General features: G+C 42.5%; 4 protein-coding genes, 1 long non-coding RNA gene and 1 pseudogene across 5 annotated transcripts in view; 4 read left to right on the top strand and 2 right to left on the bottom strand.

The window, feature by feature from the left end:
• The window catches only part of urm1 (ubiquitin related modifier 1), a 21,388-nt gene extending 10,417 nt beyond the window's left edge, over positions 1–10,971 (bottom strand). Inside the window, exons 1-2 of the mRNA XM_042059409.1 lie at positions 10,879–10,971; positions 7,303–7,373 (exon numbers count right to left, since the gene is read on the bottom strand). Of these exons, the coding sequence (XP_041915343.1) occupies positions 7,303–7,373; positions 10,879–10,913 (106 nt within the window). The 5' untranslated portion in view covers positions 10,914–10,971. The remainder of the gene's footprint in view (positions 1–7,302; positions 7,374–10,878) is intronic.
• Positions 10,972–27,049: 16,078 nt separating this feature from the next.
• Positions 27,050–31,185, top strand: LOC121680551 (annotated as a pseudogene).
• A 12,215-nt stretch (positions 31,186–43,400) lies between these two features.
• Positions 43,401–56,536, top strand: LOC121680796. Its single transcript, XR_006021823.1, has 3 exons — positions 43,401–43,413; positions 43,586–43,590; positions 56,283–56,536. It is a non-coding gene; the product is annotated as an uncharacterized LOC121680796 (long non-coding RNA).
• Positions 50,249–56,284, top strand: LOC121680795 (potassium voltage-gated channel subfamily C member 2-like). The gene is made up of 4 exons (XM_042060333.1): positions 50,249–50,323; positions 51,917–51,993; positions 52,254–52,464; positions 55,354–56,284. The coding sequence occupies exons 2-4, from the start codon at positions 51,974–51,976 to the stop codon at positions 56,197–56,199; spliced, it is 1,077 nt and encodes a 358-aa protein (XP_041916267.1). The 5' UTR covers positions 50,249–50,323; positions 51,917–51,973; the 3' UTR covers positions 56,200–56,284.
• A 6,398-nt stretch (positions 56,537–62,934) lies between the features above and the next one.
• On the top strand, positions 62,935–69,609 carry rabepk (Rab9 effector protein with kelch motifs). Its single transcript, XM_042058921.1, has 8 exons — positions 62,935–63,037; positions 63,468–63,522; positions 63,630–63,784; positions 64,144–64,299; positions 64,726–64,887; positions 66,721–66,870; positions 67,646–67,795; positions 69,293–69,609. The coding sequence occupies exons 2-8, from the start codon at positions 63,470–63,472 to the stop codon at positions 69,514–69,516; spliced, it is 1,050 nt and encodes a 349-aa protein (XP_041914855.1). The 5' UTR covers positions 62,935–63,037; positions 63,468–63,469; the 3' UTR covers positions 69,517–69,609.
• A 1,175-nt stretch (positions 69,610–70,784) lies between these two features.
• The window catches only part of hspa5 (heat shock protein 5), a 4,690-nt gene continuing 3,385 nt past the window's right edge, over positions 70,785–72,089 (bottom strand). Inside the window, exons 8-9 of the mRNA XM_042058920.1 lie at positions 71,905–72,072; positions 70,785–71,813 (exon numbers count right to left, since the gene is read on the bottom strand). Of these exons, the coding sequence (XP_041914854.1) occupies positions 71,242–71,813; positions 71,905–72,072 (740 nt within the window). The 3' untranslated portion in view covers positions 70,785–71,241. The remainder of the gene's footprint in view (positions 71,814–71,904; positions 72,073–72,089) is intronic.

The raw sequence follows: 72,089 nt of genomic DNA, 5'->3' as shown, positions 1-72,089 counted from the left end.
TAGTGAAGCAGTTCAAGTGCGAAACAAAAACACAAATGCTCCGTGGTCGTTCGGGTTGAGGGGACTGCCCCTTCGCGTTTTGATGCATCTCACTCCGTCACAAACACCAACAGCCCGTTGTCTGCGCCCGCTGCTGCAGCACCAAAGGGTGACCGAAATTAAAAATACAACCGATTGGAAGCACAAAAATGGTAAATTACCCTGCCGCAAATTACAAATGAAAGGATAGTATGGTGTAATATCTAAACATTAATAAATATACCATACAAACACTGCTTCTGCCACCACACCATACTTGCCATCAAGACTCTTTTCCTCAGTGGTTCCTCGTTGGTGGAATAAGTTACCTAATGTTCCATGTTCTTGTGACAGTTTTGGGACTTTCAAGAAATGTTTAAAGACTCATCTGTTCACCTTGCACTGAATGAATTAATTATCTTACAGAATTATGGTTTGTTTGTTTATGGGGTTTTTGTAAATATGATATCTTGTTATTGCTGTTGATATTTGATATTGCTATTACTATTGACATTGTTGTTGTTACTATTTATTTTTATTATTATTATTATTATTATTGTAGGCTTTTCGGCTTTATTTGAAATGATTATTTTTAACTAATGGGCAAAAGTATATGCCAAAGAAAACAAACACAAACATACACAACCCTAGATGATTTCAGAACACAAACACAAACATATACAACCCTAAATTATTGCAGAACACAAACGCAGACATAAACACAAACACAAACATACACAACCCTAGATGATTTCAGCACTTCTGGGCAATCAGAACACAAAGTTAAATTGCCCATATACTTCCATCCACTGTGGGATTCATTGAAATTCATTAATTAGGGCCTAAATCACCAAAACCATATCACTACTACTAATAAAAAATATTAAAATATGAATGCTTATTTCCTCTGGTAATAATGTGTGTGTGTGTGGGGGGGGGGGGGATAATTCTGTGTATGTTACTATATTTCTCTAGCATGTCTGGATCAACACACACACCACCACATCAGCAGCAGCCGCCAACATCTCCAGATTCATTTCCCTTACAGAGGAGATGCAAACAGGAAGAAAGAAAGAGACAGACAGACAGAGAGAGAGAGAGATGAAGAGAGAGAGAGAGAGAGAGAGAGAGAGAGAGAGAGAGAGAGAGAGAGAGAGGAGAGAGAGAGAGAGAGAGAGAGAGAGAGAGAGAGAAAGAAAGAAATACAGGGCATGCACCATCCTGACTTTCGTCTTTATGCTTATGATCTTAATTTGTCTTCTTCTTGATAAGCAGAGCAATACTGATCACAAGTGTGTCTGTGTGTGTGTGTGTGTGTGTGTGTGTGTGTGTGTGTGTGTACACAAGCGCATGTGTGCGTGCTGGCTAAGTGTAACACAAGCTCGTCCATTCAGAATGCAATCACACTGACCAGGAGATTGACATCAGACACAGAACACTCACACAATGATCAGCCTCTGCTCAGACACACAGGACTCTCTTAGACACACCGCCAGTCGGTCAGTCTCACACACACACACACACACACACACAAAGCATGCATACACATACGCCCACGCACACACACATGCAACCAAACACATAAATATGGCAAATAAATATAATAAAAATAAGGGATACTTGACAGCACTCAGATATCACTCACAGAGCACTCACAGATATATACAAAGTCACCAAAAAATTATGCCCTGGTTGTATATGGTGTGCGTTTGTTTACATAAACATACATTTACACACCATGTTCACAGAGAGAAAGAGAGAGATAAATTAACACATTGACGGACAAAATTCCCAGGCAGAGAAACATCTCGTCTAGCTCAGCAAGGCTATACAACTAAGAACCTGACTCCTCTCACTTTAGCTCGGTGTCGCAAAAGCAAAAAATAATGTCTGATGGCAGTAACCGGAGCAAAAGCCATTTCCCCTCCATCTTTACAGTATATCAGCTGAATGTGACGGCACTGCATCTGTGTGTGTGTGTGCGCGCATGTGCAAGTGCATGTGTGTGCGAGAGTGTGTCTGAGTGAGCGAGCCTGCGCATGCGCGTGCACACCAGTACGTCGGGGAATACAATTCTGGTGTCGCCACTCAGCGAAGGCAGCATCACGACTCAAGCCGTGTGAACCATCTGGGCAGCGTTCAACGACACTCTGAATTCCGCAACCATCACCACCACTATCATCAGCATCAGCATCAGCAGCAAATTCATCTCTATGGGAACCCAGCTACCTAACTGCTCTGAATCTTCTAATCTTTACTTTTATCTCCCTCTCTCTCTCTCTCTCTCTATTAAACCTGAGCCTGAAAGCAAAACAACCATCCAGATGTCCAGAGAATGTAGACGTGTGTGTGTGTGTGTGTGTGTGCGTATCTGTGTTTTGGTGGGGTTGCGGGGTGGGGTTGTGCGCTAATGTGTTTGTGAAGACCTGATGCGTCAGGCGATTCTGTAGCGAAGCGAAGCACTTTGCTGTGCTAAAGCTAATGGGAAGGGCTAACATACAGGGGAGCTGAACACTACGGGAAGACAGGAGGAGAAGGAGAGAGGGAAGGAGGAGGGGAGGAGAGAGACAGGCAGAGGGAAGGAGACAATGAGAGAAAAATGGAGAGGGGGAGGGAGGGGGGGAGAGAGAGAGAGACAGATATAGAGAGCGAAAGAGAGAAAGAATGAATGAGAGAAAGAGGAAAGGATTGAAGAAAAAGTGAGATAAACAGAGAAAGAGAGAAAATGAAGAGAGAGAGAGAGAGAGAGAGAGGAGAGAGAGAGAGAGAGAGAGAGGAGAGAGAGAGAGAGAGAGAGAGAGAGAGAAGGAAGAGGAGAAGGAGTACGGAAACCCACATGGCTCAATCAAGGGGGCCACTCCCCTCAGGAAACTGTGTGGATTTTGAGAAGTCAGCACACCACAGCGCGCATGTGTGTGTGAAGGGGTTTGTTCCGAGTGTCTGTCTGTGTGTGTGTGTGGTGTGTGTGTGTGTGTGTGTGTGTGTGTGTGTGTGTGTGGGGCGGGGGGGTATGGAGAGGCTGTATCAGGTTAATTGGATCGCTGTCAGGGTCTTCAGTTGTGTAACGATCGCCGTACCTTCCAGAAGCCCAGCGCTCTCTGCCCTGCTGCCGCACCTATAAAGAAGAGTGATGCTCGGCCGGGCCCAGTGCTCAGGCAATGACTATTGACTTTCGCCATTGCAGGTCTAAAAACAGAGGCAATCACTCCCGCGCTCGCCTGTCCTCCACCAGGGCCACTTTAAAAAGCAGCACGCACGCATGCACACACAAAAGTCACTGTCACTTATTTCCGTGTCGACGCGAACATGTGAATGGGGGAACAAGCGCCTCTGTGTGTGTATGTTGGTGTGTGTGTGTCAGCGTGAGAAGAGTCAGCAGGCTCCTCATGTTTGAATTGTGCCTGTTCCATCACAGTGTACACAGAAGAGGGGAAGTGCTACATAATGCGGGTGGGCTAAGAAAACACGCACGCACACGCGCACACACATAGAGAGAGAGAGAGAGAAAGAAAGACAGAGAGCACACACACACACAAACACACACATAGAGAGAGAAAGAAAGACAGAGCACACACACACACAGAAATAGAGAGAGAGAGAGCGAGAGAGCGAGAGAGAGAGAGAGAGAGAAAAAGAAAGAGAGAGAGAGAGAGTACACACACACACACACACACACAGTACATGGGCGAGAGAAGGCGGAGCAGGGGTGGAGGCGAGGAAAATGATGTGCTTGCGTCACGGCAACCAGGTGCATGCTGGGATGGTGGTCTATCTGTATGGAGGGGTGTGTGAGTGTGTGTGTGTGTGTGCGTGCGTGCGTGCGTGCGTGCGTGTGTGTGCGTGCGTGCCTGTGTGTGTGCGTGCCTGTGTGTGTGTGTGTGTGTGCGTGCATGTGTGCGCGTGTTCGATGTTGCTGGCATCACGGGTACAAACAATCGTTCGCCTCTTCTTTCCTTCTCTCCCTCTATCTTCTCTCGTTCTCCCTCTCTCCATCTCTCTTCTCTCTCATTCTCTCTCTCTCTCTTGTTCTTTTCCTCTCTCTCTCACTCTTGCTCGTTTTGTCTTTTGTTGTTCCTCCCTCCTTTTCTCCAGCGTTATGACTATCATTATCATCGTTATCTGTGGGAGGGACAGAATGAACTCATTCATCTTGTTGGGGTTATGAGGGTGAGTGCTACTATGACGGCGAACGTGGAAGGGGGGGAATGTGTGTGTCTGTGTCTGTGTGTGTGTGTGTGTGTGTGTGGGGGGGGGGGGGTGGGGGGGGGGTGTCATCAATCATCCACATGCGTTGCTGGAAAAGACACCAAAAATCTAAGAGGGGGTGGGGAGGGACAGACACGAATTATGCCCGAACCCCCATGTTAGATCTCGGGTAGGCCAGCCGTGACCTGGCAGCCTACCCACACACACACACACACACACACACACACAGCCAACGGGGTTCCAAGGACCTCCACCAAGGTCAGCCCTCCTTTCCTGCTCTGTGCCCCGCGACCACATTCCCTCCTGTGGTCAACTTTTGTCCCCGGGTTGTCGTGGAGACTCCAGTGCCGCGGCGACGACCCCTTCTGTTGTTTGCGACGGTTTTGTTGGGGTCAGGACAAACGCCGGCGATAACAAAAGGACCACTCTCACTTTTCCCACCTCTGGATGCTAGGAAGCCAAATTCCTCCACGAGGCTACTTCAGTGGGATTTCTAAATGTGGCTCGCTAGCAGGAAATTAGCTAGGCCTTATACACACACTTAGAGAGAGGCACACACACATACCACACCAGTAAACAGTGCTTCTCAAACACAGTTCATGCCCACTCACACACTGACAAATCAGCATTGCTTCTCAAACACTCCCTGACAAAAAAACTTCAGTTCCACATACAGACGGGCAATGTTAGCCAATGTAAAGAACAACCAACTCCTTCTTCCTTCTAATTACACCCAATATGCACGCTTCCGAATATCTTAGTCTGTCCTTGTGTATGGGGGTATATATATATATATATATATATATATATATATAAAACATTCTTTCATACATATTTTTCTTTTTTAAATCTCTGTATATTTTACAGAGCAGTCAAGTTGACAGAAGGCAGTTTGCTTTTGGGAGAGCAAAAATCCTGCAGTGCAGCGAGGCAGCGGCAACACCGAACGCCTAACACTGAGCAATTAACACCGAGCGCCAACACTGAGCGCTAACACCGAGCGCCTAACACTGAGTGCCTAACACCGAGCGCCTAACACCGAACGCCAACCCCACACATCTTACACCGAACGCTCACTTTCATTAGCTCATGCCCTCGCCCCACGCTGGAGTTTCCACCACACACACACACACACACACTGAGGCTCATGGGAAGTACATTCTGCCCGATCCTCCTTCCCCCGGCCCGTGGTGTGAGTGGAGCTGAGGCCACTCTGCTGGATCACACGCCGGTCTGACTCACTACAGAACTTAGGAGTGCCCCCCCCCCCACACACACACACACACACACACACACACACACACACACACACACCACTTTCTTTCCTCCTTGATCAGTCTAAGCACAAACTTTCATCCCCAACGTCCCACCAGCATGCCGGAGGAATGCGAGAGAGAGAGAGAAAAAGAGAGAGAGGGAGAGAGAGAGGGGGGGGGGGGGGGGGGGGGGGGGGGAGTGCTGGGGTATTTGTCCTACCAACCGTCCAAAATGATTGCACACAAAAAGGACTTAGCGCTTTGTCACAATTGTCCCTACCAGCCCCTCCCCAACTAACCCACCCCAATTCCCTTTCCCCTCAACTGCCCCCCTCCCCCCCCCCCCTCCCCATACCTTTCTACTGACCTCGGCGTCATGGCGAAAAGACCCATCAACAGTATCAGTGGCTGAATTTACAAGTGAAAGCCCGACAATAACAGAGCAGTTAGGGGAAGAATGGGCGCCGGCCTGGGGCCTCACAGATGTTGGTGGTGGAGGGGAGGTGGGGGGGGGGGCATTCTGGTCCATTGTTGCGGAAGGGGAAAGTGAAGGGAAAGAGAGAAAGGAGGGTGAGAGAGAGAAGGAGAGGGGAAAAGGGAAAGTGTGAGAGAGAGAGAGAGAGAGAGGGAATGAGCGGGAGGGAGGAAGGGAGGAGTGGACGGCAGCTTCTTAAGACCAGATTTGCAGCAGTGGATTTGCAGCGGAGGTGGTGGTGGAGGTGGTGATCAGATTGTTGCCAACATGGCGGAAAAAGAGAGGAGAGCAGAGGAGGGGAGAAGAACGTAGAGGAAAGCAGACGAGAGGAGAGATAAGAAGAGATGAAAAAGAGGAGAGGAAAGCAGAGGAGAGGAGGAAAAAGAAGAGTAGAGGAGAAAAGAAGAAGAGGAGAAGAAGAGAGGACTGAAGTGAAGAGGAGAAGAGAAGGGGAAGAGAAGAGAAAAGGAGAAGAGCAAGGAGAGGAGAGAAGAGAAGAGAAGAGAAGAGGAGAGAAGAGAAGAGAAGAGGAAGAGAAGAGGAGAGAAGAGAAGGGGAAGAGAAGAGAAGAGGAGAAGAGCAAGGAGAGGAGAGAAGAGAAGAGAAGAGAAGAGAAGCTGTCCAGGGCCGGAGCAGGTGTCCAGGGGAGCGTGTGAACCACTCTCCACCGGGGTCACCAGCGGAACGACACAGCGACCGAACAAGGGGGGGGGGGGGGGGGGGTGACAGAGCGAGGGGGAGTGGCAGAGGGAGAAGAAGGGGAAGAGAAAGTGATGGATGCAAAAGAGAAAGAGAGAAAAATGAGGCAAAAGCGAGAGCAAGAGAGATAGTGAGAGAGGGAGGGAGAGAGAGAGAGGTCACATGGTGTGATATGATTTGTGTGTGTTTTTGTTGGCAGAGAGAGAGAGAGAGAGAGAGAGAGAGAGGGAGAGAGAGTCCTCTTTCCTCTTGGCTCTGCAGCAGGGCCGGGCAGCAGGGTACCCCCCCCCCACCCCCCCTTCATCCGTGTGTCAATTTTCTGGCAGACAGATATATGGAGGCAATTAAGTCATCAAGACCAGCAAGGGTCAAGAAGTTTTCAGCATAGAAAATGCAAGTGAAAGAGTGAAATGAAAAGAACATTTTCAGTTTTCATCTCAATACTCACTCTGTTCACTTCATTGTGTTATTTAATTTAACGCTACCTTGATTTTTAATTCAATCTTTTTTTTTGGGGGGGGCATACTTGACATTTCCAATTTTCCTTTTGTTTTCCGTGATACTTTTAAGAAGATATAGATCTGCCAGATTCTCCCATTCCAGGACTGCTCGGCAAGTCCTGAAGACTCTGCATGTGTTCCAACTTACAGGGGTCCGATTGGCTGGGCAAAGTCACATGATGATCCTTGACCCCATCAAACAGTAGCTCTGCTCCGCCCCTGCAGAGAAAACAGGGACATGATGATGTCATAAAGGGGTTCCATGGCAACCTTCAAAAAGGCCAGAAACCAATACATGATCTTTCTTGAAACAGGACAGCGGCTTAAAAACATCTGTGTCACCAAACACACAAACAGACTGACGATGCACTCTGCAAACTGACATAAGCAGGAAGAAACCGTGACCAAAATGACCCAAAGTGAAGAATGTCAGCTGTCTGGTTTCTGGTATCTATCAAGCATTCTTTGATTAGCCTGCACAGCACTGATAATTTAGGTTGCATAAAGTTAATCATTGGTCAAATTGTTGCTACAATCTCACACACACAAAAACAAAATCACACTACAATAGGGAATACCTCATAAAACACAAAATCTGAGTAATACAAATGTTAAATGACACAATAAAGCCAATCGTGCATGGAAAGATTTGGAGAGATTTAGAAGTAATATTGAATATTCATTATATATCCATATAGTCATTTTTGGCATAAGTACATGTTTTATATTGTACAAACTGCAATAGAGTACAGTTTGCCCGGTACACAGGCAACAGATGCAGGTCATGGTCCTGTCCTGTCCCAACATGGCTGACGTCCTTGGTGCCCTTGCGGTGACCTGTACATTACCTAATGGATGACTGAACTCACAAATGTTATTCAGGCTGAGCTAATTAACTCAGGATTGTCTGACCTTGTGACCCTTTATTAAAGACCAGATAACTAGTGTCTATGGATCTGTTTCCCAAAGCAGCTAAATTATTACACACACAGAGAGAAAGAGAGAGAGAGACAGAGACAGTGAGATAAAGAGTGATAAATCGAAAGTAAGGGATAGACAGCCATATATTTTAGTTGTAAGCAGTGACCGAATGGCAGAGTGGGTGCTTGGGTGTGGGTTGGGTGTGGGGGGGGGGGGGGGGGGTAAAGCCACAATATGTGGAAAGAAATAAGGAGAAGAGTTTGTCTGATCTACATCAATAGAAAACCCCCGTCACACCAAGTAGCACCACTGGTCACCAGAGAATGATGGCATTTCTCCTAAAGCCAGTCCCTGCTCCGCCTGCAACAGTTTCCCCGTTTCTCTCTGGCGCTGTGAGGTCAGCTGTGGCCGATGCTGGTGCCTGGTCCAGACGCAACACCACCTCAGCCTCAGCTGGGCCTCTGACATCAGCGCTGGACGAGGGAAGAGATGGAGGAGAAAAGCGGGGAGTAACAGTGGTGTGGAGGGGAGGACAACTCTGGGGCAGCGCAACAGGAGGTGTGTGTGTGTGTGTGTGTGCGCCTGACATCAACAGTACACACACACACACACACACACACACACACACCACCATTCAGTCCATTCACTGTACAACACACTGAAAAAAGATAGACAGACAGGGAAAGAGAAGGAGGAGAGAGGGAAGGAAAGAAGGAGAGATCAAGGGAATATGTGGATAAAAGACATGCCAGTGAAAGCAGGAGAAAAGGGATGGGGATGAAAGAGAAAAAACAGGGTACAAGAAGTGTGTGTGTGTGTGTGTGTATGTGTGTGTATGTGTGTGTGTGTGTGTGTGTGTGTGTGTGTGCAATAAAGCTGAGTGTACATAGGGATAGCAAGTGAGGGAGCGAGGGTAAAGGAAATAGCGATCCGCAGGGGGAGAAAGTGTGTGAAATAAAGACAGAAATACAGAAAAAGTTAAAAGAGTAGAGATAGACAGAAATTGAGAGTGAGAGAGAAAGGGAGAGATAAAGAGAGAGGGAGAGAGAGATGGAGAAGTAGAGAGTAAGAGAGAGATGGAGAGAGCGATGGACTAAGAGTGACGTTCTCTTGCAGCAGCAGCAGCAGGTGCGCAGCTCCATAAAGAGGGCTCACATCCCTTGGAGAAAGCCCAGTTGTCCTCCTCTCTCTCTCTGTTTCTCTCCCTCTCTCTCTGCCCCCACCCCACCACCCTCTGGAACTCTGCCTGCTCCCAACCCGCACAGAGGCATACACAGACTCACAGGGAGGGAGGGAGAGAGAGAGAGAGAGAGAGAGAGAGAGAGAGAGAGAGAGAGAGAGAGAGAGAGAGAGAGAGAGAGAGAGAAGAGAAAGAGAGAGAGAGAGAGAGAGAGAGCCTCTCTCGTATAGCCTACCTCTCTGGGTCAGTTGGTTCAGCCCTGACACAACCATCGATCTGCTCCCTGCTCTTTATATTCGTTCCGACTGCATTTTATGGAGGCGAGCTAGATAGCACACTGCTCCCCGAGTGGTGACAACCACACACACAGGCTAACTACTGAACAACTGAGCCTCAGGACAACCACACACACAGGCTAACTACTGAACAACTGAGCTTCAGGACAACCACACACACATGCTGACTACTGAACAACTGAGCCTCAGGAAACCACACACACAGGCTGACTACTGAACCACTGAGCCTCAGGACAGTCAGTGTTCAGAGCTTCTTTAAAATAAAAATCATGCAGTGCGCCAGTCAGGACTTCACTGTAAAATGTACTGTCTGCCTTTGTGCAACACTTAAGTGTAAGTCCAAAATATACATTTCAACATGAGCACCATGTATTCAGTGCTTTGGTAAGTACGCTATTGTAGAGGGCAATAACATCCATAATTATAGTGGATAGTTCTGGCTGGCTGATGGCTTCACTTCCACTGTATTCAAAGTCTGCTTTGTTATCAGGAAATACAAATTAGAAAAAAATATTTTGTCTTTTATATTATTCTTCACATTACCCTATAGACCCATTACCTAAAATAGCCTAAGTGTAGGCTAGTTACTATGCAAGTGTGTATTATCCTAGTCAGAGATTCATAAATCAATAAGATAAATAGACTACTGCTTATGGAAATAGGCTAATTAATGCAAACTAGTGACTAGCAACGACAGTGTTACACTGGTTATCCGAAATGTGTAAGACGTTTTAGAGCAGCCTGCTTGAATAGCCTACTTTAAAATGTTATCTTTCTACATAACATGACAGACTACAACTGACTGGTGGGCATATTAGGCTACGTTAATCGAACGTTTCCTCACCCACAAAAACTTCATCAATATTGAGAAGGCGTTTTCTATTTCACCGTTATGTAATCGCGAAAATAATTAACGTTAGTCGGCTAGAGAAATCTTTAGGATTCCTCGCAACCTGATAGGGTGACTGCGCCGGGCAGCACGCATGTCACAGCCTTTACTGTCTATGGTCACAGGCAGCCCTACATCGAGATGCCTGCTGCACTGACGGGTTATCCCCATTTCGCAAATCTCCACACCTCACAACTTCATCTAGTACAACACTAATTAGTATAGTTTATCGCATCTTCCTCGTATATTAAGTTGCATGAAGATGAGTTAGTATGTAGCCTAACCGGTGCCTTTACGGCTAAAAGCCTGATAATACGAACGTTGTCGCGAGACTGAATCGTTTTTTATTAATCTTATTGAAATGTATTTTGTTAATAGTGAATAACCCACTCACAGTGTTTCATTATATAGCTGTCAAACAAGAAAACTCGTACTAACCCAAACTCCAGATGTAGGGATATGGGCGCCGCCATGTTGCTTTCTTAATCCGGAAGTAATGCGTCATTACCGGAAAGAACTGTCCTTTCTTCTGTTTCAAAGCTGTCGGGTAAAATAGCCTACTGGTAAAATGTATCTAGTAGGCCTATTATATATTTTTAAAACGTGTAATTTCTTCAGTTATGTCTATCACTGTGAGTTTGAAACATGCTCTCTCTCTGTGCTCAGTGGAATCTTCAATTGGATTATCCTTGTGATCTCAAACAGCATTCACTGCATTCAACATTATAGTCAAGTAAATTTACGAAACAGGATTGACCCAAAGTGCTTTACAAATGATTACAATGTTATTTACAAATTTACAAATGATTACATATGAAAATAGCAAAATACCAAATAATAATACAATACAGAATACAAAATGGCTAAGAAATAAAATTAAAAAGTAGGTAAAATAATAATACTGGAGTGGTAATAATAATAGTAGCCTATAATAATAATAAAAAAAGGGTATACTTGGAGGTCTATAGTTTTAAGGTCATTAGGGTCAAGACTGGGATTCTTAAGTAGAGGTTGAACAACTGCTTGTTTACAACTGGAGGGGACCACTCTATTAGCCAAGGAGCTCTTAATTATAGCCAAAACAAGGGGACAGATCGACAACAAAAACATCCTTTAAAAGACGTGATGGAAAACATCCAAGTGGGGCAAGGTGGAATTCATGTGAGAGACAACCTCAGACAGCTGAGAGGATGATACGAGTTGAAACTGCTGAAGGCAGCTGAGTGATATATTTGTCACTGAGGGGTCAGAATCTGGGGGTGTGATATGAGATTTAATGTTATCAATCTTATCAATAAAGAAGTTGAGAAACTTTTCACAAGTTTCAATAGACGAAAGAGTGTCAGCAGCAGTGGTAAAGTTTAAAATGGAATTAATGGTATTAAACAATATTTTTGGTCTATGAGCATTATTATTAATTAAATCAGAATAATACTCTGCCTTAGCTGCATATCTTAACAGAGTTTTGATATATTTTAAGGAAATCTCTAAAAATGTCATGAGACACTTGCAGTTTGTTTTTTCCCCATTTGCGCTCTGCTCTCCTACAAAAATGTCCGAGAGATCGGATGGTGTCATTCAACCAAGGAGTGTTGTTAGTCTTGGGACTTAGCATTTAAGTTTTAGAGGAGCCACACAGTCAAGGGTGTCATGGCAACATGAATTGAAGAGAGTGACTAGCTCTTCAGTGTCAGACCAGGTGGAAAGGAGATCTGAAATGGTGTGGGGAGGTGAGGGGAACAAAAAAATAATCATAAAATGGTCAGACACACCAATATCAACTATTTCAAGGTTAGAAACAGAAAGACCAGATGAAAGCACCAGGTCTAGTGTGTGGCCCTTCTGATTTGTTGGGGCCAAAACTGATTGGATAAAATTAAAAGAGTCTGCATAAAAAGTCATTAACCATAGGTTTTACAGGACATCAAACATGAATGTTAAAATCCCCTACTGTCAACATTTTATCAGAGCGGGTAGCCATATTGATAAAAGATTTGAGAACTCTTGAAAGAAAGCACTATTGATTTTAGGAGCTAGGCCGGTACATTAATGCACAAAGGACTGGGATAGTGGCGTTAATCTAATAAAGCTGCACCTCAAAAGTAGAGAACATATCAGTGGGTACATTCTACATTTAAAACAGCTATTAAACACGCTATCTAGGCCACCTCCACGACCAGTTGTCCTAGGGGAATTTAAGAAGCTCTGTGTAGGGGGGACAGTTCTCCAAGTGGAATGAGGTCGCCATTATTATGACCGCCACGCAGCGAAGCGGCGGTCATATAGGTTTAGTCAGATTTTTTTTTTCTTTTTCGCATGTCCAAATTTCCGTCAAGGATTCCCGGGACACTGTAAGATCGGGGTACACTAAACTTGGTGGGCATGTAACCCCACATGGATAGCATGGAACCTCCTTTTTTCGTTTTGATCTGTGGCCCCCCCGCTGGACTGGATCCCCCGAAAGGAGGGTAGGGCAGACACAGTTTTCTTTGAATATGTCGAGAACCGTAGGGTTTAGGAGGACCATTCTTTTTTGTATGTTGATCTCAAAGGGCCATGTCAACCCATTCCATAACCACTCATTTCATGTATAGCGCTACCTAGTTAAACACAAAAAAGTAAAAATGAGGTGTTGTAATCGCAGGTATCTGTGACCTAACATAGTCAAAACTGCACGAAATTGGAAGTGTAGGATCATTTATGACACCCTCTGAATGCACGGCAAGTTTCGTGGAATTCCGTTCATGGGGGGCCACACAATAAATTACTTAATGTTACTATATACCAACTGGCCTGTAGGTGGCCAGAGACAGTTTTCTGTGAATATCTCGAGAACTGTAGGGCCTAGGAGGTCCACCTTTTTTTTGTATCTTGGTCTTAAGGGGGCATGTCAACCTATCCCATTACCACTTATTGCATGTATAGCGCCACCTAGTTAAAAATTAAAAAGCAAAACATTAGGTGTTTTCATCACAATATCTCTGGCTGACATGGTCAAAACTGCACGAAATTGAAAATGTAGGATCATTATGACACCCTCCGAATGCATACCAAGTTTCGTGGACTTTCGTTCATGGGGGGCCTTACAATAAAATAATTTATGTGTACATTTAGTGACCGTACACCAACAAGGATTCCCGGGACACTGAAAGACCGGGGTACACGAAACTTGGTGGGCATGTAACCCCACATGGATAGCATGGAACCATCGCTTTTCGTTTTGATCTGTAGCCCCCCCGCTGGACTGGACCCCCGAAAGGAGGGTAGGGCAGACACAGTTTTCTGTGAATATCTTGAGAACCGTAGGGCCTAGGATGACCAATTTTTTGCGTATGTTTGCCTCCAGGAGTCATGTAAACCCATTCCATATGCACACATGTGCATAAACAGATACACACGCGCACACATACATTCACAGTAATCCTACGTATGACACATACTCACACAGTAGACATATATACGCATGCATGCACATGCACACACACAGGCACATAAACAGGCAAACACACAAGCACATGCACATGCACGCACACACACACATAAACATAAACATGTACATGCACACATGCACACAATTCAAGAATTTCTCAGAATTATGAACAGGCAAGATGGGGGTGGGGTTGTATAAAATGTATATTACATGTGAAATCTATGAACTAATCATGTTTTGGTACTTGCTGTCTAGCAGATACCAGTGAGAATTGAGTGTGCATAATGCAATTCAGTGAGACAGTTAGAATTATATATGCCTTTCAGCGTGACTTATTTTTGTGGAAAACATGTGCTGGACTGGGCGGCGGTCATATTTTGTACCGCTCTGCGGTACAACTAGTTAAGCCAAGTTTCTGTAATAAACAGAAAGTCCAGCTGACGAGATAGTTTTCATTCAAAATAAATGTCTTATTAGACAGAGATCTCACATTGAGATGTGTTATCTGAAGAGTTGACCTGTTTGCGGGAGGAGTGACAGTGTTCAAATCATTACGTGATCCCTCTGAGGCAGCAGTTTTGGAGATTGGAGTCACAGAAAGAGACGGAAGAGCTGGATGTGCGGAAGAGCTCGCTGGGATGGCTTAGGCCTACCAAACACCTGACGCTGTCGGAGATTTGCAGCATTAATTCCAGCGGCATTCAGTCCGGAGCGGGGAGTTGGTGTGTTGGACACCAGGTGACACTCCCTCTCTGCTGGAGTTGAGAACGATGTTTGAGCAGACTGCTGGAGTTGAGAGCGAGGAGTTGAGAGCGATGTTTGAGCAGGCTGCTGGAGTTGAGAGCGAGGAGTTGAGAGCGATGTTTGAGCAGGCTGCTGGAGTTGAGAGCGAGGAGTTGAGAGCGATGTTTGAGCAGGCTGCTGGAGTTGAGAGCGATGTTTGAGCAGGCTGCTGGAGTTGAGAGCGATGTTTGAGCAGGCTGCTGGAGTTGAGAGCGAGGAGTTGAGAGCGATGTTTGAGCAGACTGCTGGAGTTGAGAGCGATGTTCCAGCAGACTGCTGGAAGGTGCTGTGCTGTGTAGAAGGCTGTTGGTAGGCAGCAAGCAGGGCAGAGCCAGTGTCTGTAGCCCGCAAGGAGATGCGACAAAAGCCGCCATGCAAAGTTCAGCGGCAATGTACCACAAGGCCTTCATGGGCAAACACAACAAGCGAGCCTAGCCTAGCTAGCACAAAGCCTCGATCTCCTAGCTGGACAGTAAACCAACTAGGAACCCAGTGCAGACAGGATGGAGAGGGAGAGAGACACTAGCAGGCAACAAGTCTTCAATAGCAGTGCAGGTTCTTCCACTGTCAGTAGCGTCAACAGTCAGATGTCTCGATGATAGCAATCGGCAGAAAAACAAAAACAGCTGATCAATAGGTAGCGCAGGTGGAACGCAGAGGCAGACTTCAGGTGAAAACACAGTAAAAGTAGATAGATAGATAGATAGATAGATAGATAGATAGATAGATAGATAGGCTACTTTATTGATCCCCAGGGGAAATTCAAGGAATTTCAAGTATTTTAAAACAAAACAAACAATTGAAATAAAAAGGCTATCTATAACTGTGCAGCTAAACTAAATGAGTGTAGGCCCTACAAGAATTAAGGAAAAATAATCCGGACAAAAACAAGTCAGACGCAGCGGCTTGAGCAGCCAGCGTCCCCGTTGCTAGGCGACAAGATTAGAACTGTCACTTGACACACACACAAAGTGGCATCAGGCAGAACAGCTGAAGTTTGACTGAGAAGGACTGTCGTTGTGTGTTTGTGTGTGTGTGTGTGTGTGTGTGTGCACGTGTGGTGCTACCATGCCCCCCCCCCCACACACACATACACCCCCCCCCCCCCCCACTCTCTTTGCCCTCTGTCATATCGGTGACAGCCTTGTCCCATTGGGGGGGGGGGGGGGCAGATTGAATTGCAAATCTGATGCCTTCTGTTGGCGTCCGAATCTTCAGTGGTCTTTTTGCAGGCACCCATTCATGTGGTAATAGGGGAGAGGGTAAGCATAGGGGGCCAGGGGTGACCGGGGGCGCAGGGTGAGGGGAAGTCAGTCGGCCACTGTCCAGGCTGAGGCATCAGCAATGTGGATCTGAGTGTAACGTTTGGCAATAACCTGTATGCCTGCACCTTCTTTAATTCTGTACGTGTGTTGTGCTCTGGGCTGAACAAGCCCATCCAATGGGGTAGACTATAAGCTGGACTCTTTCTCTCTCCCTCTCCTGTGTACATGCTTCTGTGTCTGTGCCAGCATGGGGCCCATTTTTTGCAAACATGCTAGCAGTATTTTTGTGAGCCATGTTTGCCCACTCCAGCTAGTACAACACAGTTTTATAATATGAGCATTGTTCATCAAGTGCAGTATGGTGCAGTGGCTTAGGAAGAGACATGGGGAGAGAGGCAGAGAGCATAACCTGTGATTTACATGTGAATCTAGCGGGTGTGTGTTTACATGCATGTAGGCTATCTGTGTGTGGGTGGGTGTGCAGGCTACATGGAGATGTGGGGGTAGAGAGAGAGAGAGAGAGAGAGAGAGTGTGTCTGTGTGTGTGTGAGAGAGATTTAGACAACAAAGTGTTAAAGCACCAAGACATGTCATCCAGTCACTTCTCATTTGCTAAGCCTCTCAGAATGTGACATGCAGTTCTTAAGCCGTCACTGCTTCCCTGGTATATCCTATATTCGCCACACCCAACTTATTCTCTAGTTAACATGTTATAGCTTGTGAGATCACTTCCTTCCCACCACAACAAGTGTACAACAGGGCTAAAGCCTGTGGTCTTCAATGCAATTAGGATGGTGCCAAAGGTTGTCCAAAATCTTTGCTTTATTGATGATTAGTGGGCCAAACTATTACTGACGACTGCTCACAGACACAGACATAGACTACACACAACACACACACACACACACACACACACACATACAAGCTCAAAATAGAAACCTATCTATCCCTTCTTTATGAAATGTTTATAAGGAACAGATGCATTATTCTAAATAACCGCATACAAAAAAGCACGCAAGTTATGGGTTTGCTGTGAAAGCAGTTATGAGTGTGGCATTTTTGGTGCTATATGGGAGAAGTGCTTGTTTCCTGGAATCACACAGATGTCAGGGCCGCTCTGACACAGTAGCAAAGGCAGTGGCTGTCACACTGAAGTAACTGACAATGAAGGACACAATGGAGAGGCAGAGAAAAGAAGGAGAAGAATGAGAGTGAATGGAGGACGATCGCGCGGCTCTGCTGAATGGACGCGTTTGCTTGTTTCAGTGAGCACATAGGAAATATAAATTAATATGTTACACACTCAGGCAAGAGAGACAGAGAGAGAGAGAGAGAGAGAGAGAGAGAGGGATAGAGTGATAGACAGAGAGAAGACGAAGCTGAGTCACTTCATCGCACTCTATGCAATGATGGAAAACTTTGTGAGATGTTTTCTGTGTAATGTTTCTCTCTATTTCTCTCTCCCTCTATCTGCTTGGCCTGGTTCGCAGTCATCTCGGTGCGGCTTTAGGAGAATAAGCTCTTGTTAAACGTTCCCCCCGAGCCTCCGAAATGTCCCCAGCACAGTGATGGGTGACGGACAGTTCTGCCGCGCTTTTGTCCCCCCACAGGGGCCTGGGAGCGTGGGGTTGGGGGTGGTGTGTGTGTGTGGGGGGGGGGAGGAGCAGAGTGGGCAGCTAGGGGTGTGTGTGTGTATGTGGTATGTGTGTGTGTGTGTGGGGGGGGGATGTGGGCGGTGGTTGTTGAGGTTCTCAGCGTGCCCTTGTGTCTCTGTCGCCAGGCTACAGGGGTACGCCAGTGTGCCAGGGGTGCCAGGACGATCTCTCTCCGCCTCGTACCCAGCTGTGCCACGCAGTGATGTGAAAAAGAGGTTGCTCTCACTCTCTCTCTCTCTCTCTTTCCCTCTCTGTCTATCGCTTTCTCTCTCTCCTCTCTCTCCTGTGTCTCCCTCTCTCTTGTCCCTGTTCTAGTACTGCTGTCACTCACACACACACACACACACACACACACACACATTCATCAGAGAGCATGATGGCCCCTGTGTACCCCGGTCGCCTCCATCTTGTCTCTTCCTGGCCTGGCCGCAGAGTCAGAGTCACGTTACGCTGACACACACGCAGTTCTCTCCCAGCACGCATGCCCACCGCCGCAGTACACACACACGCGCACGCATGCGCACACACATGCACGAGCACACACACACACACACATATATACATACACACACATATACACAAAGATGGGAAAACACACACATGCACACAAGTCAACATACACATACATTCATTTTAAACACATGCAGAAGGCATACTCACTCTCACACACACACACATACACACACACTCACACACACACACACACACACACACACACACACACACACACACACACACACACACGTTAACATGAATGCAATGCAGAAATTAATGGAAAGATTAATGGAAAGAATAGGAACATTTACACCTCCAAAGACATATGATCATATTTTGAAGTGCAAAGGTCTGTAAGCCAAATCACAGTGAGAAGGATTTTAACAGTAGAGACTATTGCACAGTAGCATACACATATCATACATTTACTTACAGGATTCTGCCGCAGTATTGTGGAATTAGGTTATCCATTCAAACAATCAAAACATTCCCTAATTTAATTATTTGCTTTTGCAACATGCCCTTATTTCTTCCTGTTGATTAAATATTCCTATATGTTTGGGGCTAAGTATATGAAATGCTTAGTGCTCAGACTGGCAACCTCAAGAGAGTGCTTACTTTGGTCTACTGTTGAAACAGCATCACCATCTTGTGGCCGAATGTTGAAACTACGGCTTGGGGAGCAGCTTTGAGGTCTAGATGGATATAGTATATAGTTAGTTGTATATAGTATAGTATATAGTTGCCAAAAGTTGACATGTGAATACATCGTTCCAATTATGTGGTATGTTGTTTATACATTGTGCCAATCATGTGTTGTGATCTCGCAGCTGGAGCGAGGCTGGTGTGTTGTGATTAATGAAACTGGAAATAATTTTTTTGTTTATTTTCTTTTTCTTGTGCAGACAATCTGAAATATATGAAAAATGCCTGGAATGTATCCCATTCCAAGGTGTCTAAAAGTTGAACAGCTTTTAGGCTACTCTGAAAAGAAGCCATGTGACAACAAGGAAGCAATTGGGGGTTTATAACATCACTGTTAGTGTTACTGTTTTTATCCATGCATATGTTGCACGTCATCTAAATAGTATTCCTGATTTAACTGTAATCTGTCACAATAACTTATTGTGTTGCCTACTCAAATAAATAAGTTATATAGAATGATAGATAGATAGATAGATAGATAGATAGATAGATAGATAGATAGATACTTTATTCATCCCGAGGGAAATTTTAGGCACCCAGTAACTTATACAACCATAACACAACAAACACACAAACACACACATCTCTCACATACATAAAAATCATGAAATGTTAAAATTAAAGAGCATGTGAAGTGATTACAAAGGTCTGATATGGACAGACCATGTGATGCACTGACCATGATAAGGTGCTATGGTATGGTAGAGGGTGTGCAGTGGTGGTAGTGCAAAAGTGAACAGTGCAGGGATTGAACAGCGTAATAACTTTGCTTGTTATTTAAACAAGAAAAAGAAAGAACAATATATAACAGGGAATGAGTTATAAGGTGTAGATAATGTAGTTTTGGCTGACCAGTCCAATTTATTGTCCATTTTTTTTTCTTACTTATATGTGCTGACCACCTCCACATTGACCCTTCAATGGAGACTGGCGGCATAGGTGGCTTAGATCTCCTGAAATCCACCACTATCTCCTTTGTCTTTGTTGCGTTAAACTGCAGATGGTTGAGCCTGCACCATTGCACAAAGTCATCCACCAGGTTCCTGTACTCGTCCTCCTGTCCATCCCTGATACACCCCACAATTGCAGTGTCGCCCGAAGAAACTTCTGCATGCGGCAGGGCTCAGTAGCTGAAGTCAGACGTGTAGGGTGAACAGGAGCGGTGAAAGCACAGTCCCCTGAGGCGCTCCGGTGCTGCTGATGACAGTCTCTGAGAAGCAGCGCTTCAGCCTGACCAACTGTGGTCTCTCCGTCAGGTACCTGTGATCCAGGATACCAGGTGAGCATCAACCCCCATCTGTACAAACTTGTATCTCAATCTGACAGGCTGAATGGTGTTAAAGGCGCTGGAGAAATCAAAGAACATGATTCTTACAGCGCTTTCCCCTTGTCCAGATGAGATTGCGTTCAGTGCAGTAGGTATGTGGTGGCATCCTCCACGCCCACCTTCACCTGGTATGCAAACTGGAGCAGGTCAAGTGAGTGGCGGACCTGGGGTCTGAGGATGTAAAGTAGTTGTCGCTCCATGGTCTTCATCATGTGTGATGTTAGATCGACTGGCCTAAAGTCATTTAGTTCACTGGGCTTCTTTGGAACTGGGATGAGAAATGATGTCTTCCACGGTGCTGGTACCTTACCCAGTCGGAGGCTCAGGTTGAAGACTTGCTGCAGAGGCTCCCCCAGTTCCACAGCACAGGCTTTGAGCAGTCTAGGACACACTCGGTCTGGGCTGGCTGCTTTCCTGGGGCGAAGTCTCCTCACCTCTCCTCTTACCTGATTTGCAGTGATGATGGGAGGAAGGGGGATCCCTTTGTTGTGTATTGCAGGGAGGGGTGCATCTGTGGATGTTGGCTGAACTAATGATAGAGATACCTGAAATGTGCTCACTCAGATTAAATCTCTACTCTACTCTAAGCCTACATTAACATCTCATTTGTTTATATTGAGTTTATTGACTAACACTTCCATGAATGGTTTCTTGATTTTAATCTGGAGCCCCCACTTATTCTTTGGTCTTTTCACATGGGACTCACTAGTAGCAGTACCAGAAAGGGACATGGGAGGCGCTGTGGGATAACTCTCTGTAGAGCCATACATCCACGGCTCTGACTCTATGGTATTAGCCAGCCAACTGGTTCCGTTTAGTTATTCAGGTGTGCGAGACCATTGATTGTATATACAGTCAGTGTGCGAGATGATTACAATAGCCAGGAGGCACTGTGTGATGTGGAAACCCACGTCATCCAAGAGCATCAAATAATGAACTGAGCTGTTTAGCCACTCATGTGATAATGGATCAAATATACAATACAATTTTGTGTGTGTGTGTGTGTGTGTGTGTGTGTGTGTGTGTGTGTGTGTGTGTGTAGGCTATGTGTGATTGCACCTAACACAGATAAAAACACTGAGTGGAAGTGAAGTGTTAAAATGGTAATTGTGTCGCATAGCAACTTTTTACTCAACAAGGAACACTTTACAACATATAGAGTTTAAGTAGAAGAGTTCTGAAATGATGATGTTCTCTGGTCTATTTGGTTTGTTGATGCTGTCAATTATTTCATCTTAGTTATTTTCTTCCTTAAAAGAAGAAATGCGTAATGTGTAACTCAGTTATACATTAACATACAACTGTAGACATTTTTCCTTATTCTCAGACAACCTTTTGCAAACATACAAACAATTTGTACCATTTTTTAACAATACAATGCTACATAATAGTAGGCCTACTAGTTGAAGTGGAGATTTTGGGCTCAGAGTGACCAAAAGCTCATTTTGTTGACAATATTTTCAGATTTATGAAGCGATAAAATGATATATCCAAAATTCCCTCTGTTAATACAATTGACATCTCCAATGCTCCAATGTTCAGCACATGAGCATCAGGTAACAACTAATTTGTATTATTCAAATGTAAAATTTCAGGAAACACAATACAAAACAATAGCCTATAGTCTCAAAGTAAGTTATCAATGAGGGTTGTTTCATAGTGATATAATCAGTTGTCTTGCCTATCGAGGCCTATATTTTATTAACCAAAAGAGTCAACCAACAAGTCCTGCCAGTTCTGACAGAAGGACAGGGAGTCTTGAAAATAACAAGTCAAGTCAAGTTTATTAAGTGCATTTCATACACAGGGGTTATTCAATGTGCTTAAACAAAAGCAAAGAATAATGATTCAAAGTCAACTCTGTGACTTACTGGAAGCCAGTGCAGGGACTTACAAAGCAACAAAGAGAAACGTTGCTATGAATTAAAGTTTGTAATAAAAAAAATGTTAGGCAGAATGTCTAAGCCACACGTGGAAGAGTTGAGATTATGTACTGTTTTTTTTTTTTTTTTTTTAAGAGTTTCATATAGTCTATCAAGCGGAACTCAAACATCAAGTTTCCATCCCTTTGTAGCTGAAAGTTCCAGAAGTTTAGTTAGTAATTGAGAAGATATGTTCAGCCTGATTTTACTGTGAAAAGAGGTTCATTCTCATTGCATTTATTACATGAGAGAAGTTCAGTTGAAAATAGCACACAAGTATTAATTGTACTTTTACTGATGACAGCTAGTCGCTCTTAACCATTGAACTATCCTCATAAAAGTATAATCATAATAATTTCAGTCAGTTTGGTTATAGAACCACAAGGATGCTTGACAACTGTAAAGATGCTATGATTTTTATTTAGATTTGTGAAACACGTGTTGAAGCATGCCCATAACATCCAAGCTCATTCAAGGTCCCAATTTATCAGAACATCACATGAGACATCAGAACATCACATAATGTATAGTTGTCGGAGTTACTAAATAACTTTGTTTCTTTCCATGAGCAAAGAGCATATCACAGCATGTGCAGGGCGCACTACAAGCGCAGTTCACCAGACATACAAACAAAGTCTATAAATGGAATAATTCACCCCCAAAAAAGGAACCATGCTCTTTAGAAACATTTCTGCTGGAAGGAAATCACGCGGCACTCTTTTTTAAAAAAAAAAAATCTGGGGGCCTGGAAAGAAGGGAAGGAAGGTGTGTGTGTGTGTGTGTGTGTGTGTGTGTGTGTGTGTGTGTGTGTGTGTGTGTGTGTGTGTGTGTGTGTAGGCTATGTGTGATTGCACCTAACACAGATAAAACACTGAGTGAGACTGATTTCACTAAGAAAAGGAACAGAGATAGACCACATCATTATAATAATTTCAGTCTTAACTAGTGCCCGCTGTGGTTAAAGAACCACAATGCTTGATAACTGTAAAAATGCTATGATTTCCTGTGTAAACAGATTCTTAAAATGCAAGTTCCAATTCAGGAACATCACATTACATTATGGAGTAGTTTTGCAAAGTAGTTGAGTTGCATAAAACTATATTTATCTGTGTTTCTTTTCATGAGCAAAGAGCACATCACAGCATGTGCAGGGAGCACTTGAGTACATTTGAGTATGAGCACAGTTCACCAGACATACAGACTTTATAAAAGGGGCCATGCTTTGGACCATTTTAACAATAATACAATACAGTGCACTGTTCTCTTTGTAGAGCCGCCATGTGTCTGAACATGGTAACATGTAGTGAATGCTCTGCATCCGGTTACATAATGAATACTCTGAAGATCTTACTTGACATGCAGCAGTCAATGGACCAGACTTAGATAAAGGACACATGCACAGGAATATAGTAAACAGCACTGTGAATGAAGAGAGTTGCAGAGTCCAAACTCAGAATTATAGTCGACCAGCGCACAGTAGACTCCGGCTCATGGTTATGGTACATGGGAATTTCTTACATGTTATGGGCACTTACAGGCAGTTCCTACATGGACATTTCATATAGTCTGGGAGAACCCAGATGAACCTGTTAGCGAATTTGAATTTGCTCTGCAGGTTAGTCTGGCGAGGAGGCCATTGATGACCATTTCCAATGTTCTAAAAACCCAGACCCCAATCAAAATCGGTAATCCGACATGGGGCGGGCTTTTTATGCTGATAGACAGAGCAGTACATTCAAACAACCAATGGCTGCGGTGATGACATTTTCTTTTGAATTGAGTAAAAACTGCTTTTAAAACCTTTGTTTACAAGAAAGATTTGATTGCTGCACTTATATGTCACTAAGAAAAGGAACAGAGATAGACCACAAATGACGGTCCTGACTGAAGGAGACAGGAAGTCTTGAAAAGAACAAGTGCCTGGTCGCTCACATCCATGAAAGTATCATTATAATAATTTCAGTCTCAACTAGTGCCCGCTGTGGTTAAAGAACCACAATGCTTGATAACTGTAAAAATGCTATGATTTCCTGTGTAAACAGATTCTTAAAATGCAAGTTCCAATTCAGGAACATCACATTATGGAGTAGTTTTGCAAAGTAGTAGAGTTGCATAAAACTATATTTATCTGTGTTTATTTTCATGAGCAAAGAGCACATCACAGCATGTACAGGGAGCACTTGAGTACATTTGAGTATGAGCACAGTTCACCAGACATACAGACTTTATAAAAGGGGCCATGCTTTGGACCATTTTAACAATAATACAATACAGTGCACTGTTCTCTTTGTAGAGCCGCCATGTGTCTGAACATGGTAACATGTAGTGAATGCTCTGCATCCGGTTACATAATGAATACTCTGTAGATCTTACTTGACATGCAGCAGTCAATGGACCAGACTTAGATAAAGGACACATGCACAGGAATATAGTAAACAGCACTGTGAACTGAAGAGAGTCCAAGCTCAGAATTATAGTAGACCGGCGCATAGTAGACTCCGGCTCATGGTTATGGTACATGGGAATTTCTTACATGTTATATGGGCACTTACAGGCAGTTCCTACATGGACATTTCATATAGTCTGGGAGAACCCAGATGAACCTGTTAGCTAATTTGAATTTGCTCTGCAGGTTAGTCTGGCGAGGAGGCCATTGATGACCATTTCCAATGTTCTAAAAACCCAGACCCCAATCAAAATTGGTAATCCGACATGGGGCGGGCTTTTTATGCTGATAGACAGAGCAGTACATTCAAACAACCAATGGCTGCGGTGACGACATTTTCTTCTGAATTGAGTAAAAACTGCTTTTAAAACCTTTGTTTACAAGAAAGATTTGATTGCTGCACTTATATGTCAACAAGATTCTACAAGACATTTTCATCTGGCTATACCCAATGTTTAGCTCCGTTGTGGTATTTATTCAAATTAGCTATAATTGCATTATGCCCTGTTTGCCCATGTTAACAAACAAATTCAAAAAACTTGTAATACATTTTTTGTTTGTCTTGATATAAGTAATCAACTCAGTAATTTTCATGGTGATATGTAAGGGTTAGTTTTTTTTGCGTGAGAAAAATACTGAATAGGCGCATGAATACGGTATATTTGGGTCTTTTTCGAAACTTTCCCCTGTTGGGATTCTTCGGGGCTTTTTTTTCCTTACTCAGGACATATTGAGGATACAAAATCAGTTAAGTTTGCTTCTGTTGTAATTTGTTCAACCTTTTTTCATAAAATGACTGGACTATTAACTGCAGGGACATGTCTGCTAATGAACATTTGCCATGGTAAAGCTTGATTTTGCTTTAGTCAAAAAGTGTGACAATACCATTCACACCACATTTACTCTGCCTGTTGAGATAGGAAAAGGATAATAAAGTATTGCATAATTAAAACACACAGCCAACCCCCCTCCCTAACACACACACGCGCACGCACGCACGCACACACAGAGGTAAAAAAAACACACACACACACGGGCACACACGCAGTGAGAGAGAGACACACACACACGGGTCTTTCTGTGTGAAAGACTTTTACACAAAACACACATATATGTTTACATAATCGCACTAATTTTAAGGAAGTAGGTAGCAGATAGTCTGCCTTCAGGTGAAGGAGGAGGGGAGGAGCTGATCCTTCTCAGTAGGTGAAAAGTTGTGAGGTCAGCTCTGATAACCACACGCATATGCTGCTTTTGATGTTTGAGCCCAGTCGTTCTGCTGTAAGTTGGTTGGAGGTTATAATACAAGCCTTCCTTGTCTTCCTTGAACCTGAATTACCAAAACATTTGTTTAAACTGCCAGTTTGTCATTAATGCAGTGGTGCATTTTGCCAATGTTCAGGGTGGAAAGTAAAAAAGAAAAATTTGCATATGCATTTGCATTTGGTGTTTTTAAAAAGAAGGGATCATGGCGAATAAAGAAAAGAATATAAAACAAATCTTTGTATATTCCCACAAGGTGTTTGGGTGCTCTGAAAATGAGAACCAAATTGATTTTTCAGACTTGTGAGGTCTGCTGTTCAGACTCTGAAGGAATTTATTTTCTGTTCATCGGTTTTTGTGAGTGTTTCTACTTATCTCAATAAGGAAAATAAATTAATAGCGTATGTTGAGTACAAATATGTCTTCTAAAGGCCTAAACAGAGCCCAGCCAAAAACTCTTTTGGCAAAAAAAAATGTTGATCAACTTTGAGGGACAGCTATAACCGTGCAGGATCATCCAGACCAAACATGACGATTTTGCATACTACTTCTATTTATGTACCAGCATGCACAATTTGAGCCCCCTACATGATTTAGTTCTTGCGCTATGGCTTGTGAACTTTGACAAAAAAAAGAGGCTGAACAAAATCAACACCCCCCTACCCCCATAAAACTGGCTGTATCTTATATAAAAGTCATTTTACAGTGTGTCTCCTGGGTAACATAGGTACACCTGGTATTTTTTTCAGAATTGTTTGAGACCTAAGTGCGTGGGTCCTGGTTGAATTGACGTGGAATGACCCTACTGGTTATATCAGCGAGCAGCAATTTTATATTGGATAAGCATATAGAAATTTGACCTTTTTGAATGACCCTGTAAGTATTCACTAAATGGTTACTATTGTGAAACAGTCTGACATGTCTTACTGTATACTGGAACTTGATTATGATTGTCTGAGGTGTCGGGTGTCTAGGCTTGAAAAATGACTTAAATACCCAAAAACATAAATGTGGGACTTCTATAAGACCCCTGATTCAGCATCTTTCCACTTCATATTATGTCATCTCAAATTGTGTCGCACATCATGGAGTCACACACATGCTGAGTGACTCCATGATGCAGAAATGCTGAGTGGTGAGCGTGCGCTAGGTCACTGAGCCCTCCCACCAATGCATTGCCTTAGATATAACAGCAGGACAAAGTGCAACATGTCTGGGCAGAGACCTGTGTGTATTTAATCAGCTACCTAAGCAGTTAGAGGTCAGACAGAGAGAGAGAGAGAGAGAGAGAGAGAGAGAGAGGCATTCTCTAAAGCACATGGCTCCCTCGTCATCCTCAACCTTCAGTTCCTCCTTGCTGAGATGGATGGACATCCAGGTGCTGCTGGTGTCCACCATTGTCTTTCTGCTTCTAGCGGATATCATGCGGAGGTGCAGGCCAAAGACCTTTCCTCCAGGTCCACTGTGTTGGCCTGTCATAGGGAACAAAGCCCATCTGGAACTGTGCCGGGTAAGTGTCAGACATTTATAAGAACAGGTTTCAGAATCAGATATTTATGAGAACTGGTCACTGTAATAATGAAAGAATACATGAAAGAGTGCCACAAGAATTCTTCTTCTTTTTCTTTGTCTTCTTCTCTGCTATTACATAGCTGGCTCCAACTGTTCAGGAACATTTTGCCACATATGCCTTTTTAGCCCTTATGATGTGTCTTATCTTTGTCTCTCGTAGCTTGCTGAGCAGTATGGGAATATCTACAGTCTTAAAATGAATTCCTCATGGTCCATGGTCCTGAACGGCTACAAGATGGTGCGAGAAGCTTTGGTGACTCAAGGAGACACCATGGCTGACCGGCCTGAGAGTGCACTTACAATGGAGGTGTCCAACCATCTTGGTAAGACTAAGGATACTCCTTCTGTTTTATGATTATTCACACATAAATAGTATCGATAAACTGCTTTTATTTTTGTATTAGTGCTAGTTTGTACTAGATCATGTCCGTGTCCTACTGTGGCTCATTTAGCAAAACAAGGTGCAAACAGCACCAATGTCATGAGTTCCTTACCTGGCACACCTCCGCACAGTGTGTCTGTATAGCACTGAAACAGAATGAACATGTCTGCTAAAACGAATGAATGAAAAGGAAAGGAACAGAGGGAGGTTTTACTTGATCATAAACAGGAAGTTAGTGATACATTTTAAAATGGGGGCTGGAGCAGCAGGCTCTGTTTACATGTTGTTTCCTTTCTACAGGCGTTGCACCAGCAATGGATATTTATGGAGACAACAGCGCAAGTTTGCCCTGTTTACCCTCAAGTATTTCGGAGTCGGCAAGAAGTCTCTTGAGTCAGCCATTTTAGATGAGTTTACCCATCTTTCCAGAGATATTGAAGAACTTGATGGTAAGAATACAGTCTGTATTCTTGCAAATAAGGGGCACAAGGAATTGTATTAATTTATGTATTTATTCATGGGTATGATTATGGCTCTTTGCAGATGCTTTTGTCCAAAGCGACATAGGCTACAATAATAACAATAAACATTATTATTATAAATCACTGAAAAAGTAGTCATATAGCCTACATAAAATATAGCAATGATAGCAGAACAGAATTATAAACATATCAGGTTATAATAATAACAATAACAAGTACTATATAACTGTGGTGAGGTTGTGAGATGTGATAAATGATCCTGTTATAAATAAGAATATATAAACAGGGATAGAGCATTTATTTATCTCTTACTCTTTGTCTCTTTAGGTAAACCATTCAATCCACACTTGCCTACAAACTACGCTGTTGCCAACATCATTTGCTCCCTTGTTTTTGGGCATCGATTTGAATACACCGACGAGAAGTTCCAAACACTGATGACTATGTTTGATAAAACTATTGAACTTGAAGCCTCCATTTGGGCACAGGTATTGTACTCATCCTAAATGATAACAGTACTCTATGTTTCATTTAATTTTTGCAAATAGCAATACAGTATCTGTTCTCGGTAGTAGAATAGTTTATGAGTAAAAGAAGGACTTCAATGACTAAGTGGTGATTGAAAAGGAACTTGTGTGGCTTACCTTTTGTAGCTGTACGATGCTTACCCGGTGGTGAGGAAAGTTTTCCTGCGGGAGGAAATCGAGCAGCACAAGAAAGACTGGGAACCCTCAGAGCCAAGGGATTACATTGACTGCTATTTGACTTGAAAAGGTGAGAAGTGTGTGTGTGTGTGTGTGCTGGACCTGTGACATGAGATGCCATGCTCTTTATGCCCTATGGGTCCTTTGGTTTGAACACGTCATCAGAATGACACTTGCTCACTTGGCCAGAAGAATGACACAAAGGTGTCGTCAAAACGGCACGTTTTCACTTCTGTCTTTTCTTTTTTCTTTTATCTGTGTAATCACTGAAGAGCAAGGAGAATACAGCTGCTGGCTTCACCGAGGACAATCTGATCATGTGCTCGGTGGACTTGTATGTGGCCGGCTCCGAGACCACGTCCACCACCCTGCGTTGGAGCTTTCTCTAAATGGCCAAGTACCCTGAGGTCCAATGTAATGTGAGTCCACTGCAGTGCACACACACACACACACACACACACACACACACACACACACACACACGTTAAATGTCTCCATTTCAGGAGTGATCCTGCTGAAGCCATCATTTTCTGCCTGGGCCTCCCCTGGGGCGGCCGATGCATGAAATAGATTTTAAAAAGAAAAAAGTAACCGTTTCCCCCAAAATAAATTAGACAACATAGATCAAACTTGTATTTCATCATTGACAAATGCCCCCCCCGTGCTTAAACTTAATATTGTTTTTTGCTATTTTCGTATCATCAAATAGAAAATGTTGATCCCCCCCCCCGCTCTTTCCATTTACTTCAACAGAAATGGTCCAGGCTGAGATAGATAGAGTTATTGGTCAGTCACGCCTGCCTACCATGGCAGACAGGGCGGACATGCCCTACACTGATGCGGTCATCCACGAAATTCAGAGGATCGGCAACATCGCCCCATTGGGCCTGCCCCGGTACCCTACCAAAGATGTGCAGCTCGGCGACTACCTCATCCCCAAGGTGACCTTCAATACACCACTGCCCCAAAAGACACTAAATAGTTATCGTTATGAACTTCATTCATAACTATAGTTATAGTTGTTCATATAGTTATAACAATAACTATATATATAATAATTATAACTATATAATATAGTTATAGTTATGAACAAATACAAACAGATGTTGGAAATTCCATAATAGATTCTGTAATTTCTTCTGACTATTCTTAATGTGATCACTGATAATTCGATGAATATAAATGGATCTTTACATACTTTTGCAGGGTACCGAGATAATAGCGAATTTGACATCAGTAATGTTTGACAAGGAGGAATGGGAGACGCCGCACACTTTTAACCCAGGACACTTCTTGAACAAGGAGGGCAAGTTTGTGAAGAATCCTGCCTTCATCCCATTCTCAGCAGGTAAAAAGAGCATTTAAAGCAACACCAAAGAGTTTTTTGTACCTTAAAATAATGTTTCCAAAATTGTTTCCCTGGTTCATCAACTCGTAACAGGGTGAACGGCACTTCTGCATTTGCTTCGCGGCCCTCTATCGGCTATAACCGCACTATTTAAGTTTGCCAGATCGGGTAGCGGGTTTGTAGTTCGATGGAATGAGACATAAGAAACTACAAATTTGACTTGCATGATGTCGCAATACATCGTACTTTCATAAAATCATGCAACTATTCTACCTTGTCTATGGACATTGTTATTTGCAAAGCCGTTGCTGGATAAACAAATAGCGTGCGTGCGACAGAGGAAAAGTTCTTTGGTGTTGCTTTAAACATAGAATGTTGATGAATCATAGCATAACTACGTATCAGTATGTATGATTTTTTATGTAGATCCACTACAGGCATGTTTATATTTACAGACTATACTGTAATACCTCTCACTAAAATCTCACTTTCAAATTTTATAGTACTGTAACATTGCTCTCTCAAATGGACTTACTGAGAAAATGATACAGATGTAATGCAATGTAAAATCAGACCTTATTTCACCGGTGTCCTACTGTGCTAGATCACCATACATATTGCCTGTGACCTCATTTCAACCAAATGAATGCCCCCCCCCTCTCTCTCTCTCTCAGGGAAAAGAGTGTGTCTCGGGGAAAAGAGTGTGTCTCGGGGAAAGCCTAGCCAAGATGGAGCTCTTTCTCCTCTTCTCATCCTTCCTGCAGCGGTATACTTTTTCGATGCCCGCCGGGGTGAAGCCTGTGATGGATTTCCGTTTTGGCATAACCCTGGCACCCCAGCCGCATGAAATATGTGCCACGCCACGCCATCAGTGAATGGTAGCAGAGGGCAGACTATAACTTTGGTTCTCTGTACCATCTTCTATTTGACTTTACTTGCTGAGAAAGGGCATTGCAGCAGGAAGATTAATGCTGGGTATTTTTTGGGGTTTTGTTGGCAAACCCCCCCCGCCCCCCCTCCAAAAAAAAAAAACAATTTCATTGTGCTTCATTTTGATCAGTGTTTAAATTTCCAAGAAATTATGAATATGCAACTGTACACACACTGTACACTCTGCAACTGTATACACACACACACACATATTTTACTTCTTATTTATTTGTGTTCACAATTCAGACTAAATATTACATAAGGACACACATTTGACAGGTGCAATAATTGCTCAGACAAGATTCAGTCATGTGACACTGTTGACAATAACAAAGCAGCAGCATGAACAGATGTTATGGACACAGAGAGAGAGAGAGAGACACACACACACAGTGTAAATAGATGGAACAGAAGCAGCTAATCCAGCTATCCTATACTCTCAGGACTGGTGCTCAGCACCTTCGAAAAGTGGCTCTTAATGATTAGAGTGTGTAGCAATCCTTTTAAATTCGGTTTCATGTTTTTTATTATAATTATTTGATCCCAAACATTGAGCGTAATTGAATCTCTCAATTTAAAATTTGACAACTGAACATACGGACTTAAAGACATTAGATTAAATGTACGAGATTGATTTTGTTTAGCCATTGTTGTTATTGTTGTTGTTAATGCTGTTTAGTTGATGTGACTCACCCATTGCAGGTCACATATTTATAACAATACAGGCTGGTCCACTCTAACACCTTCAATCACTCAATGCGTCCCCGCGAACACTTGGATGATCTGACGGGCTTCTTTCCCTGCCGCAATTGCATTTCCTGTACCTCGATCACCAAGACCAGCAAATTCTCTAGCTACTCCACTGGTAAACAGTACAACATCAGAAAATTCATTACATGCAATTCGACTAATGTCATTTACTTATTATATTGCCCTTGCGGTTTGCAGTACACAGGCTGCACCCGTAAACAGTTAAGAATCCACCTCAATGAACACCGTAGTGCCATCAACAGGCAGGACCCTAAGTCACCAGTTGCGCGGCATTTTGCAGAAGCTAACCACTCCGTCTCAGAGCTTAAATTTATAGGACTAGATAGAGTCTCTTCTAACCGCAGGAGGAGCTGTACAGGACAGACGCTCCTTCAGTGCGCAGCACAGTGGATCTATTATCTTAAAACATTACATCCACATGTGTTAAATGATGACTTTGACTTGTCTTGCTTCCTTTGAGCTGGTTTTATCTGAGAATGCTCAATCTGCTGATTATATATCCGAATATCCATCTATTTTTTAATATTCACTTGATTATTGTTAATCTTGTTTCCTTATGTTTTTCTTGTTTTTCCTGTGATTTTTATTTCATTCATTATTTTGGGTCCGACTGTCTACTGTAGCCTACTAATGAGCCTGAGGGCCATCTTAAATCATGATTCTTTGAGTCTACACTTCAACCTACCTAGCTAGTGGTCAGGTTGATTGACAGAGCTGCCACCTAGTAGACGCGGACTATAAATAGGCGTCATGTCTTTGTGTATGGTTTGCACTGATGAAAGTCTGAGGACCGAAACGTTTGTACATCACCTCACTTGGTAGCACCTTGGTTTGATGGATTAAACACTTCATTTATTTATTTTTCAACGGCAAATAATGGTGTGCAATTTTTTTCCTTGATTGACTCTAACAATTATGAAACATACATTATCTCAATACAGTTTTTGAGTAAATAACTTAAAGAATCTACTGTTGTGATATAAAGCCTTTGTACTTTCAAATAAAACATGTTAAAGATTAACTTGTGTGCATGAGGTGAAGGTTTTTATACACTGTGTTTTCTGTAAACCTAGATAATCTTGCTTATGGGGTAAGGAGTCATCACAAAGATATGAGTAATAGCATGGGCTTCTGTCTCTAAGGATTATTATTGTTATAATCAATCAATGTACTGCATAATGGTGCTTTGTTTAGATTCTGAAGAGAACTATTTAGATTGTTTTTTTTTACACAAACAACATCATGAAGACATTGTATTCATGATGTTGTTTCTTCTATAGTGATTGGACTGTCCATATAAAGGTACATTTACAATCACCTGGTTAAAAATCGCCTGCAAGCAGATTCCTTCAAATACGCCGCTGACAAAATACTGATGCGCTGTTTGAAGTTGCACACACTAATCCCAGCGCAGTGAGCTGCCTGCACTTCAGACGTGCCTACTGGTCGGGGTTCGAACTGGCAACCCTCCGGTTCCAAGTCCGAAGCGCTAACCAGTAGGCCACAGCTGCCCCAATATACAGTTAAGAACAGAATTATTCATACCTCTGGCAAATATTGATTTAATGTTGATTTTCTCTTGACCAATATGTGTTTTCTGATGGTGTGAGATAGCGACTTTTAGGTCATGCGCCAGACCACTACCCTGGGTGCCAGGCGAACTTTGTCCCGCCCACAACATTTGAGTTGAAGTTCGGTCTGGCATTGCTCCGTTGTGGAGCAACTATGCTCGCCCTAGACCTGGGCGGACCAATTAAATTGAGCTTTACGATGATAGACAGGTGAGCAACAGCGCCTCGTCTATCATGCCATCTGAGCACGCTTGATTATGGTTGATGCAACAAAAACGCTGTGGCTAGAAGGAGACAGATGGCCAAAGTTGAGATGTGGGAAAACTCATGGTCACTTTCATCAAGGGAAAACAGCGTGTTGCATTGTGACATCCCTCGTTCATTTGAAATCTCTGATTGACCTGTTCTAGGGATTTCCCAGCTGTTTATAACATGTTTGCAGGGTTGGGTAGTAACCATGGAGGTATTATATATAACTGGAGAGAGTGACTATGTCCCGCCCCCATTCATTTCAATGGCCCATGCTGGGCTAGCTACTTCAGCCAAAAAAGCATGAAATTGACCGCAGCCATCTTTACGAAAATGGCGTTTCATGGGTGTTCGTTTCCGGCACCAGCTAGAATTAGCCTATTAGATTCCACGTTACAGACGGAGACAACGTAAGGTACAACGGTATGTCGTTGATGAAGATTGGACATTACCTCAGAGGAAAAGAAGTTGTTCAGGAACACGCTTCACCTCATTATAAGCGCAAATTCATTTAATTGGTTGGGATAACATTTTGGGAATGGTGGTAAAGTTTGCCCTGTCTCTGAAGTCCTAGGTTATTTAATGTGATGTTCATATGTGATAATAAACTATGCGAATCAATATTGTGTCACTTTAGGCTTCACAAATAATGATCCTTAAATACTATATTTGGACAGGTTGTAGGCCTATTACGCAATAGGCTATCCAACGAAAATGACTATTAATTAAGTAGACATGGTATGTAGGAAACGTGTGGATAGCTGGGATTTTTGCTGCACCCAGTGTGAATTTGCAGCGTGTTAAGCCTAGGCTACATTTGCAGGCAGACGAAATGAAGCCAATACATGTTTAACTTCCGATAGAAGCGCACATCCCTCAGCTATTGTGGTTCGAGCAGGCATAGAGTCTGCAACTGTTATTGGACATTTGGCTTTTGCCTCGACTGGCAGCCTGAACATTTAAATCAAATGCATAGCCTAATCATGTCAATGTTGCAAGAAAGCAAACGAAATAAGTCATTGACATTTGTTTCGTTTTAAATCACTTGGGGAGACATAGGTTACATGATCCAGACGTTGCGTTCTACAGAACTACAGCCTGTACGTTTTAAAATAGTCTTCATACACAACGCAATAAGTAGGCTAATAATTGGATATAGGTCATTGCTATGCATCTGCCAAAGTGTATGGTCATAGTCAGTTACTTTAAGGTATTGGCACCCCGCATATACGGCAAATAATAGCCTAATATGACAACATTAACATTTTTCTTTTATTTACCACAAAGTCCGGTAATACAGCCTAAACCATGTAGGTATTAAGTCAAGTATCAGTAGCTTAATCCAAGTAGTTAGTTGTTTTATTTGTCGTCTTCCAGAAATGCAAACCAACATGGACGCGCGAGGACGCTCGTGCCCAACACTAAACTCGTGCATGAGCTGTCATCTACCAATCAGCATGTAAAAACTGGTGCCGGAAGTTGCAACCATGTAATGCCATGTTTTCAAAAATGTCCGCAGCCAAATGCCATGCTAATTGGCTGAAGCTAACCCTTCAAATCCTGACCCCCTGGTAGTAACGGATTACATGTAATCTGGATTATGTAATCAGATTACAAAAATCAAGTAACTATAATCAGCCCAGATTACAATAAAAAAAATGTGTAATCAGATTACAGTTACATTGTTGGGGATTACCTGATTACATTTTATCATGCAAACAATGCAACTTTTTTATGATAGCCTAGCTATCTTTTAATTTGGCAAGCAGTTCATTCGGATGTTCACTTTTTAGACTTTTTATAGTTAAGAACAAAATTTTCATACCCCTGGCAAATATAAAAAAACAAGAGGCAAGTCATCTCGACAGACGCTTCTCTGACAGGCTGGGGAGCTGTCTGGGAAGGGCTGTCAGCGAGGGGCATGTGGCCTCCCTCCTGGACGTCAGAGCACATCAACGTCCTCGAGCTGAAGGCCATCCATCTCTTCCTGCCAGGGTTGCGAAGCCAACATGTTCTGGTGAGGTCAGACAGCACCTCGGCGGTGTATCATGTCAATCACCAAGGCGGCACGAGGTCCTGGCGGTGCCTCCAGGTGGCGGAGGAGTTGCTGTCATGGGCATGGCCGCGTCTGGCTTCAGTGAGGGCAGTACACGTTCCAAGTGTGGAGAACAGGGCGGCCGACATTCTCTCCAGGACCGGGCCACTCCCGGGGGAATGGAGATTGAACCCAGAGGTGGTCAGCCAGGTCTGGGCTCAGTATGGGACTGCACAAGTGGACCTGTTTGCGTCGGCAGAAACGACTCACTGCCCAGAGTGGTACTCTCTCGTGGGACAGGGAGGCAGTTTGGGCCTGGATGCTCTGTCACAAGACTGGCCGACAGGCTTGTTGTACGCTTTTCCTCCATCCCCTCTTGTACCTCAGGTCCTGCGGAGGATCAGGGAGGGCCAACACACAGTTCTGCTGGTTGCTCCACGGTGGCCGGCGAGGCCTTGGTTTCCAGACCTTCTCCGGCTCCTGCGGGGTCAGCCATGGCAGTTACCCTGCCGGGCGGATCTTCTGTCACAAGCAGACGGGCAGATCTGGCATCCGAACCCAGGTGCCCTGCGCCTGTGGGTTTGGCCCCTGCAGAGTCAGTCATTGAACAGCTAGCTGAGTCTGTGCAGGAGACTCTGAACAACGCCAGGGCTCCTTCTACTAGAGCTTGCTATGCACTCAGGTGGAGGATCTTTTCGGATTGGTGTGCCAGCTTGGGTCTTGAGCCAGCGGTTTGCCCTGTGCCACAAGTTTTGCGCTTCTTGCAGTCCTATTTGGATCAAGGCAAGGCGGTCAATACTGTGAAGGTTTATGCCTCGGCCATTTCAGCCTTTCACCAGGGTGCGGATAACAGGCCCTTGGGTAGGCATCCACTGATTGGTCAGTTTTTAAAAGGGGCCCGCCGGTTGCGTCCAGTTCGCACTTTGCGGGCACCAAACTGGGATTTGCCCACCGTTTTAATGTCTCTTACTGAAGGCCCGTATGAGCCCATTTTAGATGCAGATCTGCGATCTTTGTCTCTGAAAACTAGCTTTCTCCTGGCTCTTTGTTCGGCCAGGCGCGTCGGGGAGCTGTGCGCCCTCTCCGTCAGCGAAGACTGCCTGAGGTGGCAGGCAGGGGGCACTGGCGTGTCACTTTGGCCTAATCCAGCCTTCCTGCCTAAGGTTCTAAGTCAGCAGTCTATCAACCAGGTTCTGGAGCTGACCCAATTCCAGCCGTCTGCTGCCTCACAGGCAGAGCGCGACAAGTTGCTCACTCTGTGCCCAGTCAGGGCTTTGAGAGCTTATCTGGCCCGTACACAGTCGTTGAGGAGGGAACACACTCAACTTTTTGTCTGTTATGGGGCGGCGAAGCAGGGACTACCGCTTTCCAAACAGCGGCTGTCGCATTGGCTGGTTGAGGTTATTTCCCATGCCTACCAGGGTCTGGGAATGCCGGTCCCTTCGGGTACAAGGGCTCACACAACCAGGAGTATGGCTACGTCTTGGGCTGCCCTTAAGGGGGTACCAGCAAGCGATATCTGTGCAGCGGCTTCATGGGCAACGCCTTGCACTTTTACCAGGTTTTATAGGGTGGACGCCACTCGCCCAGCTCCGGTTGGCGACGCTGCCCTCATGTCCGTGACCGAGCGAGGTTTTAATGGTTAGCTTAGAGCTCCTTGCGACTTTTTTGGTATGTGTCATCCCTTTTTTAGACCGTAGTGACGGTCAGAGTGAGGTCGAAACAGATCGTAAGTTACGCATGTAACTATGGATCTGTGAGACCGAGGGATGACCGTCACTATCCTTGTCGCTCCGACCATCCTGAGGCGCTCAAGGTAGGAGACTGAACCGGGAGCAATCTCCGCTATTTACAAGCTCGAGTTGTTCTGCTTCCGGAGGTCATGGGCATGACTTTGTTGACATATGGTCTCGGTGACAGGCAGAATGAAGGTGATCATTCCTTTTTTAGACCGTAGTGACGGTCATCCCTCGGTCTCACAGATCCATAGTTACATGCGTAACTTACGTTTTGTTGGTAAACGGGAAACCCATCAGAGCAGCCGCTCCACAAACGTGTCTTAATTAACGTCATGCAGTTAACAAGGTGCGAAGGAGCTTGCTCTTCTCCGCAACCCTGTCTATCATGTCATCAGCATCCAAGTTCATTATAGGACCTCTTTCTCTGTCGCCATCAGCATAAAGGCCTCCAAATTATCCTGTGACAATCGTGTCCTTTTGGCGATTCTTCATTAATTTAAGAGTGGAAAAACTCTGTTTGCATGCCACTTGAGTACATGACAGTGTTAGTAGGAATTCATTTGCTAACCATATATAGTTGTAGGCACAGGTAAAGAGGTTTAACTACTGGAGAAGGAAATAGCAACAGATTGCACAATTCTTGCAGGTAGCACATTTCTTGCTCACCAGGTTTATTTCTGTATCTTCCTATATCTCCGCGGCATCATCAAAGTCCGACGCTTTAACTGTATACTAGTTTAGAGACTTCTTCAGGCTGTCCCAGTGCGTGGCGAGATGTGTCAATTCCGACTGTAGCACCTTCACTGAATTTAAGCAGACATTCTCTTATGTTTCTAAGTGCATTTGGGGGCAGTTTATTAGCTTTTATAAGGGGAAAATTCCGAGGATCAAGGCATGCTAGATCAGCAATTCCCTGTGCTGAAGGAAGTAGACGCATTCGGTTTTGAAATTCCCAGAAGTCATTGCTTCATGTAGCCTAACTTTTGTAAACCAGGATCAGTTTCCTCCTATGAAAGAGGAAAAGGGAGTTAGAGGTAAATGGCTTATTCGAAGCCATGTAACACTATTGATGCTTGAAAGTGGGCCGAGAGATATTGTAAAACCGTCTTTACGATAAATGGGGCGCGCAAACCCGACAAGCATGCCGCTCCGTGATTGGCCGGCCCAAACGGCCCACGAGGGGCCGCGGCCCTTCTGGCATCTGCCCAAATGCCAGACCGTCCAGTCCGTCACTGGATATAGGCTATCAGTTTTTTCCTAATAGCCTACCTTAGGGTGCATATGGGTAAAGGGGGACAACTGGTAAAGTGGGACAGCTAAGCTTTTTCGTGAATATCTTTGCGTGGTTGTGCCTTGGGAATGAGAATAGAATATAAACTTTAGTTACCACACAACAATGTTGGTGGTATTTTAGCTCAGTCCGGTGGGGGGGGGGGGGGGGGGTTAAATATCAGGAGGGGATAAATTAAATAAATATAAATAAATAAGTAAAGTTGCAAATCTCAGGAGATGCATATTTCAAAATATGCTTATTTACGTAGGATGTATATCGCTGCACTGTTTCCAAGGGGACCAGTTTCAGGGGAGCTCCATCCCATGTCTATTGTGTGGCTAGGTCTCACTTTGATGATAGATAGATAGATGCCCTACTTTGGATTCCAGCGGTTGAGTAATCTCACTTACTTGTGGATCCATCCCCACAATGAACCCCTCCCTTAACATCCTTGTTCCATTTCATAGTACAGACTACAGAACATGAACAACATATAAATCTCAATTGAAAGTGTAAACATAAATACATGTCTGGGCAGCCCACAGTGGGCATATGCATTGTAACACAGGATTGTGTGTCCATTTCATAGTACAGACTACAGAACATGAACAACATATAAATCTCAATTGAGTAAACATAAATACATGTCTGGGCAGCCCACAGTGGGCATATGCATTGTCACACAGGATTTTTAATTTTTTTTAAATCAGAGTCCAGTGTGTAGCTGTGATACTTTAGTAGTCCAAAAAGTAGATGGGTGGCTATAGTAAATGCTTAAGCTTACAGTAAGAATAGTAACATTGTAAAACAGGAGAATGTTTTTTTTTTTTTTTTTAATCAGAGTCCTGTATCAGACTCTCTGTGTCTAGTGACAATAAAGGTATTTACGACTTTAGTGGGACTTCTGGCACTGGGAGGAGGAAGCTAGTTTCTCAAAGTCCGGGCAGTAGGAGCTGGTTGCAATCCTCAAGCAGGCCAACAGGTGGTCATCTGTCATTGTGCATCTGTACTTTGTCTTGATGATTTTCATGTGAGAGAAAGCAGACTCACACATATAGGTTGATCCGAAAAGTTCTGTCAAACTTAGTGCACATCTTTTTAGGTTGTGATACTTCCCTTCCAGCAGTAGATTCCAGAACTCTCCATTCTTGCCATGTGTTGCCCTGGATTTGATTTCAATGTCATTTTGCAAAGTGAGAATCACATTCTCAACAGCAGAGCTCTCCAGGTGGAACAGTGATACTAATTTGGAGGCAATACCACCCACATCGATATCTGAACTGAATGGAAAAGACATATAGCTGGCAACAGGCTCGATGGATGCAAAGTCATTAAAGCGCCTCTCAAATTCTGACAAGATCGTCTGGACTTGCTCCTCATAACGTGCACTGTCGCTCTGCACAAAATCTTTGCCCTGACGCTGAAGTTCTGCCTGCATGTGAGGAAAGTTCCGCAGGTCACAGTGTTGCAGCCTACTTGACATCAGTTGTAGCTTGCTTTTAAATGTGTTCACTGAACTGATCATATTGATTATAAGTTTGTCCTTACCCTGCAGCTCTAAATTGAGATCATTGAGCAGGTCAGTGAGATCTGTCAGGAACTCTAAATCCAAAAGCCACTGGTCATCTTCTAGTTGCGCATATTCTGCATGTTTTGACAGCTTCAAAAAGTCTTTGATTTCAGGCAGCAATTCAGAGAACCTCGCAAGAAATTTACCTCTGCTTAGCCACCTAACATCTGTGTGCAGCAATAGGTCTGTATGTTCTGCACCGGTCTCCTCCAAATGTGCACGGAATAACCTTCTCTGCAGACTCCTGGCCCAAACGGAGCACACAATCTTCATGGCAACATCCATAACTTCTTTCATATTTAAAATCTTCGCACACAATGCTTGCTGCTGAATAATACAGTGGTAGTTAAGGAAGTCGGGGAAAGATTCACTTTGCTTGCACAACGCAATGAACCCTCTAGTGCGGCCTACCATCGCTGGAGCGCCGTCAGTTGTGATAGAGACGAGTTTGAAGAGAGGCAGTTTGCTCTTGTTGACGAATTCCATGAAAGCTTGGAAAATATCTTTGCCTCTAGTGTGTCCTTTTAATGGCAAAATGGCTAGTAGCTCTTCCTTTGCTCCCATGTCCAAAAACCATTCTGATGAAGACACATAGCTGAGCCACATCCATAATGTCAGTCGACTCGTCAAATTGGAGTGAAAAACACTCACATTCGTCAATGTCCTTTCTCAACTGCTCTTCAACATCCTCTGCCATTCCTTCACATCGTCGTGTAACAGTGTTCCGGGATAATTGTATGTCCTTAATTGAAGCCACAATATCACTTTTGTTCTTGAAGTCACAAAAGAGAGCATCTGCAGCCTTGATGAATGCCTTTCACAATTTTGCCGTCCTTGAAAGATTTCTTGTGTTTAGCAAGAACATGACTGATGCGATAAGATGCTACAGTTGCAGCCTTACCCTGTGTTGGGCCTGGTGAAAATCGACTGTTGTGCTGCTAACTGACCCTTCAATTCACAGACTTTTCGGGTGCGCAGAGCTGAATTAGCCGGGAAATCTGTATCGTAGCTTTTGTGCATTGTTTTTAAGTGCCGCTCCAAATTGCCCTTTTTCGGTAAAGCCACACTGGCATTGCAGATGAGACAGATGGACTTCGAATTTGAATAAACAAAAAAGTAATCCTCCTCCCACTCTGAATGAAAATGATACAATACACAATATTCTCGATCGACTGGGCACCCATGGCCTAATGGAATAACAGAGTTGACGGATAATTCATTTACTGTTGGTGTATCCCCAACATTTTGTTCAAATTAATGAGAAGAAGCTTAGCTTAACATATCTCACTGCCTTTCCAAAGTTTCCTGAGAAATTGACATCTCTCTGTAGGTGTCATGCTTCATATTCAAAGTCTTTGTGGACTTTAAGCGGTTTTATAGAGTTAACAGAGTTGACAAGAACTTTGAGACGGACAAAAATTATATATTTTTTTAAACTTAATAGGCGGTGAGCCGAAGCCGCGTATCTGTTCGATTTTGAAAAATGAGAGATGGATTACTTGTTTTTTTTTTACTATTCAGTAGGATACATTTATTTTAAGCGATATGCCACTTGTTGCCACTGACGTTTGTGATGCAGAAACTTGAAATATTCGTTTTATTAAGTTTTAGTGGTACAGGCGAACGCTGTGGTCGTCAATGTCAATCTACCAATAGCATAGTACGATACTGACATACGAATATTACAAGCCTATCAAATTTAGCTATACGAATCAGCTGTTGGACAACATACAAACTTTTTTAGCAGCCGTCCGACATGGCTACCTTACGGTACGTGTCCATTATTGCGGCTCGTAGACGCTTGCAGACGCCTAGCCCTCTCTCCCGTTGCCGCTTGTGGGCGTGTGTAGGCTAAAGGAGAACCGCCACTCTCGGGAAACTTCCGGTTTCTGAACTGGTTGCAGTTCCTTTTCTGGTTCCACATGAGGGCGCTCATGAATAAGTGCAGAATGAATGGAGGTCTATAGAGCTGTACCACTCAAATCCACTTTTCTCGGGATATAATTTTTTGCCAGAAATTTGAATGTTGCATGCGAAAGAGGGGGCAGAGAAAATATACACAGCTGATTATTATATTTTTTGAGTCACTTATTTGTTCTAAAAAGCCTTTCAAATGTGTCAATGATGTCATTCATTAGCAGAAAGCTAGTGTGTTGTGGGCAACAACGACCCAACCTGTAAGAAATCGAAAGGACGTAAGTACTCGTTCATTCAACTTTTGACCTATAATCCATATTGAGCTTGCAGAAACCACACTCATCTTCGATTTTTCAACGACAAACAGGTGAAAGAGACACATTTAGCCATCTAGCTCCATAGACCCCCATTGTTTTTGCACTTATTCGTGATCACCCCTAGCGGAACTGCAACAGATTGCAGGTACAATGGAGTTAATAGGGAGTGATCCGGCTCTCCGTAAACGGGAGCGTACCTATGTTCCCCGGGTCCTATGTTCCCCGCTTTGTATGGGACTGGGGAACATAGGACCCTTTTTTATAACCCTAACCCTAATCCTAACCCCGAGCAGGGAACATAGGACCTGGGGAACATAGGGATGATCCCCCGTAAACGGGCTCTGGATGTACTTTCGTTGGCTAACCGCCTCGCGTTAACCGCTCTCATTTGCATAAAGTTCAGCCGAGCCCAACTTCTTGACGCGCCGCCTCTGTTCGAATGGCCGCACCGCCTTCCCAAGGTGCATTGCGGAAGCGTAAACCACGCCTTGCCGCTCTCCATAGGAAATGAATGGGCTATGTGCGGTGCGGTGGGCTTTGACAGGATAATGGATACGGGCCGTTAGTATGGACATCGCCGAAGAGGATTGGTTTTGTGGGGTAAGTATCTTTGATATATTATATACTTATCCCATGTTGGTTTCGTAGACAGCGATGGTCAAATGTGTTTTGTCAATGTAACGGCAATCTTAGTTAATTAAGGTTCGCGTTCTTGGTAGGCTAATGCTTGTTGCTAGCTTGTCGAGCTAAAACTGTCTTTAGGTACATTGATTTTGAACTCCTCCGTGTACAAGACGTCTGCGATTACCTTAAAATGCAGTTGTTGTTAAAGCAACACCAAAGAGTTTTTTGTACCTTAATATAATGCAACACTGTACACAACACTGTAAACACCTGTCCAACGTGAAATGTGGAATATTTGGGTAATTTTTAGGCTTTTGAACTCTTTACTCAACTTGATGGGAAAAAAAGGCTGTAGGCTAAATTAAACAAGTATGGGTAGAAGTAACGTTTACAGCATAATGTAAAAAAAATATATATATATATAATAATAATAATAAAGAAAGAAAGAAAGAAAGAAAGAAATGTGAGACAGCCTATATTCTGCTCATCAATTCTGCATTATTTAAGTACCTCATAAGACCTTTAATTCTATTGCCCTGCATTCCCTCTTCCTTCAATATGTTTTGGATATCATCATCTCCTCCCTGTTCTCTCCAGTGTGACCTGTGGTCAGTGTATTTTCTGCAGTGAAAAAGGATGTGCATCTTCTTTGACTTGGCATTCAGTGCAAAGCCCATCAGTTTTGCCCAACACATGTAATGTGGCATTGATGCCAGCGTGCCCTAATCTCAGCCTTGTGTATACAACTTCCTCCCTTCTTCCAGGCCCCACTGATGTAATTCTTCTCCCCCCAACCTGCTGTTGCACATTAAATTTCCTGCCCTTTGGGTCTGACTCCCATTCATCCTGCCACCTATTCATGATTTCTGTCTTAATATAAGATTTAGCTTCCCCTTTTCCTAGTGGAACAAGGATTGAGATACATTGGTGGCCTAATGCGTCCTTGGCAGCTTTATCTGCGGTTTCGTTACCCTTGAGGCCCTTATGAGCTGGCACCCAGCAAAATTGGACAATGAGCCCCAGATTACTGAGTTGAGCCAAAAGATGCCTTAACCAAGTCATCTCTTACTGCATTTCCAGAGATAAAGCTTTGCAATACAGAGAGTGAATCTGTGCAAATGACTGATTTAAAAGGCTTGACTTCCTCAATCCATCTCAATGCAGTAATTATAGCAGTTAGTTCTACTGAATATATGGATAAGAAGTTATTCAGTCGGTATCCATACGTCTTTTGGAATTCAGGTATATAGATTCCAATACTACACTGGCCAGTTTGAGGGTTTTTTGAGCCATCTCTAAATATCTGTAGGTAAATGCAGAATTCAAATAAGTTTTACAATGTATTGCAAATCCAATATCATTAGGGTGGTCTTCCTTCATTTTCAGTAGCTCTGTGTTAACATCTGGGGCAGGAAGGATCCATGGGGGTACATTACTCATGGCCAATGCAGAGTTACACTTAAGGTTTTTTAAACCAAACACGCTTGCAGCCTCTTCAATGGACCACCCAAATCCTTTTCCTTCTTTATAATATTCCCAACAATCTTTGAGCACTGACATGGCTGGGCTGTCAGTACAACACTGTAGTCTGACCCAGTAGGTCAGTGCCAATTTTTCAAAACGCAGCTGAATAGGAGTTTCCTCTGCCTCCACTTGCAGGGCACTGATGGGAGTTGTCTTAATGGCACCCAGGGCTATTTTCAGGGCCCTTGAGTGTACTCTCGCAAGTTTCATAAGGGACGTTTTACAGGCAGATCCATAGACTATGCAACCATAATCAATATTTGACCTTATCAAAGCTTTATAAATATTGAGTAAAGATTGTCTATCTGCACCCCAACAGAGACCAGAGACCATACGCATTAGGTTCAGAACCTTTTTGCATTTTGTTTCTGCATACTCAATATGTCGTTTCCAAGTAAGTTTATTGTCCAACCAAAGACCCAGGTACTTGAAGCCATCTCCTCTTTTGAGTGGTTGGTCATAAAGCAAAATTTCATATGTTTCTGACACCTTATTCCTTGTGAAGTATGTCACTTGTGATTTTTGTACAGAAAACTTAAAACCCCACTCCATTCCCCACTGTTCTAGAATATGCAGTTCCTTCTGTATTGTTTTAGCAATGTACGGGATATTATTCCCCCTCCTCCAGATGACAGCATCATCAGCATACAGTAAACCATTATTCATTTTGTTCAGTTTCTCAAAAATATCATTAATCATAATATTAAACAAAATTGGGCTAATCACACTACCCTGTGGAATTCCCCCTTCCACAGAGAATTCATTTGAAAGGACCTCACCAACCCTAACCCTCAGTGTGCGCTGCGACAGGAAAGAGCAGCCTGTATTCTTTAGGGCCATTTTTAGCTCAGTCATACTAAAATCAAGATCTATACTAGACTTGTTTGATTCCCTCTTAGTTAGGAGGTCCCCATTCATACTCAAGATTTCCTCTTTCCTTTTTTTGAAGCAGTCTTCCAGGTGGTGACCTTTATGAACATCTGCAAAATTTTTAGCCAATATATTAGCTTTATCTACATCTGTAATATAATACCTATCCCTATCAGTTAGGACAGGAATATGAGGGGGTACATATCTACCAGTCATCTTTTTAATCATCATCCATACTTGATTGAGTGAAGTTTCTCTATCTATTGATGAGCAAAAGTCTCTCCAAGATTCTCTTTTCACCTCTTTAATAGTACGTCTAGCTAGTGCCTTCTTGTTTTGATAGTCCAGTAAATTATCAGTGGTTAAAGTTTTAAGTAGTAGCTTTAAAGCCTTGTTTCGGTCCGTTATTGCTTTGGTACATTTATCATCCCACCAGGGAACATTCTTCATATTACTTTTCCCCTCACTCATTGGTATAGACTGTCTTGCTATAAAATAGAGATATGAGCTTATGCTATCATTCATGTCATTTACATTCTGCTCAGAACCTGGTGCACATTCAGCCAATTCTGTAGCCATGTTCTGGAATTCCTCCCAGTTAGCTTTCCAGAAAAGCCACTTATGGTGTACATAATTTGGATCAGCCCTGATTTCCACATCCACTTTACACCATATAGGGAAATGATCACTGCCAATAGTAGTTGTTTGGTCAGTGCACCATTGACATCTGTAAGCTAATCTTCTGTCAACTAAGGTTAAGTCAATGAATGAGGGTTCATTCTTACGGATATTGAGTCTATTGCCAGAGCCATCATTTACACACACTAGCATTCTGTCATTAATTACTTCTTCAACCACCATGCCATTCATATTTGTATGCTTGCTACCCCACAAACTATTGTGGGCATTAAAATCGCCATACCAAATCTCTGTGTGGCTCCTCTTAGTAATACTATTTAGGAGATCACCTGTTAAGGCTTTGCATGGGTTATAATAGTTGATGATGGTATATGTTTCCTTAGACCCATTAAAAATTTCCGTGACAATACATTCATGTTCCCCGCTTACTTTAATACACTTATAAGGAATGCCTTCTTTGATAAAGGTTACGCATCCACCACCTCTTTCATTACCCCTGTCATACCTAATCGCACTATAGCCCTTAATGACAAATTGCAGGTGTGATTTCAACCAGGTCTCCTGAATACAAATCACCTCAGGTTTATCTGTTAGTTCATGAATATATCTTTTAAGTTCCTGACCATTAGCTATTAAGCTTCTTGTGTTCCATTGTAAAATGAAAAACACCATAATCCATTCAAGCACTATCTTGACTCTGGCCATATTTACGATTTATCATTATATGGATCTCATCCATTGTAGCAGTAGACCCCAAAAAACCATTGGCAATTTCCACAATAGAATTAATCCTATCACGTTTCCTTTTGATTTTCATGGTTGTGTTCATTACTGTACACAAGAATGCAATAAATTCATTTTTCTTCACCAATAGTGTGTCCTTTGTTATGTAATTGTTGCATGCACATTTCCTTGGTTCTGACATCGGCCTAGTCGAGTGCTGACTTCCATTCAGTAGACCCTGCTCATTCATTTGACTTGCTCTGTTATATTGGCTCCCTGCAGTGCTAGGTAGGGTTAGGGACGGAGGAGCGTTAGTGGCCCTGTCTTTCTGAACCGTCTTAAGGGCATTCGCATAAGACATTTTACTCATAACTCTGTATTTCTGCACTTCCTTTGCCTCTTTCTGTTTTTCACAGCCACCAAACGCAGCACTATGTGGGCCGCCACAATTGCAGCATTTTAACGCATTTGCTTCGCACTTATCATACTCATGGTCCCCACCACATTTCGCACCTTACTTTCCCTTTGCATTGGCTTGCAACATGACCAAATCTTTGGCATTGGAAACATCTTAACGGGGGAGGAATATATTCGCGCACCGTGTAAGACATAAATCCCATTTGAACTCGCACTGGCAAATCTTTAGTAAAAGTTAGCAAAATTGACATGCTGTCAATTTTCTCTTTGCCTTTTGTCAGACGTTTAACCTCAGTTATTCCAAACTGGGACAGATTCTCTTTTATCTCTTCTACAGAGACAGAGGTAGGGATTCCTGATATGACCCCTCTTGTTCTAGACATTGTACCAGGAACATGCACAGATATCTTGAGATTATTAAGTGTGTTTTTCTGCAGTATGAGTTTGCGTTGCTCTTCTGAGTTGGCATATATCAGTAACCTACCATTCCCAAAGAATGGTGGATATTCCCTATCTCTTTCTGAATGGCCTTAGTTATATGAAGGTCTGGTCCACCTTTAGCTTCAAAGGAGACAATTAATTTCCATGTGTCAGTCACGCTACCTCCATTAGCACTGGACCGTTCTCCATCAACTCTAGACTTTTTGCTTATCACTGACACCATTGAATCCCCACCACTGCTATCCCTGTCAGACAACTTCCTCACTCGACTAATTTGTTCCAAAAACATTTCATCCACATCACTAAGACTAAAGAGCCCGCCAGACTTTTCCCCCATGATCACTCATCATGGGGCGTTTTGAAAGATCGTACCTGTCAAACTCTGTAGGTGACAAAGTAGAAAAAGCTGCTGGGCAGATTGGTCTACACACTTCTGCCATCTAATTTCCACTGGATTTTTTGATTTTCGGTGCCGTTTAAGAAGTATAGTCTATAGTATACTACTTAAACGGCACCGACAATCAAAAAATCAATTTTCATTGGATTCATTTCCGAGCGAAGGAACTACTCATCCCATAAACCACCGTGCCTCACTGAATAATATAGGCAAAATCGGCGCGATTTATTTTGCCATTTCCAACCGGCGACAGCACGCGAACCCTTTCCTCCAAACAGTGATTTTTATATAGTGAATGTGCAGTTAATAGCAGTTATTTCATGAGTAATCGTGTAAATAATAGTGTTTTGATATTTAATTTTATATTTATCATCGTGTATTTTATATCGTGTGTGTGTGAACGCGGTTAACGTTAACGGCAGTGCTTCATAACGTTACCTGACTCATCCTATGCTGTCATCACTGCTCAGTCGGGCTGATGCATGGACTGGAGCATGGTCTGCTCTTGGACCACCATATTCAGTTTATTAATTTGCTGTGAATTATTACACAAAATGTTCATTAAATGCATGAAGTATTCCTGGGTTAATGATTGATATGAATCATACAGTATGAAGGCTACAGTAGCCTAGCTAATGTTAACTAGCACTGCTAGCAGCATTAATAGCTTAACTCACCACAACTTTGTAGGTCCTGGCCCTTACAAAACCCACAAACTGACTCTCGGACACAGAAATAGTCTAGTCAATAATGTGACCCGATTTAAAGTGCCTTTTTACCCCTTTGGACACTCACTAAAACATAATATATTTCATACCTGTGTTGCAGCATGTAGGCTAATGTTAGCTGCATTATGTAATGACATACAATGTCGGAAATGCTAAAGGTTAGCCTGTCGGCTACCTGGAAAGTTTGAGTTTAAACTAACATTTACAGTGGTCTATTTGATAGTGTATTGGCCCTGACTAAGTTCGTGTGATGTATAAACCCCAATCCTTGTTGATACAAGTACCAATATTCATCAAGAAAGTTTTTAATCACATTAAGATTTTCGCCATAGGCAGTAAAAGACTCCGCCATCTTTGTCAATATTTTTCGCTGAAAAAGTTTCAAACTACGGCCTCTCCACCAATCAGAGGCATCACTGTGGGATTGTGGGATTGTTCAGGATTGTGGGTAATGAAGTACTTATCCAAGAGATCGTGAATAAAAGGCATTTATCTCAAAACAAGGTTAGTGCCCCATGAACTCTTGGTGTCTATAGGAGCATATACAATCGCTTAGTACAGCCGTAGCTGGTTTTAAGTCTACCACGTGCAGTTAAGTTTGTATGGCTTATACCGCAATTGTCAATGGAGAAATTGCATTGAATTTTTACATCCGGCATCGGCTGTGGGCGGGACTGTGCAGCTCTATAAAACTAATATTTCTAGTTTTGCGTCACGAACGTCAGTGGCAACAAGTGGCATATCGCTTAAAATAAATGTATCCTACTGAATAGTAAAAAAACAAGTAGGCTAATCCATCTCTCATTTTTCAAAATTGAACAGATACGCGGCTTCGGCCCACCGCCTATAAGTTAGTAAATTATGTAGCTACAAAAAATAGATCGTTAGACTTGATAACATTAAGTTTAGTCAAGTTGAATGCATGAATCTGTAGTCGGAGACAGTCAATAATAATAAAGTCATTTAGTTAATATTTTGTGGATAAATTGGGTCTAAAATAAGTATAAAGCATTGTTATTGGTGAAAGTTGTTTTATTAGCATAATTGTTCAAAATATGCTAAAATCTTTATCATGGAGATGCAAAATGTACCCCGAATGATCCACAAGTGGTAGGCTATTCCTTCAAGAAATGCAGATCTAGTTCTGTCAATGCTCTCTCTCTCTCTCGCTCGCTCGCTTTTGGGATGAGCTACAGCTACTTTGTTCACAATTAGTGGGCTGGACCCATAGCCTTGCCTCGTACCCCACCCAATGAAGTTTCATGACAGGCATTAGCCTACAGTCTAATAAACTACCTCAACACCAGGCTCTTCCGAATCCACTGTTTTTCGCATAGACAGTAAGGTTTTTTTTCGGCATCATTCGAAGGTAGGTAACATAAGCGTTGATTTGAAACGATGATTGAACCCTTTTTGAGCATTTTGATAAAAAAAAAAAATAAAAAAAAGAAATAGACCTAAACATGATTGTACAGCCTACCAGCTTCTATCGGTAGGGGAGAGCCGGGACGATTGAAACACGGGACGAATGAAACAATCCAGTTTTCTCCGAGTGTTATGATGATAGACCGACGTCCTTCGGTCAAAACATAGAGCATGTTAACCCCCTTCTATCAGCCAAATGTCTTCCTGCTATGTCATTTTATCACGGAGTTACTGGCGATAAACGAATTTTGATGCGCAAAAGTAAACTTCATTAGCGGTTACATTTTTTCGATTATCAATGAATGTTTTTCATTTAAAGGTTTGACTTAATGCTTATTCAGTAGATCATTTAGTGTTCTCCACAATCCCAGACTTTCATATCGCATGCTTGTTTACATGGAAAGCAAAACAAGCTATAGTGACATGTCTGTGTCGGGACAATCGTCTCGACCAGGCTGTAACTCCATGTATTTTAATTAGATGCACAAATAGCTGTGTTTAAACAATTATTTATGGACGTAAGACATAGAAAAACAGTTTTAGGAAGATGAAAATACATTTGGGCTCACCAGGTAGGGGGTTGAGTTTCCCATGTTATCCTATGGAGACTGACGGCCGGCGGGTCGTTAAGCCTACTTATTTGGATGTGCATTGACCTAACCCACGTAAAAACCTAGTGAAACGACATTTTCAACAATATAAACATGATATAAATGGGAAAGCTTACCGTTCTAGCTATAAACATGGCAGAATCATCCACAGGGCATGATATTTCCAAAACCGCTTCATACACGCTTCATGATGATGGCAATGAGTTGTTAAGACATGCACAAAGACGTATAGGCCTGCAACAATATATCTAAAATAAAACCTTTTGGTACCATTCATGATATGTAGTAAAATTTCTAAGTTGTTGGACGTTTATATGGCTTAAACTGTATGTTTCATTCGTCCCCATGTAGTTTCAACTGTCCCGACCAGAATGAAACATTACGCACGTCCCACTTTTGTTGTAATAATTCCTGAACGGTTTTGTTCAAAGCTGAAAATGCATCTGTATTTGACAGAGGACAGATGTAGGTTACTAGTGACCAAATATTAGCTTTCAGTGTGGTACGATCGCTTTGTAAATTACGTTTAATTACAAAGTGTTTCAACTGTCCCGGCTCTCCCCTACCAGTTGGTAATTTAGGCCTACTGTAAATGGCTGGATATCAGTCGGATACTAGCATATATTTTCCCCTAGCCAAAGAAAAAGTCAAACAAGCGTCAAGAGTTTTATTTTGTTAATTCAAAATCCATGCGTTATAGGCTACGCATTGCGTTTGAGTAGCAATTCCATAGGCTACTCAATCGCTACTCAAACGCAATGCGTAGCCTATAACGCGTGGATGTCAATGAATTGCTATCTTTTGAAGAATCATAAAAGTAATTGTCACAGTAGTTATGTAAAGGACAGATATACATGTTATAGAATGCAAATAAATATATTTTTCCAGAACAATATCACTAACTATATCCAGTGTTTGTAAAACAGGCAATAAAACTGCCTCCAGGATTTCATCATAAAAGATGTTCAGTGCTTCCAGCCCACATGCTCACCCAATGCAAGTTGGACCTGCAGGCTCTGAAGCAGAGAGGGTTGTAATTAATGTTGGTGGCCTGCGACATGAAACTGACAAGAGCACCCTCATGTCCATCCCGGGCACACGCCTCGCCAACCTAGCCTCTGACTCACAGAAACATTCGACCACTGAGTTTTTCTTCGACCGGGACCCGGGAGCGTTCGCCCCCATCTTAAACTACTACCGCACCGGGAAACTGCACTGCCCTGCAGATGTGTGCGGTAAATCGTTTGAAGAGGAGCTTTCCTTCTGGGGAGTCAGCGAAACCGACGTGGAGCCGTGTTGCTGGAAAAACTTCCGACAGCATCAGGATGAAGAGGAGGCGCTGGCTCAGTTCGAGCCGGATGAGGGATCCCCAGACTACAGCACCCAGGAGGGGGGACCGGGGAGGATGCAGACAGCTTGCATGCCAAAAATGTGGGCCCTCTTTAATGATCCCCATTCATCTGTAGCAGCCATGGTTTGTTCTTTCTTATTGTTGTGATAATTGCTGTAATCCATATGTCCATGCACGATCTCTTTTTTTATCTTTCACATATCTTTTTGTTTAATGAGTTGTGTGATGTTGAGTAGACTACACTAATTACAGTGTTTCCCACAGAATTTAATTCTATTTGTGGTGGTAGGTTTGCAGAATTAACCTGAATACAAAAGTTTTTAACAAATTAGCGCAGCGGGGTTATGATGCACAATTTACAACAACCAGATTTAAGCATAATTTAGTCTTCCAGTCGTCTTCTATGCCTTGTAGGATTATTAATGTTGTCTTTAAACATGCATGTAGGTTCGTTGAGAGACAGAGAAACAAGGAGAGGCTTTACAAAGGTGCACATAGCTCTAGATAAACAAGGAGAGGCTTTACAAAGGTGCACATAGCTCTACAATATATATATATATATATATATATATATATATATATATATATATATATACAGTGCAACCGGAAAGTTTTAAGACCCTTTCAAGTTTTCCACATTTTGTTATTTTTCAGACTCATCTTAAAATGGATTCCATTCATTTTTTTTCTCATCAATCTACACACGCTTCTACTTGATTGGAGTCCACCTGTGCCTAAATGAATTCACTGGAATTTATTAGGAGAGTCACACATCCCTTTATTTATATGGTCTCACTGTTGATGGTGTATGTGAGAGTTAAAACCAAGCCACTAAGGGTCAAGAGAATTGTCCGTAGACCTGCGAGTAGTGATGTAGTACTCGAGTCCGGTCTCGGACTCGAGTCCGGTCTTGAGACCAATTTCTGCTTTCTCGGTCTCGTCTCGGACTCGTTCCTTCAAAGACTCGGTCTTGACTCGGTCTCGGACCACAGTGGGAGGAGAAGGACTCGTAATTTCAGACCGAGTCCTCGAGACCAACGCATTTTTTATGTTCATATAAAAAAACAGACAACACATAACAACAATAATAATAAAATGCAATGTTGACCGGCATTATTTGAAAATGACATCCCATGGTGCAATGCAAAGATACTGCCGTCAGAGCCGTTTATTTATCTCTATGGCTCTGCTGCCGGTGAGTGTCTGTAGGTCAGCATAGTCCATATTTAGACGTTAAGACTGCTCCTCTAAACAATTCCCAATCTAGCTTAGTCTGTAGGCCTAACTGTTGATTATTAACTGGGGTGATATTAAATTATGAATATTAAAACTGCAATTTTTTATGGTCTTGGTCTCGACTCGGTCTCGACTCCTAAAGGACTCGGTCTCGACTCGGACTTGCTTCCTCAAAGACTCGGTCTTGACTCGGACTCGACTGTATTTGAAAACCAACAGACTCGGTCTCGACTCGGTCTCGACCCTTCAAAGACTCGGTCTTGACTCGGACTCGGCATAGGCGGTCTCGTCCCCATCACTACCTGCGAGACAGGGTTGTGTGAACACACAGATCTGGCGAAGGATACAAGAACATTTCTGTAGCATTGTAAGTGCCCAAGAGCATGGTAACCTCCATCATTCTCAAATGGAAAAGTTTGGAACAACCAACATTCTTACTAGATCTGTCCGCTCAGCCAAACTGAGTAATCTGAGACAGATGGCCTTGGTCAGACAGGTAACCAAGGACCCAATGGTCACTATGAATGACATCCAGAGTTCCTTTGAGAGGATGAGAGAAGTGTAAAGAAGGACGCTTTGGAATATTTCAGTCTTTTATTTTGTATAAATTTACAAAACACTCCAAAAACCTGTTTTTTTGTGGAGTGTTGGTGTATTGTGTGTAGATTAATGAGAAAAAATGAATTGAATCCATTTTAAGGTGAGTCTGAAACATAACAAAATGTGGAAAACTTGAAAGGGCCTGAAAACTTTCCGGTTGCACTGTATATATATAGAAAAACTGAGTAGCCTTGGCTATTTTTAAGATCTTAACATGAACTTAAAATAAAATTTGAGCTGAGACAATTGATGGATAGTCCACAGCTGGTTCCTTGAACCCATCAATCAGCAAGTTTAATTTTTTTTATGTTGACCCGAAATCCTGAAAACCCAGGAACTTCACGTTGTTGGGCAGTGAATGGAAGTACTGTAGGCCTAACTAGATTGTGGTGGATCAATCATATTGCCACCTTAAATCGTAAAATATTCTCTGGTCTCAGTTCACTGTTGCCTACCCTATGCTTGCTCAAAATATATGCTTTGTCTAGTAGAGGTGCTTCAAATTGGCGCTTTTAAAAATCGCCTGTCTCGGAATAGAAGAGTCAGTCCCTGGCAATTCCGTGCAAAACTGTCACATCCATAACGGCAACACAATGCCATGGTAGCATATTTTGTTGGCGTTATGGACGTGACAGTTGTGCGTGGTATTGCCCCCGTATCGTTATATAAAGCTCTGTTCTCGCTGTCTAGCTTTCTCCTCTTTGAGCAATCCATGATTTGAAAATAACTTACTTATTGCTAACTTCCATCTGATTGTTTCTCGTCCCGTCTCCTCTCTTCGCTCGTTTCAGGCTATCAGTGAGTCTCTTCACCATAGTAACTTTACTTTACTGACTCGACTTTATCAGAATGCACAGATTTCACTGGCTGAGTAGCAGCAAGCAAAATGATGGTTCATGAAGCTACTGAAGTAAATGCTGTTATCCTAACCTACGAAACATTTAGCGCAGCTTTGAAATCTTACGTGAAAATCTATATTAGGCTATTATGGTCCGGGTTCAGATAGGATCACGTCAGGGTCTGGACTCGAACCGCGGTCCGCCATTTGACGACCCCTGGCATATATCATTTATATTTCAATGTCTGCCTCTTACCTACAACATTCCTGTGTGTTGATGTTTACTTTTTTAAATGCTGCAGAAGAATGTAATGTGTTCTTTTCCTTTCCTTTGACAGATCATCTGCATTCTCTCTCTGCTCTTCATCCTTATTTCCATTATTTGTTTCTGTGTGGGGACCCATAGCCACTCCGAACAGTGGACACTGGACATTGAAGATGGAAATGAAACCTATGTGGATGCTTATGATATTTTTCTGTACATGCATCCTATCCGTGCTTTGGGTATAATAGAGCTTCTCTGCATCATCTGGTTCACCGTTGAGTTCTTGATTCGCATCATCAGCTGCCCAAACAAGCTTAAGTTTGTCCTGAACGTCCTGAACATCACTGACTCTCTGGCCATCCTGCCCTTCTACGTGGAGCTGTGTTTAGGCTGGTCGGTCCATGAGCTGGCGTTGAGGTTCCTGAGGTGTGTGCCCATGGTGGCGCGCGTCCTCCGACTCCTGCGGATCTTTAAGTTGATGCGGCACGTGACTGGCGTTCGGGCACTGGGCCACTCGCTGCGTGCCAGCACCTATGAGCTCTTCCTCCTGGGCGTGGCTCTCTCCGTAGTTGTCCTCGCATTCTCCACCCTGGTCTATTTCGCAGAGAAGGATGAAGCAGACTCTCTCTTTGACATTTCTTCGGCTTTATGGTGGGCCGTGGTTACCATGACGACCGTGGGGTACGGAGACATGTGTCCACGCACGTGGCCTGGTAGGGCAGTTGCCAGTCTGTGCGCCATGACAGGAGTCCTCTTCATCACCATGCCCGTCCCTATCCTCGTCAACAAGTTTGCCAAGTACTACGCTCTGACAGAGGCCAAGCAAAGACAACAGACCAAGAGGAGGAGGGGTGATGAGCACTCTGTGGGGGCCAGTGCCCCTGTCTGGAGGGGCGTGGACAACCTCCACAGACAGTGAGAGGAAACTAAGACAAACAGTGATTTTACTGCTTGTTTACAAAACTACATTACATTCTAAGCCTAATTCTTTTTCAAATTTAGTGTAACACTTGATTTTAAAATGTCCTATGTTTGGATAGCAGTTGGCTCCAGAAGAATCATGCCTGAATTTGATGTCAGGGTCAGATGCCTCTGTTATAGATAGTTTTATATGCCCTCTATTACACTACTAATATACTAAACCCCCCATGGTGTGAAATATAAATAAAATGTGAACGAACCTGATTCAGATGTTAGGGTCAAATGTCTTTCTTATAAATGCTTTTTTATGCTCTTTTTTTGTACCACTATATTACTAAAACCCCTCATGAGATGTATTACATCTAATAAAGAAAATATATTAATACAAACAAGTACAAGTGCTTTTCAGTTGGTTAAAATATGTATTTGTGGATTCCAAAATCACAGCACATGGCACAAACCCTTGGTCATCAGACATTCTCATGTAGAACTCAAGAAAATTGGGGCAGTCGTGGCCTACTGGTTAGCGCTTCGGACTTACAACCGGAGGGTTGCCGCTTCGAACCCCGACCAGTAGACACGACTGAAGTGCCCTTGAGCAAGGCACCTCCCCGAGCACCGCTGTTGTTGCAGGCAGCTCACTGCGCCGGGATTAGTGTGTGCATCACCTCACTGTGTGTTCACTGTGTGCTGAGTGTGTTTCACTAGTTCATGGATTGGGATAAATGCAGAGACCAAATTTCCCTCACGAGATCAAAAGAGTATACTTATACTTATGATTACCGGTACATGAATTCTGGGCTCTGATTGGTTTATTGATGCTATCAGCTATTAAAATTTTACTCAGTCGTTTTAACGCATTTCTTGAATCATAATGCACATTTGCACAACATCTAGTACATTTCTCAAAACAATTATTGCAGCACATAGTGGATAACCTGCAAAAGCACATATCTTGAAATGCATAGTTTATGCCTCAAAAGCAAATATTTATGCCAACAAGACAATCAGTGCAAACAAAATGACAAGTCATGATGCCATTGTTTATGTCAAGATAATCAAACGGTTTTGTCTTTTTTTTTCTTTTTTTTTTCTTTTTCAAAACTACAAAGTTACAAAGTAACTACAAACTTCAAAACTACGAAGTTACAAAGTAACTGCAAACTTTAAAACTAAGTTATTGTGTGTGGAGGAGGTTGATTGCAAGACAGTGGATGTTTCAAAGTTTTGTTCTGTTGACAGACATCGTGACAGTATAAAGAAAACAAAGGCAGACAAAATTACAGAATTGTGCAAATGAAAAATGACCAATATACAGTAAAACACTCTTTGGTGAGAGCTACATTCTGACTTTCCTATCTGTCAGGCCACTGTCAAAAGAAGTAGAAAGTGAACCGTGGAAAGTCTAATAGTAAGCAAAAATGATTTGTTCATCATGTAACTGCTTGAAGTCAATATGTGTTGAACAAGTTTAAATAATATGTGTTAAAATAGTTTAAGCACGGTGCACTAGAACAGTGTTTTTAAACCTTTTTTGTGCCACGGCACACTTTTGACACTTAAAATGTCTCACGGCACACTAACCTCCTGTGTGAAGAAAAAATAAACATACCATAGCCTAAAATTTCAAATAATACACATATATGGCCTTATAATGGACTTAAGACCTGCTCAATAAAACAAGCGCCCTCTGTTTCATTTGTAGGTGACTATATCTTGTTGTTATGAACTGGATATGTGATGATTCTGTGAATACTGGATATGGGGCCCCCGTTGTACAATGCCTGCATACCACAAATATAGGAATAATACAATCAATGAGAGCATGTATTCATTCATTTCTGGACCAGCGAGTGACATTTGGGTAATTTTCTGCGGCACACCATGATGATCTCTCAGGGCACACTAGTGTGCCCCGGCACAGTGGTTGAAAAACACTGCACTAGAAAAATCTGTAACTGTAAAACTGAAAATCATGGCTTTTTTCTTTGTTATTCAATAAGTTGCGGGACTTTTGTATGCAGCATGTCGTTTTTGGAATGTCTGTCAACTCCCCGAATTTCCCCGAAACATCCATTTGTAAACATTTCCATCAGCTTCTCTTTGGTGCTGTTGCAGAACTGTTCCAATTCTCCAAAACAACCATTTTGTAAATATTTTCACCCGCCTGTTATCTGTGCTTCTGAAGAAAAACTGTTGGCCTTAGAGGGAGTTTAGGTGCTAGTAAGAGGGAGTTTAGGTGTTAGTTAGAGGGAGTTTAGGTGCATGTTACAGACATCCCAAGTCTCCCGGAAGTTCCGGGAGTCTCCCGCATATTGATAGCGGCTCCCTGACGCCCGCAAATTAGCAGTGGTGGACGAAGTACACAAATCCTGTACTTGAGTGAAAGTAGAGATACACATGGTCAAATGTTACTCCAGTAAAAGTAAAAGTCCTCCTTTTACATTTCCACTTGAGTGGAAGTACAAAAGTACTTGCCTTCAAATGTACTTAAGTATCGAAAGTAAAAGTCTTGAAATGTGTTATGACTAATACAGTTGCATTTACTATTGTTGAAATGATTCGGCACAGACATACAGTAGGCATTCATTAAACCTTTCTCCTCCATTCAAGGACAAAATCAGCTAATAATTGTTGTATGTAGAAAGAACTAAAAACAAGCTAATGTGATATCTTATCTTACATATTTCAAAGTAACCACATTTTTCTTTGTTGAATGCTTTACAATTTCAGACCAAATCAAGATGTTTCCTTTTGTGTTTGATAGTGTCAGATTGTCTATCATTGTCTATCATTTGCTCGATGGCGTCAAGAGGCTAGTTATGCTAACATCAATATTGTGAAAAGGGGTCAACAAGGTACAGTAAATAGTGGATAATAACATAGGTTAGGCAACACCATTATTTAAAGCCTAGCTCGCTTAATAGAAAATATACATGTAACACATGTATTTGGACAGTCTTTTTTCCAAAAGGAACTTCAGCTGTACTTCAGCTGTCACAAAATGTAGTGGAGTAAAAAGTAAGATATTTGGCCTCAAAATGTACTGGAGTAAAAGTAAAAAGTTTAATAAAATTGAAATACTGAAGTAAAGTACAGATACATGAAAAAGCGACTTAAGTACAGTAATTGAGTAAATGTACTCAAGTAATGTCCACCACTGCAAATTAGATAAAATCTCCCGGAATCTAGAGTGAGCGATCAAGAGCGCGCATGCGAGACCGCGTGTGCATCTGAGTGTAGCGCGCACACGAGGGGAGAGAGAGAGGTGGTGCGTGTGTGTCTGAGCGCATCAAAGACAGAGAGCATCCTGATTGCCCTGTTTCGCTAAATCAACCAATCAGTTTTCAGTGTAGGCGGGCTTGTATGTATTTTCTCCCGAACTTAATTAATCAGTTCAGTAGAAACAGGAGCGTCATGGTAGAGTCAGTGCCTCAAAAAAAGGAAAATGTAAGACCCATTTCAAAGTGTAGGCTACCCTTGTCTCATAAGAGTAAAACATAATGATGGACCTAGTCTTGCACGCTGCACTGTTTGTAAACAGTGACTTTAGCATTGCCCACAGCGGGTTAAATGATTGCAAAAGACATGTTGAGGTGAGTTTAACAAGTGTCAATTCATGTGCATATTATTCAGGCCTATAGCCTACTAGATGGCTAGTTGCCAAGGCTACATGAAAAGACCAAACTACCAAAATCTACATATTTTATTTTCACAATTTCTATCTATAGGCCTTCCTTATTTGTTGTACCGACATTATTGTATAGGTTAAAGTTTTTTTTTTTTTTTTTTTTTTTTTTTTTTTAGGGCTTCGTGATGCCTCCCTGAAATGACTTTTTGCAAGTTGGGATGTCTGATGTTATCTCTCCTGCTTCCCTGTCAGTAGGCGTAATTGATTGGGGCTGCAGTCAAGTCATCACACACATGGATTCCCATTCCCATTCCTCACACAGGAAATTTTCGGGGCAAAGGTTACAGTTTTTCTCAGTCGCTTTGGTGCTTTTCTTAGATCAGAATGAACATTCTCATAGTTCAACCTCCACAACATTTAGTCATTTGTGCACATCATAGTAGCAATTTCTCCTTCCTCTGAACAAATTGCAAATGCTTTTGAACATGTATCAGTTGCTTTGTCATGTCAGTCAAAATGAACTACTTATGGATGCTGAATGTTCCCAATAAAACTAATAGTCTTCATTTGATTGCTTGAGTCATTATGCAAAATTGGTGAACTAGTTATCAAATTCTGTCACAATGCTGTAGAATTGCAAAGAGCACATACAGTAAAACTGTGAAACGTACATATTCAGTGTCTTGTACTCACTTACTCCCCTAACTACAGCAATTTGTAACTTTACTGTAGTTTTCAAATGGCTGTACAAGTACTGTATTGTGCTGTCTTGAGCATTTTCAGGTAGTGTCACCAAGTTCTGACCTTTTTTTGCATGGGAAAACACTGAGAGAATAAACTGCCATAATGAAAACATGACAAAGCCGTTTGACTATCTTGTTCATAAACGATGGTGTCAAGACTTATCATTTTGATGACACTGGCAGTTTCATTGACATAAATACTTGCTTTTGAGGAATGGACTATCCATTTTGAGCAAGTGATGTGCTTTTGCAGGTTATCCACTAGGTTTTGCAGTTTGCACTAATTGTTTTGAGATATGCACTAACTGCTGTGCAAATGTTAATAGTGATGTGAGAAAAGCACCAAAACTGTGTTGAAGATGGTTGCTGAGTAGGCGGACTTAGTTAGATAGATAGATAGATAGATAGATAGATAGATAGATGTGACAAGGCTAGGTCCAGTAAAATAACCATTATGCAACACAAAGACTGTCCTCTCCAGCCACATATATCATTTGGGGGCCCATAGAGTGTTTCTTTTAGGTTGCATAAAGAGTTTCCCCTCCTCTAGGCTCAGTGCCAAGAAAGAGTCCATTTCAGCCCATTTCAGGGGGAAGGAGTTTCAGCCAGTGGTGTAGTCTATGTGATAGGCACTACAGATAGATAGATAGATAGATACTTTATTGATCCCCAGGGGAAATTCAAGGAAAGAGTATGCAAATTCAAGGAAAGAGTATGCATCTCAGTATACCAAGCATCACCATCTCAGTATACCCATTTAAAATGGTCAAGGATACGTATTAACATTTGGGGTTGATTACAGTATACAGTACTGTAATCAACATGGGGTTGATTACAGTATACAGATGTAGTTTAGCTGTTGATTACAGCTAAACTACATCTCATACCCACTACTTTGTGGAAAAGCCTTTATTTGTAATGACACCTTCAAGGCATTTCCTGTATGACGAAACTAATCAGTCGCAGTATTCAGGTGTGATTTTGGCCCATTCTTTTAAACAGATAGTTTTTTAATATTGAAGATTCCAGGGGTCCCTCTTGTGAATCTTGATCTTTAGTTAACTTCCAAAACTGTTCAATTGAATTTAAGTCAGAGCCTTGATTTCCTTTCTCTGAAACCAATTGAGAGTTTCCTTTGCTGAATGCTTTGGAATCATTATCGGAAAGTCTAGCATGCCTGAGCTGTTCAGGACATGACCAGAGCCTGTTCAGAACGTCAAATCACTGGACAAAGATTATAGAGCTTGTTCAGAACGGCAAATGACTGGACAAAGATGACCAGAGCTTGTTCAGAACGGCAAATGACTGGACAAAGATGGTGGAAGCATTGACACATGCTGAGAACCCAAAGGTGACATAGCTATATCTATGATCACATGTACGGCATTCAAAGCTATTTATATTATGTACTTTCTGATGCCCTGATAATAATCTGATTTAAATTATTTTTTTTACCCTTCAATAGATGTAGATTAAACAAAAAACATGAAAAATTATATTTCAAGATGGTTTAATTTTAGGCCACTTGAAACAAAGCGCTTAGCTGATTGTGAAACTATCACCTGTTCTTGTGATTATGGCCCTTAAAACACAGGGCATCAGAAAGCTAATAGCTTAATCATTGTTCCTTGTTTATTACATACTGTACCAGTTTTATAATATATAAATATATAATTTGTGTTGGAGTGGATGGAAACTGTTAGTGGTTATGTTTTTCAATTATTAGCCTGATGTTCCAGCCTATCTGCACATTTTGTTGGTGTGATGCACCTATCTGAAGAATACCTTCTTCTGGAAAAGTTCAACCAGGTCAGATATATTTCTGAATTTAGGCCCACAGCCTAGTTTGACAGAAATCCTTAAAATACTTGACATTTCTCTTATGTTTATGATAATGATATGCTTTCCTCAAGATCACAATAAGGTAGAATTTAATATGATTTGTTGTGTTTCCAAACAAATGGCATTTTGCACTTTTTAAAGTCTAGTAATTTATGGCCTATGTTGGCTCCAGCTTTCTCCAGCCAACAAAGCCACATGTCTCACCTTTAACCCTTAAAGGTAGGCTACCATCACCAGTGACAGGAATGTTGGAAAATTAACTAATAGATTTTAGAACCTTGAATTGTTGTGGAACAGAATCTTATGTTAGAATGTTCAAAAACCCATCCCTGAATAATTCATTTATTTATGTGTTTGTTTATTGCATTTATTTTCTGAACCTCTCATTATCAAGCCCTGTCAGGCAGCCATTGCAACATGAGTGACAGAGCTACAGCGCCCTCGTGTGACAATGTAAAAGCACAACACTGTGCACATTCCGTGAACTGTTGCCAAGACAACATACATTACGTAATATCCCCGCGACTCTTCATGTTGTTCTGACGGTTCTGTCTAAAGCAGAACAACTTGTACCATGCACTGTTAGGATCACTGATTTTGCCAGTTTAAGCAATCTACAGGTAAGTTTTAATAATTCCTTAAATGTATACAACAAAGACATCAAGAAATATGTCACTAGTCTTATACAATAAACGCTTACTCCGTTAAGTTTGTGTAATGTGCGTCAAGTATGAATTCTAGCTGTCTTTCTTTCTTTCAAGCTAGCATCCATAGCCACGGCTACTATACAGCATTGCTTAAAAACCTTAACGTTAAATCCAAATAACTGTGCCATACCTGAAGCGAATATAAAATCTGTACAGATCCTATCTACCTTAGCATGCAGTAACTCCAGTCCCTAAACTAGTAACAGATTAGCTAAAGACGTTGAAATCTGAGGTTTTGACATCTGAGGACTTTCTTAGCTTACTTCAACATATACTGTACACACATTTAAAGAAATCATGAGCTCATGGTGTGTCAACATTGTTTTTCATTGTTTCCACATAAGAATGGAACTCCTTCCAATACTAGAACCAGAGGACAAGCCGCGAGATAAACAATGGTAAATTGATATTCCGTTCTTGCATCAAACCGTTGTTAAGTGTTTTGGGATTTCAGTATGAATCGGAATGACTCGTCGAGTAACACCACATTTGTCATGCTGCCTAGGTATGCCCTGGTGCCCAGAGGACAAAGCCCAGGTGTCAGTGTGGGTCACACCTGTACTTTTATACCATCTGATGAGGGAGGAAAGGGGAAAATCGTCATTGTAGGAGGCGCAAACCCAAATGGCAGCTTTTCTGAATCCAGTGTCATTGACCTAGGTAAAACAAGCCATTGAGAAAGAGTTTTACCATATCAGAATGCCTCCGTAGTCTAGTCTGAATCCACAGAGAATCTTGCTCCCGATTTATTGTTTTAGTTCTGAGTCATTGCCTGCAGAGATTCAGTTCCCAAAGAAGAACTGAGAACTGCAGGAACTATAATCTATCACAACGTGTCATGCCCAGTCGATAATGATAAATTAATTTAGGTCAACATGAGATTGGAAATTATAATTTGGATGAAATCTCAAGGTCTTGGCCAGCCCAAGAAAACCATGCCAGAGATACTCTTAACATACTAGTCACTCTGCATCACTTGCATTGCTCATCAACATTATCCTTTTCCTCTTTGTATTCAGAACGTCATGAGTGGGATGTCCCGGACTGGCAGGGCTTGCTGGCTCGCTATGAGCACTGCAGCTTCTCACCGGACAGCAGCCCCGGGAGCCTCTGGGTGTTTGCCGGAGCTGAACCGAGTGGGAACCGCAACTGTGTCCAGGTCCTACAGCTGTCAGGTAGCCTAGCGACTGCTGGCTGCTGTCCGGTAGCCTAGCGACTGCTGTACTGGCTGGTGTCTGGTAACCTAGCGACTGCTGTAATGCCTGCTGTCAGTCGGTCTCTTAAGTATGAGTCTCTGATTGGATCCATGAAAAATACACACACACACACACACACACACACACACACACAAACATTACACCTATGGCACATGGTCTCTTTTTGTGTGGCTGACTGCTTTGTATGAATTACCAGATTAAACACAGTTCCGTCAACGATGACATACTGTATGTGTTTTATGATAAGGTTGTGTGGAGAGTGTGTGGTGCTATTGTAGTATTGTACAGTTGGTGTTCTAGTGGTGACTAATAATTTCTGTGTATCAAAGGTGTCTGGCTTTATGGAGGTGCCTGACATGTCGATGTGTGGTGATGTGTTTGCAGACGGTGGCTCTTGGAGAACTGTGTCGGTGACTGGAGAGCCGCCCTCTCCCAGGACGTACCACACAAGCACAGCCTGCGTTGGGGACCGGCTCTTTGTGTTCTCTGGGGGAGATGCTGGCTCCATGCCTGTGTCTGATCCACAACTACATGTCTTTGATACAGGTGAGTCATGACAATTCCAACTGGCTTTGTCTTACTTTGTTTCAGTTGAGATTTTATTGTAGTTTATAGTTTTTTTATAGCCTCAGGGCTCTACACTAACATTTTTTTTCAGGAGCACTTGTGCGCCCAAGTTAAAAAATTTAGGAGCACAGACAAAAATTTGGCCGCACAGTCAGTTCTGTACTTAACTTACACATAATCTAACATTATACTGCAGCTAACAGTTAAACATGCCAGTGCACCAATTGCGAATATTAAGAATGACTGACAACATTTAGGCTACAGGAAACAGGATTTTAAAGATCAGTGCCTACTTTATTTTCAGTCTGTTCTATTTTCCTACATTTTGTTAATGTAAAATAATATAATACATTGCCATATTTGCATTTAGCCTGTATATCAAGTATCCTGCCAAATGTAGGCTAATTTATTTATTTGTGAATCCATCTATAGCTAAACCAAATATGCCCATGGTGACCTATCTGACTGCATACTGCCTAATACTACTACTAAAACAGTCAGTTTTCTCTTCCACAAAACCCAACATAGGCTAATCAAGGATATATGTTTTATACTTTTAGTTTTTATTTGAAATATCTGCATTGGTAGGGGCAGTAGGCAAACGTTAGGCCTACTTTCGTTTTGCACTTAAGCTTGTAAACAAACAAGCATGCGTGGAAGCCTGGAGTTGTCAGTAGCGTTCTACCTTTGAATAAAATGAGAGTATTACGGGAGGCTACTTTTGTGCCGGTTCGCTACAGCTATATTTTGCATATTGCAGCCAATACGTTAACAGGGCTAAAAGGCATGTTAGGTTACCTTTCCTTCTCTCATTGCATTCTCAGAATCTCATTCCATCTTGGCTGGCTAGTCTAACTTTCCGCTTTTTCTGCGCGCTCTTGGATTTGATAGAAGCGACTACTATAGCGAGTCACAACGCGAAACTGCTAACGTTGATGGGAGGTGTAGTTTTTATGCTGCATTCGCGACGTGATTCTATGGTTTGCACCAGTAATGTTTCTCGATGTTGTGGTGTATTTTGTAGACAAACATTGACATGGTTAGAAGTCATTCGCACCAGTGCGCCTAAATTTTTTTGCACTCGCACGGCATCATTTTTACTCGCATGTGCGAGTGAAATGGGCGCACTGTAGAGCTCTGAGCCTGTTTATGAACTGGTAGGAGTACTCAAGTGGCATCCGCTGAACTTTTTACAAGACTTTTCTGTTTCATGCATCGTAGTTCCTTTTTAAAACCTGTTACTGTGAAATCCAAAACAACAATCTTACTGTTTCTCTATCGTGAATTTTACATTCATCCGATATTGTTATTGCAAAGGTTACAACGAAATTGGTTAGCATCGCAAGCAGTGCGTTAAATAAATACATTTCAATAAATGTAAAAGCAATAATATATCCAATACAATCCACACACACAAACATATTCTCACCCCGGCACTTCACACATATGTGTGTGAACAGCCCTTTACTGACTATTTCAGTCAACAAGACTAAATATGTCTACCGTAGCAGAACCTTGAAATCAAAAGACAGCAGGTCTTAATAATAATAAGCTTTATTTGTAGCACCTTTCATACACAAAATGCAGCTCAAAGTGATTTACATTTGAAGCATGTAACACAATAATAGAGAAGAGTCAGTCATTATCAGTCATTCCTCTTCGTTGCTGTGGCCGTTTATGATCCAATCAGCAACATATTAGAAATATAGGTAAGAACATGTAACACAATAACAGAGAAGAATCAGTCATTCCTCTTTGTTGCTGTGGCCGTTTATGATCCAATCAGCAACATGTACCCATATTGTTGTGCAGCTACATCAACATGGTCCCAACCTGCGACCAAAGGAAGGCCCCCCTCCCCTAGGCACGGTCACGTAGTGGTGGCGGTAGGATCCACCATCTTTATCCATGGCGGCCTCGAAGGGGACAAGTTTCACAGTGACATGTACTCCCTCGACACAGGTGAGACATCGGTCATCAGCAACATGGCCTGTGATGTAGTGTGATGAGTTTTGAGTGTTTCTGACAAGGGTTCCAATAGGTCTCTGAAATCCTTGAAAATGTGTGGATTTGAGAAATAATAAATCAATTCATTTGAAAGTTGAAAGTAGACATAAATAGGCACCGGTCATTGAAAGTTCTTGAATGTATCTATTTTGTGCTAGAAAAGACAAAAGAGCACGTAGTCTACCATTACTGTAACAATCACATATTCATGTCTCTCTCTCTTTTGAATTGCTGTCTGTCTGATCATTCTCATTATAAACATTTTCTCTGTTGCAACAGTAATTAACCATGTCTCAAAGTAGTCTGTGTTGAGTCCCTAAACTTGAGGGAATTGGGCCAAGAAAGTTCTTGCAATGTCATTGAATTTGATGGTGTGGGACATGGATATGAATATATATTATTATTAGATAATATTATTATTATTATTATTGTTATTCATATCTATAGTGTAGGAACCCCTATCAGCAGAGTAGTTTGAAACATTCTAAAAAAAGATTCTGTTCTGCAGCAATTTAAGGTTTCTAAAATTCCATGTTGAATTCATGAACCCAGAACGCTCTGCCTGAACCCAAATATTCTTTAGAGTGTTAATTGTCAAACATTCTCATCACACCGTGTGACTTTATATACCCGTCATTGGTCACAGCGGTGTGATGGTACCTGCTAGTGGGTAGCCCATTCCAGTGGTGGTCTGGTCATTCAGTAAGTGAGTCTCTCTCTGGCCTGTTAGTCACCATGAGATGGGAGAAGGTGAAGCCCAAGGGGGATGTTCCCTCTGGACGAGCAGCCCATTCTGCAGTGGCGCTGGGCAAGAACATCTACACCTTTGGTGGCATGACGCCAGAAGGAGCCACCAATGCAATGTACAAGTTCCAGACAGGTGAGCAGAGAACCTCACTGAGGTTGCTTGACCTTAGTGATTTTTATCATTTTTTTATTACACGGCTCTTCACAATTCAAGTAGAACGCTCTATTGACTTGAATGGGATTTCCCAAAATTCTAGCGGTCATTATTTTCGAGGAAAGGACCTCTGAAAAAAATAATGACCGCTGTCAATGGCAACGGAGTTTGTGCTTCTAATTCAGGTCTTTCATATCACTACGCAAGGACTGGAACTTCATTCAAAAGTGAAAGCAGACGGTTGATCAGCTGTGTTCTAAAGAATGTTTGATTCAAGTTCAGCGTGTGCTGTTGCGAACTACAGTATTTGTTTCTCAGCAAATGCCATGATGAACGGTAACAAATAGGCTAGGCTATGTAGGCTAAAGTCATATGGTGGGGAGTTTACTATTTCGTTTTGGCAAATAGCCGTGTAATAAGCTGGATAATGTATTGAATGCTGGTCATTATTGGGAAATAGTCCCTTCAGGGCGGAACAAGACCCCTCCGCTGCGCGTCGGGGTCCGGTTCGCCCTGTCGGGACTTTTTTTCCCAATAATGACCGGTGTTCTATACATTATTCCTTACATGATTCACAGTTTTTTTTTTTTTATTTTTTTATTTATATACTGACAAGAGAAATATAAAAGGCAACAAGGTATTTACAGCAGGGAAAGTAAACTCATGAGATCATGTGGTAGCAATAATAAACAATCATAAAATCAAAATACAGGCGTCTTTCATTTTTGAGATAAATCCTGTAAGGGGCAGTTCCATGCAAAACTGTCACGTCCAACGCCAACTAAATGGCCATGGTATTTGTATGATGCGAATATTTATGTGAAACATTTTTCATGTAAGTTCTACAACCAAGAAGAGTAAATGCTCAAATTTCAAGTAATCATCATTCACATCATACCATACCATGGCATTGTGTTTGCGTTATGGACGTGACAGTTTTGCGTGGAATTGCCCTAAGACAGTAGCCTGGGAGAACCCAGACGACCCAGTTAGCAAATCTGAATTTGCTCTGCAGGTCAGTCTGGCAAGGAGGCCATTGACACCCATTTCCAATTTTACAAAAACCCAGGAACCAATCACAATCGCTTATTCAGCATGGGGCAGGCTTGATGACAGATAGATATCAATGACAGATAGATCAACATTTCCCAGCAAATACAGCCCTTGGTGGTGGACCCCGGATTCCTTTCCCACAGAACCTGCTTATCAGTAAAATCAACGACTGCACACAAAACAGTGTATCCTAAGTAATGTGAATGACACATTAAAAGTAAAAAATACAAAATTGTTATATAGGAGCAAATGATAAAACTAATATTATACTAATTAGCTATTACCTACAGCCATTTACACACACTTCAGTTGTAAGTGTTTGAGCAGAAAAATCTAATGTTGTAATATGCATATTTCGCTGTGCAGCTGTGCGTGTAATATGATGACGTGGTACTTGAATGTGCATTGCTTCTGCCTGCTCAGATAAACAGCGATGGACCTTGCTGAAGTTTGAAGGGGACTTGCCTCCGAACAGGCTAGACCACTCCATGTGCGTGGCGCCCTGGCGTGTAAGGACTGAACCTACGCAGGATGGGGATGCAGCACAGGGCCAGAACCCAGAGGACACCCATCTCTGTTTCATGTTTGGGGGAATGGACACAGAGGGAGTGATATTCAATGAATGCCTTGTCACAGTTGTGACATAACCAAGAACTATACATCTGTTTATACTTATATAAAATATATATAAACCAACTTATGTAATTCTGTGTATAAATAAACTGTCACCTGTTAATATATACCTGATGTTTGATATTCATATTGATTTGAGGACAAGTTATCCCATCATTAGTACTGTAGTATTAGTATTACTAGGGCAAGTACTTAACAGTGATGACTAAATTAAGTACAGAATAATAAAATTAGGTTACCTAAATGTGTATACTATGCCCTGAATTAAGTCCTAAGCAATAGAAATAGGTTACCTTAATGCGTATACTACACCTGGAACACATTTTTGAAAAAAAGAAGGAAAAAAAACCTGAAATTATGTGGAAAGAAATGGACAGATTGAGACTTAAAATTACAAATGACAACCATCAACAGATTCGAGGGATCTTACTGTGAAAATAGATGCCAATTACAAAGCATGAGTCGCACATAGTGTAACCTGTGTTATTTGACTGAGGCCCCATTCAGATATCAGGGATGAATAACAACCCATGTTATATGATTGAGGGGCCCTATTAAGACATATCACATAACAACCAGTTTTTTAGACTGACGGGCCTCATAGTAGTGATTTCATACGTTGACTTGAACTTGAGGGCCCCCTAAGCCAGATAGGCCTGTTCAGTAAACCATCACCCAGAGCCTTATTGGCACTGCTGGCTAGCTTGCTAACATGCCAACTGGTGCAATATAACCAGCCAATGTTGTGCTGTGAAGGTTTCTTTCCTTTTTGTGGTGTTTGTATCTGGAACTACATAATAATAATAATGCATATCCTGGATGTCTGCTGGGCATCATCCTCCATGACTATTTGCTTTATTCAGGCGGCAGCCATTGTGTAAACTAAAATGAGGTTACAGGGTACACTGAATATATCATTCATGTATTTTCACCACCTACTGGCAAATGCATAGAACACAACAATCCTATGGTTTGTGTACCTTGTAGCCTCGTTTTAGCCTACAATGGCCATCACCTGAATGAGGCAAATAGCCTACCATAAAAATGGTGAAGATGGTACCAAATGGTACTATAACAAATTGCTTGATAAAGGCATACCTCTAATAAGTTAATTATTGTCTTAATTAGATTGTATGTCAGCTAAGTTCAGGTGTGAGGACTCTTGCTCGTTTGCTCCCTCCCGTTACAGGTCTACAGTGACTGAAGTGTTCCTTCTTTGAGGTGACTTAATTGTGAATGTGTTTAGGAGTCATGTTCCATATGAAGGGGAAGAAGAATTGACTCAGGAAATGTTTTTTTTATTATCAAACATGTATTTTCATTTATTTCCTGTAGAAACATTTTTCTACAATGGCCAGATTTCAATAAATAAACTGTAAAGATGAAGAACATGACTACCCACATGCCCATAGAACCCGGCTACCCCCTCCCCGCTAAACCCACCCAAGTGAACCCCGTTTCGGACTGCCTCAGAACAGCAGTAAGCCTCGATCCAGGCTGACTAAATCTCCACTCGCGAGTGAAGAGCCCACTCCGCACTTCTCTACCGCTCCAAAAAGTCTTTTGTTTAGTTTTCTTTGCAGAGGAGATTCTTGTTGGTCTGGTCCTCCCTTCAACCTTTTCCTCACAATTGTCCCTCGTTCCAGTTCAATATGTACACCTGGACCACTACCAGAGAGGCCAGGGCATCAGGGAGAACAGTGTGTGTGTGTGGGTGTTTGGAGAAGCAGGAACCACGCCTACAATTCATCCTTCTCATCCTGCTCGCCTTCACCACCCTCCTCAGGAGGAGGTCCACCTGCGTTGCCGTAGAGCTTGCCAACGATGGGCTGAACAACCTCCTCCAGCTCCTTCTTCTTGGCCTTGAATTCTTCTGTGTCGGCCTCCTGGTGGGACTCCATCCATTCAATCTTCTCCTCTACAGCTTTCTCGATGGCTTCTTTGTCTTCATCGGACAGCTTGCCACCCAGCTTCTCTTTGTCGCCTATCTGGTTCTTCAGGGAGTAGGCATAGCTCTCCAGCTCGTTGCGGGCGTCAATGCGCTCCTTCAACTTCTTGTCTTCATCGGCAAATCGCTCAGCATCATTCACCATCCTCTCGATGTCCTCTGGAGTCAGACGGTTCTGGTCGTTGGTGATGGTGATCTTGTTCTTGTTGCCAGTTCCCTTGTCTTCAGCAGTTACACGGAGGATACCGTTGACATCAATCTCAAAGGTCACTTCAATCTGGGGGACACCACGGGGTGCTGGAGGAATGCCGGTCAGGTCAAAGTTACCCAGCAGATGGTTGTCTTTGGTCAGAGGGCGCTCACCTAAGGAAATAAATGAAAGAGTCTTAAAACACATTATGTCAAGACGAATTTAATATCTTGCAACAGTCAGCTGGAGGAAATCGGAGCGTACCTTCATAGACCTTGATGGTGACAGTTGGCTGGTTGTCAGAGGCCGTGGAGAAGATCTGAGACTTCTTGGTTGGCACCACGGTGTTCCTGGGGATCAGCTTGGTCATCACTCCTCCAACAGTCTCAATTCCAAGAGTCAGGGGGCACACATCCAGAAGAACCAGGTCACCTGTTAATAAGACACAA

This window comes from Alosa sapidissima, chromosome 13 (assembly GCF_018492685.1).
Source record: "Alosa sapidissima isolate fAloSap1 chromosome 13, fAloSap1.pri, whole genome shotgun sequence".
Taxonomy (NCBI): Eukaryota; Metazoa; Chordata; class Actinopteri; order Clupeiformes; family Clupeidae; genus Alosa; species Alosa sapidissima.
The sequence above is the reverse complement of the archived record's forward strand: the minus strand, read 5'-3'. Positions and strand labels throughout refer to the sequence as shown.

Excerpts from the sequence above, each read along its gene's own strand:
- LOC121680795 (XM_042060333.1), top strand. The coding sequence starts at position 51,974 with ATGCTCACCCAATGCAAGTT. Across the intron at positions 51,994-52,253 it reads ATGCTCACCCAATGCAAGTT|CTGGGGAGTCAGCGAAACCG; the intron begins GGACCTGCAGGC and ends GGAGCTTTCCTT. Across the intron at positions 52,465-55,353 it reads ATTCATCTGTAGCAGCCATG|ATCATCTGCATTCTCTCTCT; the intron begins GTTTGTTCTTTC and ends TTCCTTTGACAG.
- rabepk (XM_042058921.1), top strand. The coding sequence starts at position 63,470 with ATGGAACTCCTTCCAATACTAGAACCAGAGGACAAGCCGCGAGATAAA. Across the intron at positions 63,523-63,629 it reads AAGCCGCGAGATAAACAATG|GTATGCCCTGGTGCCCAGAG; the intron begins GTAAATTGATAT and ends CATGCTGCCTAG. Across the intron at positions 64,888-66,720 it reads ACTACATGTCTTTGATACAG|CTACATCAACATGGTCCCAA; the intron begins GTGAGTCATGAC and ends ATTGTTGTGCAG.